This window comes from Emys orbicularis, chromosome 10, assembly GCF_028017835.1.
Source record: "Emys orbicularis isolate rEmyOrb1 chromosome 10, rEmyOrb1.hap1, whole genome shotgun sequence".
Taxonomy (NCBI): Eukaryota; Metazoa; Chordata; order Testudines; family Emydidae; genus Emys; species Emys orbicularis.
The window spans coordinates 48,217,895-48,289,398 of record NC_088692.1 but is presented as its reverse complement, the minus strand read 5'-3'; the positions used below and the strand labels follow the sequence as shown (position 1 = coordinate 48,289,398).

At 50.1% G+C, this 71,504-nt stretch overlaps 1 pseudogene; it reads left to right on the top strand.

Moving 5' to 3' along the window:
- The first annotated feature begins 20,640 nt into the window (after positions 1 to 20,640).
- Positions 20,641 to 62,603, top strand: LOC135885064 (paired amphipathic helix protein Sin3a-like; annotated as a pseudogene).
- Positions 62,604 to 71,504: the final 8,901 nt, after the last annotated feature.

The following is a 71,504-nucleotide window of genomic DNA, read 5'->3' as shown; positions in this document are numbered from 1 at the left end:
TGGAGGAGCCCCTGGACGAACAGGGTGAAGCATGGGACAATTCAGCTAAGAGTTGCAGGGCTGGGCACCAGAAGAATCGCCGGGTGGAACTTTGGGGTATGGCAGGGAGGGGTGGAATGAGCCCCGCTCTGGGTCAGTCCCAGTGCCATTGGCCCACTGCCTTTGAAGAGGCCACTGATGAAGGCTATTTGTCCTACTCCCCTGGGTCCCGCAACCCAGCTCTCCCCGGAGAGAAACTTTGCCTTGGAATCTTAAAGCAAGTGACTTTGTTGTTAGGGCTGAAGGGGGTGGTGGGATGGGAGACGCTGTCAGCTCAGAGAAAAATCTGACCCTTGTGCTCTTTGGGGGATCGTACCTGAAATGGGGGTCAGCGGGAGGTGGAAGGGCTGAGTGTAAAGGACCAGGAAGGAAACAGGGTCCTGGGAGAGAGTCAGTGCTGGGACACCCCATTGCTCATAAGACTCCATCTTCCAAGTAGTGCGGCCCCAGGTCTGTAACCCTTACGCTGGGGCGCACTGCCAAGCAAAGTCTCCTGCTGCAGGCGCACGGCCTGCCCAACATAAGGGCTGCAGAACAGGGCCCTCAGAAGGGGGGTTACTACTCTGTCCTGAGAAGCATGAGGGATGGGACCGCTCGGAACCACAGCCTTCCCCCAAGGCTTTGGGGGCTAAAGGAGTCGGCTTCTGAACTGGACACTGTGCCCTTCTCACCAGTGATTAGTGGGAACGGGGCTAGCACTCTGGCTCTACGGTGCTAACAGCTAATCAGGGGTCTGAAAGGGGTGAGCCGTGGGGTGCTAGACTTAGTCAGCCCTGCCCCTGCAGCGCACATGGTAGCAGATGGGGCAGAGTGAGTCCCAACTCCAGGAGGATACCACAGCCAGTGCTGCGAACGGAGCTGCACGGCCCGTACGGCTGGGAAAGGAGAAGGGTGGTCATGGGGGAGAAAAGAGCCTGGCAGAGACAAAGTAGCGCGAATTCCGCAGAAACAGGGCTGCAGCAACTGAGCTCAATTGTCTCCAGTGTCCGTTAGGACGGATTTCCCTGCGCCCAGCCACACAGGAGAGCTCTGCATGAGCAGGGGCTGCACAGACAGCAGGTAAAGGAACAGGGCCCCTGAGTGCCACGCTAGGGGTACATGCAGTGCCCACAGCCATTCCAGGGAGGCAGCTCAGACTTGTAACTTACATCATCATCTCCACACTGGTTAGTTTCACCATCGTTCTGCAGGAGGCGCCATTGCTGCAAAAGCCCTGAAGGCTACCTGCACTGAACTGTCCCTCCCAATGAAGGCCAGGGCCTGGAGCCGCTCCCTGAATTCAACCCCCTTCTTGTGCAGTGGGTAGGTGAAGGCAGCCAATGGCCTGTCAAGTCTTGGATGGTTTCAGGGCCAGAAAGGGGGATGGAGAGAGAGGAGGTCGGGGAGAGGTTACATCCACCTTGGGCTCCTCTCTGCATTTCTCCCCGAGTTACTAAGCTACAGCCTCCCCCCGGCACTGGTGCCAATGCTGAGGAGACTCTTGGGAGTGAATTGGTCTCCTGTGCCCTCGCTGTCCTGCCCTGTTACCTGCTTCCCACAATAGACAGACACAGTTAAACTCTCCCAGTGTCACAGTTACTGTCACTCACTGCCCCTGCATGGAGGCATTTGTTCCCTGTCTTCCCAACTTATATGGTAACCTCACCCAAAAGAACCTCTTGATTTGTTCTGTCCTTTCGCCTGTGTTGCCCCCTGAAAGCACAATCACATGCAATCACTAGGAGGCAGATTTTGAAGACAAGAAACCAATATGACTCCACATTTCTTCTAAGAGGCTAACGCCCCCAGCTACAAACAATAGCAGGGGTACGCCAGAGGGTGTGCTACGAGTTACTGCCCCGCAGAAGGGGTGCAGCATATATAGTTTAGGGGAATGTGCTTCCCCTTTGATTGTACATTACAAGGCTGCCCCTTATTCCCATGATTAAGCAGCATTGTGCTTTCAGCTGGGGCTGTTCCAGGATTTGCACTTTCGCATAAGGCATGTCGGCGGGGGGTGTGGTCTGGACCGGGTACCTGGAATTCCAGTCTCCAGGGCTGGCGAGCTGCCCAGCACTACGGGTACAGGCCACGAGTCCTGGGGGGCTCGTGGCATTTCTCAGACACTGGGTGGCCTATGCAGATGTGCTCAGCACTGGCCTCCTTCTGCTCCCACTCAGGTCAACAGAACGGTGCCTTCCCTCCCGCCCGCCATGGGAGCAGAGTTAGGCTGCCGCTGAGTGCTCTGGACTACCCCATCCAGAGCGTCCCCTCCTTGCCAGGCCTTTGGTGGGCAGCAGGCCCCTGTAGCTGGCACATACAGGAGAGCGGAAGTACAAAAGGCGGGCTGGAGAACTCAGCTGGGAGGCAGGCGCCGGAGGAGCCAGACGCCTCCTGTGAGCTCCGAGCTTGGAGGCTGCTGCAGACCCCGAGGGAGCCGAGGACTGGCCAGAGCCATTTACAGACCCAAGCAGGGAGGAGCTGCAAGCGCTGACAGAGGCCTTCTTCCCCAACGACAAGGACGACCCTCTCCAGAGCCAGGTACACCCTGAGGGGGACCTGGGAAGTGGCCCAGGGGTAGCCAACCCTTGTCTGGCTGCAACGCTGCCAGCGAGTGAGTCAGCACGTTGCGGTCAGGATCCCTGCTGACCCAGAGGCAGACTGCTCTGCCACTGCTAGGGCCCTGGGCCGGGACACAGTGGAGTGGGTGTGCCTGCGTCCCCCCGCCACCCCAAGCCATGGGTGGCAGCCTCCCCCTCCCTTAGGCAAGACGCCTGAGCTTGTCGGCCCCCCACCAGAGCTAGGAGGCCCGACTGTTTGCTGCCTAGCCTGAGTGTAGGCCTGAGCCAGAGACTCTTTGCTGCCCCACCCCGACCAGGGGCTGGGGCTCCGTAACTGTTTGTTGTTCAGCCCTGATCACAGGCCCAAGCTCACGTCTCCCGTCACCCCGCTTATTCCCCATGTCAGGCGGCCCACGGAGACGTAGTGGGGCGGATTGGTCACCCACAGACCCAGAGGGGGAGGAGCCACTCCCCCCAATGGACTGCAGCAAGATAACTCATGTAAGGTTGTCACGGAGTCCCCGGGCGATGCTCTGGAACTGCTCCCCACAAAGCCAGTCAGGACTTTGGGGAGCCTCCTCTCCCTTGGAGCAGACTGTCTTCAGGGCAAGAAGCTCACACGGCTTCACCATCCTGTGTCTGACCTTGGAGCATTTAGCATATGCCCCTCCGTGTGCTTCCCACAGCGAGTCCCCCCAGGTGGGGTCCTGGGGAAGCCAGAGGGTCCTGCACCCCCACTTTGCAGTCAGACGTGACTCTTAGCCAGCCAGTAAAACAGAGGTTTATTCGATGACAGGAACACGGTCTAAAACAGAGCTTGTAGGTACAGAGAACGGGACTCCTCAGCCAGGTCCATTCTGGGGCCCAGCGAGCCAGACAAACCCATCTGCATTCACTACTCGTCCCCAGCCAGCCCCAAACTGAAACCCCCTCCAGCCCCTCCTTTCTGGCCTTTGTCTCTTTCCCGGGCCAGGAGGTCACCTGATCTCTTTGTTCACCTTTAGCTATTCCCTTGCAGGGGGGAAGGGCCCTGGCCATTTGTTGCCAGGATACAGAGTGTCGGCCATTTATGCACACTGGAGACTTAAGAAATGCATTGGGGAAACTGAGGCACCCACACAGTATTCAGAGGAACCATTAAGAACAGTCCCACTTTGTCACAAAGGTTTCATTGGAAAGATTATGTTTTACTGAATATGGTTATCCTATTTGTATGCATATAACAGCCTCGCACCTGAAGTTAAGAATATTAATTATTTATCTGTATTTCAAACTTTGCTACCTTGGGTGACACTCCCTGCTAACACTTCAGGTATAACAATGGAGAAGCCAGCCAGTGCTGATGGCCCATCAACAAGGACAATAGCTGGTGAAAAGGTCTAGCCTTCCTGTGGACTTGCCTGGGCTCAGGGACTCTGTGATGCTATAGGGTCAGGTGGTCTGGTCACCTGATACTGGACTCCATCTTGGAATACCAAACTTTTCCACTGGGAGGTGGGGGGAACCAAACAAAGAGTTCCCACTTTATGTCAACTCTATTTAAGGCGGGGAAGAAAAGCAATCAGGGTCTTCAGTTCTTCCTCCCCTCACTCCAGCACAAAGAGACACTGGAAAACACCTGAGAACAAAAGACTGGACTGAGGGAGGAAACAGCTGCTGATCCAGGCTGGAAAGATCTTTCTGGCCTGTGAAAGAATCTGCCTGGAACAATATTTAGGGTGAGAAATATTAGTTGTAGCCAATTTCTGTAGTGTACTAAGGATAGCAAGCCTGTTTTGTTTATTTACTGAAGTGATTCTGCTTGTTACCACTTATAACCACTTAAAATGTACCTTCTTTTAGTTAATACACTTTTCTTGTTTATGCTATAAGCCAGTTTGTGCAATTAATATCTGGGCAGGGGCAGGGAGCCGTGCACATCTCTCTTCACACTGAGGGAGGGGGCAACTTTCATAAAACCTTTGGGTCTGCACCCCTTAAAGGGGGAGTCCCTGGGTGCTGTAATAAGCCCTAAAGCTGGTCTCTGTCTGTGCAGCTGGGCGTGGCCCTGCCTATGTGCTTGGCTGGGAGAGGCTAGTGAGCCTGACCCAGGAAGATCAGGTAATAGGGAGCCTAGGCTGGCAGAAAGTGGGGGAACTCAGTGATTTCCAGGCACATCAGGTGACTCCCCAAAGGGTGCAGCTCGTCACAGTGATGACCTTGGGCCCTGAACACAGAGCACCCTGGGGATACCATGTCCCTGGGCACCATGGGCCGCGATCCTGGCCTCAGCTTAGGGGCAGACATCTGGGCTTAGGAGCAGTGTCAGCGGGGCTCAGTGCACCAGCCAGTCACCCCAAGGGCTGCAGCGCTGGGTCCTGCTTTCACCCATCCTTGGGCCTGATCATCTACCCCGGGGACCTGCCCCAGCAGCTGCTGTAGTGCAAAGCCCTAGCGCAGACGGACTAAGCTGCTGGGGGTTTGTGCCAGGGCAGCTGCCCCCGGTGCCAGTCCTGCCTGTGGCCCTTCACCCTGTCTATGCTGGGGGCCACCCTCCTGCTCCCCCTCCACCGGGATTCTGGCTCTGGGGTCCCTCCTAAGAGCCTTGGCGCTGAGGCCAATAGTCCCAGGCCAAATCCATCCCTGCCTCAATAACACAGCTTCCAGCCAGGAGGGAGCAGGCCCCAGCCCAGCACAGAACGGCTGCTCCCTCTGCCTACGCAGCACCCGTCTCCCTCCCCACAAGAGCTGCCCTCACTTGGGGGCCCGAGCTAGCCCCGTCTGGGCCCTGGCGGTGCCGCCACGACCTGTTGAGCTCCCAGATGTAGACGGGGTGAGGGATGGCTCATGGAGGGCATGAGATTGTGCTCCAGTGGCCGGGCCCAGGGAAGATGTCCTGGGCTGGATGGGGTCTGGATCTCAGCTCTCTGGACTGGCGGCATGGCAGGGAAGAGCATTCCAATGCCCTGCTCCAGAGCTGTGCAGGGGCTGGGCCGTGCCAGTTGCACCAGCCGTAGGCTCTTAGAGGCTCACATCGGCGTCAACGAACCTGCTGCACTAGGACTTTGGAGACACGCTCCTTCCTGGTGCTTTCAATTAACTCCTTGCGGTGGAGCCTCTCCTGACTTGACTGGGAGCTGGGTGGAGGGGAAAGGATGCAGGAGCTAAAAGCGTTTCCTGGGGAGAGGTAGGGCGCCGGAGCTCAGCCCGCATGCAGGGAAGAAGGGACTACAAGGAGCTCCTTCAGCCTTACACTCTTCCTCCATTCCTAACTAGGACGGGTGTCTTGGGGAGCAGCTTGGAGAGTGCCCCTGGACTGAGCCTTGGGAGGGTTTGTCTCTGTCCCTTTCTGCAGCTTCCCCTTGTCTCCTCTCTGCTGCTTCTGGCTTGTGTGGGGTTATTGTCATGCCTGTCTGCTGCCTAGCTGCAGGGAAGTTGTGCAGCCATGAGGTCTAGTGGTTGAAGCTCAGGAGCAGGGAGCTGAGGTTCTGTTCCTAGCTCTGGTGTTGTGTGACCTGGGGGAGTCCCTGGCCTCCTTTGTTTCCCTGCTAGTTAGTTGGTGATAATGATCCAGACCTGCTTTTGAACACTGTGGATGAAAGACCTTTTATAGGGATCAATATCACCGGAGCTTCAGCCTCCAGGTGCCTGGGATTTCTTCTCCCTCCTCTTCCTCACACTGTGGTTCCTCAACCCCTGCCAGCTCCATGGCCAGAAAGAGCCCCTGCCCCTCCCCCCCCATGCATAGCACCTGCTGCCTCTGCCAAGCTCTCTCACACCATCACTGCCAGCCAGGACTCTGGGGGAGGACAAGGCTGTGGTGCTGGCCAGGGGGATTGGCCATATGGGGTGGGCCAGGGCACCCCCTGTGACGTTGCCCTCCATATATTTATGGAAATATGCTTATGAGTGTAAATATAATGTAACTGGAATATGCTTTATGTAAAAGGTCTCTTGTAAGGTATCATTACAAAGCTTATAATCTACTGAATGTGTTCATCCTGTCATTCTTGTATCTGAAGCTAGAAATATGAAGTATTATTCTGAAGTCCTATTGTAACTATGCAAAATGTGGGCTATTAATGGTGGCTTGGAATCTTGATGGCTTCCATTAACTAGGACAATTGGTTGTAAATGGCTCTGTTTACTTGTAAGCCTACCTGTGTGCCAGCCAGTGGGTAATGAAGTCTCACAGGACATGTGAACATATCACATGATACTGGAATCCATCTTAAACCTGGTGCTTTTCCATTTAGAAGGAAAGGTGGGAACCCAGAGAGAGACAAAGGATTCCTGCCTTGTGCCAAAGCTATAAAAGGGGGTGGAACAGAATAAAGGGGGCTGCAGTCATGAGAAAACCCCTAGTTACTACCAAAGCTGGAACTAACAAGAACTATACCAAGGGAAAGGATTGGGCCCAGACTAGGAAGGAGTCTAGTCTGTGAAAGATGCTTATTGGAACATCTCTGAGGGTGAGATTTACCTGTATTCAGTTTCTTAAATGTCTCAGGCTTAGACATGCGTGTTTTCTTTTCTTTTGCTTGGTAACTTACTTTGTTCTGGCTGTTATTACTTGAAACCACTTAAATCCTGATTTTTATACTTAATTAATAAACTAAAGGAATTTTATTAACCCAGACTAAGTGATTAATACTTGGGGGAGCAAACAGCTGTGCATATCTCTCTATCAGTGTTATAGAGGGCGGACAATTTATGAGTTTACCCTGTATAAGCTTTATACAGAGTAAAATGGATTTATTTGGGATTTGGATCCCATTGGGAGCTAAGTGTCTGGGTGCTGGAGAAAGGAGCACTTGCTGAGCAGCTTTGGGGACATGGACCAGACCTGGGTCTGTGTTGCAGCAGACTACCATGTCTGGCTCAATAAGGCAGGGTTCTGGAGTCCCAAGCTGGCAGGGAAAACGGGCTCAGAGGTAATTCCAGCACATCAGGTGACAGCCTCAAGGTGGTCTCTGTGACTGAACCCGTCACACCCCCTATTCTCCCGTCCCTTAACGGACAAAGAAGACTTAACACCTATCCTGGTACCCCCCATCCCCCCCACTCCTTTATCTAGGCTCCAACAAGCACCTCTGTAGGTGCTGCCCATAGACAGAATATCTAATTCCCCACCTGGGTACAATTGTCTGTGTGCGCTCCCCTTCCATCTGTGCAAAAATGCACCTTCATGGGGGGGGGAATAAGAATACAGATAAGAATCTGTTTCATAAGCCTGGAATTCCAGAAGTTAGCTGTTTTGAAAGGTACAGTCCAGTTGTGTACACTGCTTTTCACTGCATTTGTATGCAAGAAAAACTACCTTTGTGTTTAAATATAAATCAAAGGGATACAGTGTACTATTTATTGTTTGAAAACAGTATTTTCTATGCTCAGTTTTAAAAGGTTTTGGGGGGGAAAAAACAGAGGAATACTGCATTGACGCTGATTTAACAAATATTAGAAGGGATAGGCTAATATGCATGTGTTATCACTGCCCTCTCCTGGAATAAACCAGAACTGCTGAGTTGTAAACCGTAGGTCCTGCAAACCCACTAGCTAACTTTTGCTCAAGTGGTGGGGCCTGTGCTTTTGGAGCAAGAGGATCAGGATTTATTCTTGCTGTCCTTGTCAATGCTAAGTGACCACACCTAGTACAGCATAAACACAACCATCCGGAGCTCAGATACTGCAGCAAAGGTGCTCAGCGGGCGTTACCTGCTAGTACCTAGACAGACAGAACCCTAAAGTCTTAAGGGACCAGCATTTTGTTATAACAGATTAAAAACTCGAATGCAGTTTTTAAACATTATGGTCAGAAAAATAAAGATATTTAAGAGATCTGGGTGAGGGAAGGAACTAAGAATTAAAATTCCAATAAGCTCCCCTCACAAAACCCTCTTACTGAATTCCCCTGCTCTGTTATCACACACTCATTTGCTTGGGCAGGTTGATCTGCTGCACATCTCTCCAAACCTGCACAGGAAGCAATAGTGGCTGGTCAGGGTTTCCCAGCTGCTTATGCGGCCAGTGCATGTAATGACTGCAGCGTGCATGCCAAGTAATTGGGACATCTCCCAGGAGACTGACTGCATCTAGCGACTGTGAAGGGGAACAACGGCTGCTCAGGTGAAATAGATTGCGGGGGGGATAAAACCCATTAATCAGAATGCCTTTGGCTAGCTCCAGGGGGTTAACCAGGTGTGAAATCCAAAGCTCTGCCCTTTTAATACTGAAGCTGCCACAGAAAAATTAAAAGAAGAAATGACAGTGGAAGGGAGTGAAGACCATGTTCTTATCATTTATTATCTGTATTGTAGTGACACCCAGGAGCGCCAGAGATGGACCGGGCCTCATCGCGCAGACGCCGAGAGTTTCCAATCTAAGTACAGGAGTTTAAATCGCTTCAGACTCTTCTAGCCAATAGTCTAATAGATGAACATTGGCTCTTACTGACGTGGTATCCAGTGAAGAATAGTCTCCTGTAAAAATAGCCTTTAGCGGTTGCCACACCACTGATGGTAGTTCATGTTTATAGGACGCGTTTTGTCCTGAACATTACACACTTACACGTGCAAGACTAATTCCCTGCACTCCTGAAATGCAGCCCGCTATGGGTGGAACTCAGCAGCTGTTCAACAATGGACAGTAACACCAACACAGAAGCTAAAAGGCAGCGAAGAACATCCTGGCTAGTTGAACTAGCAGGGGACTCTAGGTAGGAAGAATGCAATTATCCACAATGGACTCTTACCCAGAGACCATTTCAGCTGGGCACAGGCAGGTCTGGATCAAAGCCATACGGGGAAACATCCCCCACCGCAACCACCCCAGCAGAAGGAGACCCACCCCCTCCCAAAGCAGAGTGGGGGCCTAGGCTTTTCTGAGGCTGGGCCTCCGGCCACCTGGCTTCCTCCTTGGCGCGAGCGGTTGCTGCTCCCCCTCCACTGCAGGCTGGCTGCAGACTCAGGCAGATATCACGGTTACCCTCAGCAGCACGGCTAGCAGGAAGACTAGAAACGACAATGAAAGCTGAGATACTGGCATCGCCACATGGACAGGGGTGGGGAGAGGCAGCACCTCGTCCTGGGCCTCTCTGCCTTAACCCGGCCAGGAGACAAGCACTTGTCTGTCCGTCTATTGCTGTTTGTGGGGCACCCTTCGCTGTAGCCTCTCAGCCCCAGCTGGGCACAGAAAGCCACCTGCTGCCGACCGTTCTCCCAGGGGGCGGCTCTGCAGACCCCACCCCAGGGCAAGCAAAGGAATCCAGGCCACGATCTCCTCCCCCAGTTCCACGGGCAGCCCAAGGACGACGTGTGCTGTCAGACAGGAGACAATCCCAGAGGGGACTTTGTTGGTGGGGGGGATCCAGAGCCCACAGCTTGTTTCTCACAGGATGTAAAGCCTCCTGCTTCATGGTTTAAGCCATTCTAACTCGTAGGGAGAGGGCTGTGTAGGCTCTGTAGACTCTGGGCCTGGCCCAATCTGGCAGCGTCTACGTTCCTAACAGTGGCTCATGCACTGTCCCAGTGGCAGGCATGTCTACAGGCTTCTCATGAATGGGAGCTGCTCCCCACCTCCTGTCCAGCCCCAGCCATGCCTGTGTCATTTCAAAGCTCCTTCCACATGCACAGCTCCGTCGCCGCCTGGGCGATCCCGTTCACACGGCAGCACGATGGTCCCGGCCAGCTGGTGAAACGTGACCATGAGAGACCGCCAGGCTCGGAACAAAAAATAAACCAATAAATCAGATGTTACGGAGAATCTGGAGGTGAAAACAGGAGAAAGAGCGACAGCTGGAAAGATCAAAGCACCCTGCCCGACTCCACCGCAGAGCCACTGCCCTGCTCCTGACCCGTTCTCTCGCTCCAGTGCACGAGAGAGAGAAGCCGAGTGAATGAGGATAAGGGGTGTCTGCAGGGGAGTAGCCCCCTGTGGTGTGTGCGTGGTGCTCACACACACCCCAGAGGTGGCTGCATTTCACAGGTGCCGGCTGTACACAGGGTAGTTGGAAAGCATTGTGTGAGCCTGCTTTTATAGAGCACCCAAAGAGCTGCCGTGTGTAGAGCCAGCACCCCTGAGGGCAGCCCAGAGGACAGCAGAGGAGGGGGATTTTTGGTTAGGACAGTGGGGCAAGCCCCTGGCTTATGCAGCTCCCAGGGGGCTTCCCTGCCATCACTGCTGAATTGGTCTCGTCACTAAGGCGCGGCAAGGAACTCGGCAACGCACAGGGCGGGGTGCTGGTGGGGAAGGGGAGAACTGAAGCAGCCCCACTGGAATTGGAACCTGCTGTCCCAGAGCGTTTATTAAAGCCGGACTCAGAGACTGTGGCACCCGGCACCCCCTGTCACGAGACAGCTGGAGCGGGCCCGATCCCGGGCTGCTTGCACGCTCCCAACTCCCATTGGCTTCAAGGCGAGCTGGCTTTGAACATCAGCCTTCCTTGTGCTCTGTCTTAAGTGCCCAGGGCCGTTGCTGGCCATTCCCCTAGCCTGGCAAGGGAAGCCATTTGCAGGGCACAAGAACCAGGGGATTGTGTCAGCCCAGCTACAGTGCTGCTCCTTCTCCAGCCCCGTCCTCTATTAACCCTTTACGCACACAGACGTAGCTTGCACAGAGGCTTAGATCGTACGGCGGGAAGGCCCATTGTGATCGCTAGCCTGAGCTCCTGCATAGCACGGGCCAGGGGACCGAGCTGAATTAATTCCTGCCTCAGTAGAGCAGATCTTTCGGGAAACCAGCCAGTCTCGACTGAAAAATTGCCACTGCTGGCTGGGTAACCCGGATGCAGACAAGCCAGCCCCAGCTGTGCCGAGGACTTGAAAACCGGCCCCGGAGCCTCTTCCTATTCTTACATATCTCAGGATTCCAGTCCTGTCCAGAGTCTGACGCCCTCACTGGCAGCCCCTCCACACTGCTGTGCTAATGTAGGAAGGGCACCTGCGGTAGCAGCCAGAGCTCCTGGGTCCTCAGCACACGTGCTGCCTTGCAAGGTAAAGGTGGGGAGCAGACCTAGGGCCAGACTCAGACTCGAGGGCTGCACGCCTGCATCGTCCAGACGTCAGTGGGAATTCTGGGTGCTCAGCCCCTCTGAGAACCAAGCACCTGGTGTTTCAAGTCACCGAACCCCAGGTCTGTGCGGTGACATACGCTCCCAGACAGCCCTTTGTAATGAGAGGTGCTGGGTGAAGCCCAGACACCAGACAAAGCAAGCATGCCTCATTGTTCAATATTACAGCAGCTGGAGGACCCAACCAAGAGTGGGGCCTCCCTGTGCCAAGCACTGCACAGCCACACAGCGCGAGACAGTCCCTGCCCCAAAGAGCTCACAGGCTAAACAGACAAGACAGACAAAAGGTGGGAGAGGAAACTGAGGCACAGAGCAGGGAAGTGACATGCTCAAGGTCACCCAGCAGGCCAGTGGCAGAGTCCCCTGTGACTCTCCTGTGTCCCCGTCCAATGCTGTGACCACCAGACATCCCTGCCTCCCATCACCCCATGTATTTGCTCTGGTTAAGTAGCTCCCCCTTCCTCTCCTCAGCGTTAGCTTTGCAGATGGGCATATTCCGGGGTATCTCTCGTCATACCAGGGTTAATTACAGCCCAGACTCACCCCCTCAAATTCCTGAAACACTTGCCATCCTCCAAGGAGCCCAATGGGGAATAATTTCTCCCACCTATGAAATGCAGCCAGCTCTGGGGTGCAACGTGACAGGCAGGTGAAACAGCATGCTGCCCCTATAGGAGGGGAAATGTTGCCTGATGACACAGAGCCAACTCCCTTACACTTGAGAGAGGTGCATTAGTCTCGTCTGTGTTACTGGAGTGCCTCCATTGTGCGGGGGGCTGTACAAACCCACACCAAAGAGCTGGTCTGTGGGCCCAAGCGCCCACAGGCGGGTACAGCGAGAGCCAGGAAGCAATGGGACAATCCTGATCAGCGCCATGGCAGCTGGTGGGCTGCACCTAGGGACCAAAGAGCAAGTGTGAAAAATGGGGATGGGTGGGGGGGGAGGTTGATAGGCGCCTCTATAAGACAAAGTCCCAACGATCAGGACTCACTGTAAAATCAGGACATTTGGTCACCCTGGCTGAGCTCAGAGCCGGAATCATTGTCAAGTGTGTTATCAGCATCACAGCAAAGGAGGGATTTGCAGGACAAGGAGCGGGTTTGTGGGGGTTTCCAGGGAGCTGTTGTGTTAATTTCAAAGGATGAATGGCCCCAGACAGTCAGAGGTGTGAACATGAGCCTGTTACCACCCCAGGTCTGGGGTCCAGAGACCTCGGCCTGCTTAGTCCCATGGCAAAAGCGCTCGAAAGTTCACGCCAAAGGCTGGGAATTATTGATCAGGGGACACAAGAGAAACAGGTTCAAACCCAAACCCGAAAGCCTTCTGCGATTGACGCGGAGTGGTTCTGCAGGAGAAACGATCCAATGTATCACAGGGCATTGGCTAGAGTCGCTTATTCTGTCCCTCTTAGCAGACAGGAAAGGGTTCGTTCTGTAGCCGGATTGCTGTGAATGGGGGTCACTTTCTTGGCTTTTGACCCAAGAGACCGATGCAGAAGGAGGAGAAGAGACAGGGTAGTAAAGGTGGGGCAGTATGGCTTTCCACCACCTTCTTAGGATACAAGTCACTGGCTGATACCTGGGCTGGCAGGTCGGCCTCCCCCCAGCTCACTTCCCCAGGCTGGGGTGTCATCTGGCTGGTCTGGTCCCTCTCCTTCGCTGGCAGGGCAGAGCCGGGGGGACTGTCTCCTCCTGTCATGCTGGTGTTGGGCCGTGCCAAGAGCAACACCACCACATGCCCAGTTCCACCCTCCCTTTTCTCTCTGTGCAGATGCTTGTGCTCTTGCTGCTTTGGTTTCAGATTTGCTGGTGGTGGTTTGTGTTTGTATTGTAATAGCACCTAGCCCCGTCCTGGACCAGGACCTCACCGCTAAGCATGCTGCAAAACATCCTTTTGCAAATGTTTTGGTGTGTGGGAAGAGCATGGAAACGAGCTCTTTCTAGAGTAGCACGAGGTGCCCCCAAACATCAGCAAAATAGTGAAGTAGCTTGCTAATAAATCCACAAAGTAAACACTTGAAAGCTGTTTCGTCTACTTTTTCTGCTGCAGTGATTTTTGTCAAGTAACGAAATGGCCAGAGGAGAAGTGCAATAGTTCAAGTGGATGGCGATCCCTCTTTAGTGTGACAAATCATACGCTTGTAAGCTCCATTTTAAAAAGCAAAACGTGTCACTGGTACATTGTAACGCCCATAAGACTCTACACTTGCACCTTTTCCACTACCTGGAACTGCACCCTAAGCATCAGAGAATCGGGTTGAGGTAAAGGAGCAGTGAAGAGGTCTCCAGTCGTTGTTTGACTTCACCTACTGCAGAACTGCAATCTTCTCTCATTGTGCATGTGGCAGTTTAATAATGAAAAGCAACCCTACAGTGTGGCAGGCAGCGAAGAATACCTTAAGCAGTCCAAACTGCTGGGGAAATTTAGCTGCACAGAATGCATTACTCAAATTGGAACTGATTTAGAACCGTGGGACCAAACTCCCCACCCCATGTTATTTTTCAAAAATGCCACAATCTATAATAGAGACAAGGGAGGTGAGGTAATATCTTCTTTGGGACCAACTTCAATCTAGAATAATCTCTAATCAGAAGTGGTTAAAACCTCAATTTTATTTAGGTCTCATCTGAAATATAGGAACTCCACAAAATCACGCCGTGCCATTGGGTCCCTATTGACCCAGAAGGAAGAGTGCCATCTACTGAATTATTAATACAAATCTTTGCACTCCACTGCGCTATCGCTGGAGATTCTCTCTGTATACTGACTATACCTGAGTCTGCTTAACTTACAAGATCGCACAGCCTGAGACTACCTAGCTTCGTGTCCCACTGTAAAGAAACAAATCACCTTTTCCAGAAAAGAAGTTGCTTGCTGATCCAAATCCCAAGTGCCATCTTCCTCTAAAATAGAAAGCTGGCTCAGATACTCTCTGTAGAGGTATCAGTGTTACCAGTAGTTTTCCTTCCCTCACACTAATGCAGTGTTTGGGTGTGTGGCTAATCCTCTGCCTTCTCTAACCAGTGATGTTAAAGCTTCTTATCAACAGACTTCACCAAAGCTGAGAGTTAACAGAACTTAAAGCTCACGCTGATGGTTTAGAGATGATTTCAAAGCAATCTTTCAGGGGGGAAAGGGAACCCTGTCTGAATAATGTAAATCGGGTGACAAAACAGCCTTAAGTGGGGGTTAGACATGTTACAGCAGAGAGATCTATTTCACTGACTTGTGCCAAGTACTGTATGTGGCTGGATAAAAATAACCATTGCACCACTTGTAGTAGTACTTCATGTCTGGCAAAGTTGGTTACCTTTATCCTGTGCTATTACATTAATTAATGGTTTCAGTCTTTGTGCCATTTGATGCTGCTGCAACCAGCAAGAGGATGGCAAAAAGCTTTATGGAGATGGTCATTTAGATCCTGAAGGGAAAGAGAGCAAACACGAAAGGCAAGGCTTGAAGGGGAATTGGCTTCGAGACAAGAGCACGAGTGTCAATGTGCCTGCATGCCCCATGTGTAACTGTATCCCTCTAATGCTAGGCATGGGAAGAAGGGAGGGGTATGGCAGCCTCCTCTGGGGGGGCCCTGCTTTCCTAGAGTTCAGGCATTACATTTAATGTCAGGTTCCCTGTCTCGGATTGTAGCTATACCCGGGGAGCTGATAGAAGAAAAACCCCGCTGTGCCTGCTTGCCTAATAGCCCAACCACTAACAGCATGATGGCACATCAGTAACCAGGCTGTAATTTAACATTGCACTTACATATTGCCTTTTAGCAGAGGATCTCCGCAAGCACTTGTCACAGTTTCAGGATAAGTGCACCTGTATCTGCCCTCAGGTCTTAAGCCATTATATGTCTCTGGGCAGGGACCTTTATCCTAGTCCCTTCTGCCTGAGGGCTTTAAAGCTGCCAAGCTCCCTGCCTTGTGCTGTGATATCCCCAGCAAACCAGGCTGCCTAAAGCCCAGCACGGGTGGTTGCTTTCTCTCCAGGGGCTATGCACAGTAGAGTTACCACCTGGTTCCTTCTAAGCAAGCACATTTATTCTTAAGGTAAAATAATTACAGAGAAAACATCAAATCCCAGGTGGTGTTTGGGATTTGGCTGGAGCCAGTGGAGGTGGCCGTGTCATCTGAATCCCTCTCTCTCAGGCCTGGTCTGGACAGGACATTTCTCAGCATCAGGATCAGGATCGTGAAGGCCCAACAGCGTTACGGTGGATCCTGAGGTCCCGAGGAGATGGTGGATGTGGCAGCCATGCGGTGAAGTTCACTTCTTCCTGTCCACCCATCTCCCAGTCAGAGCACTTCATTCTCCCCGAAGGTCTTTTTTCTAACGGACCCCAAAGGGAGCGATGGGTGGAATAATCCTTCCCCTTATTATTTTGTCTACCAATTAGACCTCATTTCCGACACACCAGTTTTGGACCCTTGATTTCCAGCCCCACAGTTCTCTTGTTGACCAGGCATGATCTTAACGCTGTCCTTGAGTTACTAGTTGGCCTTTCTGTTTGGGCTCATTCAGTCTGTCTCCCTTTCCTCAACATTCCCTGTTATGAGTTATTGGAACATTTGATCAACTTTTTATCCACTTACCCAAAGTTAAGCTTACAATCGGGTTAGGCGTACGAGGCCCAAATTATTACAACAGGCTCCACTAACCCGGCTGGATCATAACGTGGTGGCTTGTCTTGCTCTCTCCTCCCCTTGAGCCATTTCTTTATCCCTTCTTCTCCCTATGATTTTTATTCCCCCTTCATCTTCTCCCTCTCTCTCTCGCTCATTCTTTTCTATTCTCTTCCTCTGCACGTCCTCCAACCCCTTTCCCTAGGGCCTGTGGGCTCTTCCCCCCCCACCCCCCGCCTCTTTCTTTCCTTCTGTCCCTTTTTGGCTCTTCCTCCCTGTAATCGAGTGAGTCGGGGCTCTACCCTGCCGGAGGCGGAGGGGAGCCACGCCGACTCACTGTGGCCGAAATCAATAGCCGGTCAGCTCAGGGCTCAGGCCCTCTAGTGTGGGGGCTGAGGAAAAACAACAGTTACGCGGTCCAGGCCCTCTGTGGCAGGGGCTAGGCAAACAGCAGTTCACGGAGCCTAGGCCCTCTGTGGCAGGGGCTAGGCAAACAGCAGTTCACGGAGCCTAGGCCCTCTGTGGCAGGGGCTAGGCAAACAGCAGTTCACGGAGCCTAGGCCCTCTGTGGCAGGGGCTAGGCAAACAGCAGTTCACGGAGCCTAGGCCCTCTGTGGCAGGGGCTAGGCACACAGCAGTTCACGGAGCCTAGGCCCTCTGTGGCAGGGGCTAGGCAAACAGCAGTAGCTCAAGCCCCTTTGGAGCTGGGGCTGAGCAGGCAAGTAGGCAAAGGGGCCCAGGTTCCTACCTGAGCCTTGGGTGAGGGGGAAGCCTGCCACCCGTGTGTAGGGGTGGCAGGGGGGGGACGCAGGCCCACCCACTCCACTGCGTCCCAGCCCGGGGCCCTAGCAGCGAGGACTCTCGCTGCCGGTCAGTGGGGTGTCCTGACCGAAACACACTGACATGGGCTCACAGGCCTCTGTAGCCTGACTGGGGTCGGCTACCCCCGGGCTACTTCCCAAATCCCCCTCAGGGCCTACCTCGTCCGTGGGGCTGGGTTCAGGCCAGTCCACCAGCATCGGCTCCTCGGTGGCGGGGCTGGGGGGCTGGTTCGGTAGCTCCTCCCCGGGATAGCTGGCACGGGGTAGACTTGACTCCTCCTCAGGGCCACTGGTCCGGGGCAGGCTGGGCCAGTCCTCCTCGGGTGACCGGGTCCGGGGCAGGCTGGGCCAGTCTTCCTCGGTGTAACGGGTCCGGGGCAGGCTGGGCCAGTCCTCCTCAGGGTACCGGGCGAGAGGGAGGCTGGACCGGCGCGGGGCGTTAGCAGGCGGTTCGCGGTCTGCCGGTGTCTCCCAGGCGGGAGCTTGGACCGGGACGTCTGCTCTCTTCGGCCGGCTGGCCCCTACTGAGCTCTGGTGGCGGGTTTTTATACTTCCGGGTCGGGGCCGTGACCTCGGAGGGGCGGGCCCTGGACCCGGAAGCTCCGCCCACGCTGGGGATGGAGGCAGCTCTACCCTGCCGGAGGCGGAGGGGAGCCACGCCTCACTACACTCCCCCAACCCACTTGCTCCCCATTCCCCATGGGTGTCTTTCCCTAGTGCCTGTCTCTGCTCCCTGCCTCCTCTCCCTGCTTTTTCCTACCCATATAGGTACACACCCATGTACTTTCTCTCTCTGTATCCACACACTCACACAGAGTGACTGAGGAAGAGTCTAATTTAGAATGAATCAAAGCTCTTGACTCTCTTAAGGAAAAGCTGCCAAACTATAGGATGGTCCCTGGCTCCGGCTTTCTGATCATCTCAATGTTCCTTTGTAACAAGAATATCTTGTCCCCCCAACCCCAGGCAGTATTGTCAGGGGCATCTGCTCTTCCAATGTACCACTGAGGAGCAGTTTAGTGGCCATGAGAGATGCAAAGGCAGTCTAGAATTGTTCAGTGGACGCATATTTTCACTGGGCATTCCAGGGACTCAGTCAAAGGGGTGGGAAGCAATATGGCTGCTGCTAGGTCTCTGATCCGTGTGTGAGGAAAGTTCCTCTCTCTCTACAGTCTCTCCAACAAGCATTACCAAGTGTTCGTCATTCAAAGTGCTTTAGCAAGGTGGGTGAGGAGTATTATCTCCATTTTACAGATGGGGAAACTGAGGCACGGAGAGGGGGAGGTCAATGTTCTCAAAAACAGCTACTGATTTTTGGGTGCCTTCATTTCTTGTGCCCAACTGGGGACACCTGGGGGCTGATTTTCAGTGGGGCTGTGGAGCCAGTGTTCCCATTGCCTTCAACTGAATTTGGGGATAGAGCTGGTCTGGAGGTAAAAGACCTCTGCATGGAGAGCCCTGGCCTTCTGCGGTGCTCTGGGGATGTGCAGGGCTTGAGGGTGGGCCTTGTGGCTTTGTTCCCTCTTCGCCCCCTACCAGGATGATGTGGAGGTATCTCAGCTAGGGTCTCCTCATGGAGATTTCCTCCCCCAGAGCCTTCTACCATGGCTTTGACCATGGGGGTGGGATGACTTAGCCGCAGAATCCCAAGAAACTGCATCCTGAAAACAATTCGGGTCAGATCAAAACCCTCATTGGACAAAGGATCACGGTGCAGTATGAGTGAATGGAGAGAACAAGCAATGGCGGTGTGGAACTTTCTGTACTCTGCTACTTTCTGGAAGCCAAATTCTGCAACATGGGAAATTCACAGGGCCCAAATTCTTCTCTTACAGAGATGTATCTTTAAATGACTGCCTTTGTCTGATTTCTAGCCCCATAATAGCCCATGCTTATTAAACTCTTAGGGAACAACGTGAATGCCTATTGAGCACATTTGCAGAAGTGGAGATAGAGAGTGTATATTTTAATGCATTCTTGAGTTCAAGCTTCTCTGGCTGCTCACACTTCTGGGAATGATTTCAGCAACTGTTCTGATCATCAAACAAGTTGTCACAACGAAGGCCCCGATGTTACAAGCTGATCATTGTGGGTGGCTCACTACACCTAGGATGAAGCTCACCGAAGACTCTGCGGGCGTCCACCTACACGGAGCTGCTAGCAGGGTTTGAGCCTGAGAGTGTGTGAAATGGGGTCCCCTTTCTACCTAGGATTCATTTACAATGCAGCTGATGTAACAGTGACAACATAGTGGTGTGAGTAAAAATATTGGAAGGTGTAAAATTGCCATGCAATGGGGTCAAACTCAGTAGAAGTCCCAGTGCTATCACTAATTAAAATGGATTAATCATCTCTCTTGCGTGCAGTGATGACTATAAAGTAGCACATTAAAGGGAGATGTTTGTAAATGCTGAGATGAAAAAGCCGTATTCTTTCAAAGGTCCCAGTTTTACAATGAGATGAGTGTGGGTGGACCCCTGCGGCTGTACGGAGCTCAAACAAGTTTGGGGGCCAAAGCCACTGATCCACATGGAAGGACTTTTGTGCATGTGCAGAGCCCCAGTGAAGTCAATTAGACTATTCACATGAGCAAACTCATGCGGAAGTGACACAATCCCGCAAACGGGTTCACTTTGGTGGATCCCTGCATGCGTGTGGCAGACTCTCCTTGGCTTCCATGGAGCTCCTTGCAGGTGTAAGGACTCGAGTGCGCAGGGCAGCTTGTGAAATCCTGGCCAGTGTTTGCAGGGACAGGGCCTGCTTTAAAACAAGATGCAACAAGTGAGTGTGACAAACACTAGGAGGAAAGGGCCTGTGAAATGAGAGTGACAGGAACAAGTTCAGCCTGGTCCATGGGCTAGTTGTGTGTGGTTGGTTTGTGGGTGTTTTTATAACATACATTACCCTGCATGGTTCTGTTTGGGACTGGTGTGTGTGTGTTTCTCATCTGTATGTGTGTGTGTGTTTTTTCTCATATCTCTGCCTGTTTGTAGTCTGTCTCAGGTATTCCTGTGGCCCCATTACAGTAGGAGCTGAGCACCTCCCAATCTTTAAGGTCTTTATCCTCACACCACCACTGGGAGGCAGGGCAGGGCTGTAACCCCCACTGCAGGGGTGGGGAACTGAGGCACAGAGAAGGTAGGACTTCGGTGGGATTTAGGTGCCTAAACCCGTGAGGATCTGGGCCCAAGTAACTGGCCCACCCTGGCACTGCGAGCCTGCGGCACAGCAGGGTCTGGTTCCCCCGGCAATCCTGGAGCTGATCCAATGGCTGTTCACAGCCGGGCCCGGGGCCCTTCCCCAGAGCGGTGCGAGGGACCCCGCCGGGGTGCACGCCCCGCTCTCTCCCCGCAGCGGCCGCATGGGGGCAGCAGGGGGGAGTCCGGACCAGGAATCTGGGATTGCCCGTTGCTAGGCGACAGGGCGAGGCGGGACCCAGGCCCCGCCCCCGGGGCGCTCACTCCCCACCGTACCCCGCACATGCGCAGTAGCCCACAGGTACAGGCTTCCCCTGTTGCCGGACTCCGGAGCTGTGGCTCGGCCCGTGTCCGCGCTGCTCCGCGGGGCCATGGCCGGGTCCCAGGTGCTAAAGCGGCGGCGCACCGCGCTGGAGCGGGCCGAGAAGTTCCTCTCCGAGCCCCGCTTCCCCGACTGCAACCTCCGGGGCAGGTGGGAGCCGGACCGGTCCGCCGCGAGTTCCGCCCCCTCCGGCCGTCCCCCGGGCCGGGCCTGCGCTCCCGCTCGGGGCGTTGTCCGGCCGCCCCCAGCCCCTGCGGCGGGGCTTGCCCCCCTCCCCCACTCAGCGCCCTCACTTCCAGCGCCCCTCCCCCCGGTGCCTGGAGCGGCCCGGCCCGGCGTGCCAGGACCGAGGTGGGCGCGGGGCTGGCTCGGGACGCTGGGCGGGGGGGCGCGCTAGCTGCGGAGCGAGCCCCGCTGGCCGGCGGGGGACCCGAGCCGCCACCGGCCCCTGGTTCCTGCTGGCCCGGCTATGAGCACGGGCCGGGATCGGACGGGTCTGGATGTGGAAAGCGACGTGGCTTCTCCCCCGTGAAACCCGCTGCTCGGGCTGTGGGTCTGCCTGAGAGTCGCAGTGACTCCAGCCGTGCCCCGGGGAGGGGGGCGATCGGGTGGGGTGTTCCCACCTGCTACAGCCCGGGTGTCGCTGCTCTGAAAGCTTGGAGCAGGCGGGGGAGAAAGGACACTTGCAAAATCCTTTTTGTGCGTTTAAAGGCTTTAAAAATCAAAGGCTCTGCTGCTTTTTCTTTCCCCTTTGCTGTTTCACTCTCCAGTTAGGCTGGTCAGTTTCAGTTTTGCTGCTTCCTTCTCTCCGGTTCTGACCAGCCTTTTGGGTTTCTCACAGTGTAGGACGGAGGTTCTTCTTTTCACCCTGTGGAGCAGCCCATAACAGAGATCCTCTCACAGACCCATCTGCCTTACCAGCACCACAATCTTCCTGTTATTTAGCTCTCAAATATTTAAACAAAAAGACTTTTTTCATAGACCCTACCATGACTGCATCTGTTCCTGGCAGCTGTCACGTAAATCCTTGCTCCTAAGGCTTCGTCTTCACTACCCGCCTGAATCGGCGGGTAGAAATCGATCTCTTGGGGATCGAATGATCGCGTCTCGTCGGGACGCGACAATCGATCCCCGAATCGACGCTTGTACTCCACCAGCGCAGGTAGAAGTAAGCGCCGTCGACGGGGGAGCCGCGGCGGTCAATTTGCCACCGTCCTCACAGTGGGGTAAGTCGGCTCGGATACGTCGAATTCAGCTACGGTGTTCGCGTAGCTGAATTTGCGTCTCTTAAATCGATTCCTCCCCCCTTCCCCAGTGAAGACGTAGACTATAACTGGCTCTGCTCAGGAGGACCCCAGCGTCGAGGCTGAACCTGAAATTAATGGGGCTTCTGCGTAGACGCACAGCCCGTCCACTTAAAATAAATTGCAGGATTGGGGCCTGAATCTATGCATGCACAGGAAGCTAGATGTGAGATCAACAGGATTGCCACATGTGTGTGTCCCCCTCCAATCCTGCCATGGGGCTCAAAGGAGTCAGTCTGCGTTGGGTGGGAGAAAGTGGGAACCAACCAGCCTCAGAGCGATACAGTAACCCCTCGCTTAATGTTGTAGTTATGTTCCTGAAAAATGCGACTTTAAGCGAAATGATGTTAAGCGAATCCAATTTCCCCATAAGAATTAATGTAAATAGAGGGGGTGAGGTTCCAGGGAAATGTTTTTCACCAGACAAAAAACTATAGGCTGTATTATATAGCTATACACACAGTATACGTTTTAAACAAACAATTTAATACTGTTCACAGCTATGATGATTGTGAAGCTTGGTTGAGGTGGTGAAGTTAGAGGGTGGAAGAGGGAGGGATATTTCCCAGGGAATGCCTTACTGCTAAATGATGAACTAGCACTCGGCTGAGCCTTCAAGGGTTAACACGTTGTTAATGTAACCTCTCACACGAGGGAGGGGAGACAGCATAGCAGACAGAGACAGACACACACCTTGTGTGTGGGAGAGAGAGAGAGAGAGAGATGCACACTGCCCCTTTAAGTAAGCTGACCCACTCTTAAGTGCATTGTCTTTTTAAGTGGATCAGGAAGTTGAGACAGCAGCTGCTGTCCCAAGCTCTCTCTCTCTCCCTGCTCTATATGGAGAAGGGGTAAGCGGGGTGCAGGAGCAGGGGGGAGGGGGACACCCTGATATTAGCCCCCCTTCCTCCCCTGCACAGCAAGCAGGAGTCTCTGGGAGCAGCTCCAAGGCAGAGGTCAGGAGCAGCACATGGCAGTGGGGGGAAGGACAGCTGAACTGCCAGGAATTGATACTCTGCTGGGTGGCTGCAGCACAGGGAACTTAGGGGAGCGGGGAGCTGATAGCGGGGCTGCCGGTCCACCCTGGTTCCAAGCCCCCACAAGCTACCTGCAATGGGCTGCTCTTCCTGCAAGCAGTGGACAAAGCAGGCGGCTGCCAAAGGACGTTAGAAGGGAGCATTGCACAACTTTAAATGACATGTTCCGTAATTGATCAGCAAGGTAACAACGAAGACTGTTTACTGGGCTGACTTTAAGTGAGGAGTTACTGTATCTATATTTGAATAGAAAGTCCCTACATAAAGCCATAGGCACCGTAACAATTAATTATGCTTACAATAACCCAGTGAGACCACCCAGCATCATTAAACAATCATATTCACAGAACAGATTTAAGTCAGCCAGCCAATAAATCCAAAGCAGCAGAAAAACTACTTTCACCCTTCTCTTTGACTTCTCTAGGAGAAAAGCCACTAGCTTTCCCCCAGACAGTGTCAAATCAATGGCTTTTGCAGCATGCCCAGAAGGTCGAGTTTTGGCTATAAGGGATCCTGTGGTATGTACAGGAGAGAATGTTCACCAAGGAAAAGAGACAATGGATGTAGGGAATCGGAGATTCCTTGTCAGAGAAACATGTGATAATATAAATTTGGGTGTCTGCTCTGATGGCTCAGAGAAAAGATCCATCAGTCTTCTGCTTCTTTCCTTCACCTAAGGTTTTGAATGATACTTGGGTCTCCTTCCCTTCCCGGTCTGAGGATTCTACCTTCGTTAGCTCCAAGAAGACACAATACGAAGAACACATCTACAGATGTGAGGACGAGCGTTTTGAGGTAGAATTCTTCCAAAATCATTTCTTGGAAAGCCTGGGATTCTATGAACTGGTTAGCTATATGGTATAATACTGCTTAAATACTGATGCCCGGACTTTTTTTCTTGGTTATAGGATCATATAGAGTCATAAAAATGTAGGGCTGGAAATGACCTCAAGAAGTCATCAAGTCTAGCCCCCTGCACTGAGTTGGACCAAGTAAACCTAGACCATCCCTGACAAAAGTTTGTCCAACCTGTTCTTAAAAACCTCCAATGATGGGGAGTTCACAGTCTTCCTTGGAAGCCTATTCCAGTGCTTAACTACCCTTATAGTTAGAAAGTTTTCCTAATATCTAACCTAAATCTCCTTTGCTGCAGATTAAGCCCATTACTACTTGTCCTGCCTTTGGTGGACATGGTTATGCTTCTACCTAAGGACTGTTCAACCTCTGTGAATACAAGAATCAAAATCCAAGTAACTGCTTCTGATCACCAACTCCTTCCCCTCCAACCCATTGACTTTATCGTGGTCGGTAGCTTTGGCACAGCTTTCTTTCTCTTCTCTTTAGGTCATTCCAAATGAAACTGTTCAATGGCAGATGCATAATTGATGCTTCCTTTTATTAGTACATAGAGGCTGAAATATATTTCTGTGTTAAAAATCTGAAAAATGACATTCACAGAGTGTTAAATGATTGACACTCCAAATGGAACTCAGCACAGCAATTATTTGCCTATGCTAAGATTTATCGCTTCCTTTTGTAGTAATGCTGTCAATTGTGTACCTCCCACCCATGGAAAATCTTATTTCCTGAAGGAAGCATTTTAGTAGCCTGTAACTTCTTGTGAAAAGAGACAATACTGTATAGGAAGCAGATGAAATATAGGTAGATTAGAACAACCAAATGTGGAAATATTAAACCATTTCTCAAGTGCCTCCTGTTTTACGTGCACAGCATTACAGAAGTATTAAGTTCTTGTTTTGGTTCACTTAAATGTTAGGGTAAGTCGACACTTAAAACACTGCAGCTGTGCTGATGCAGTGCTTAAGTGAAGAAACTCCTATGCCAACGGGAGAGCTTCTCCCATCAGCTTAGTTAATCCACCTCCCCAAGACGTGATAGCTGTGTCGATGGGAGAAGCTCTCCCGTTGACATGACGCTGTCTACGCGGGGGATTAGGTGGATGTAACTGCGTTGCTCAGTGTGGATTTTTCACACCCCTGAGCAACATAGTTACACCAATATAGGTCGGTAGTGTAGACCCGACCTTTATTTCCAGAAAGTAATATTGTACTATGGCTAACACATCTTCCCTTTCAGCTGGATGTTGTCTTGGAGACCAACCTGGCAACAATCAGAGTCTTAGAGGCAATCCAAAGAAACTCTCCCGCTTGTCTGCTGAGGAGCAAGCCAAATTCCGGCTGGACAACACTCTGGGTGGCACGTCGGAGGTAATCCACCGCAAGGCGCTGCAGAGGATATATGCTGACAAAGCGGCCGACATCATAGACGGGCTGAGGAAAAACCCATCTGTTGCAGTTCCTATTGTGCTGAAAAGGTACTTCCCAGGTTTCGGCATTATTACTTGTGTTTGGGTAAAACTCATTGTACGCTAGGCACTATTCAAACATATAATACACACAGAGGCTCCAGTTGAGGAAAGCATACAGTCTGAGAAATGCGGATGCTTTTTATGTTCTAATAAGTTGTTGCGTTTCATAGTACCCAGCTACTCTTGTGTCTAGTAAAGCCAAAACATCACTGGCCCTGCTGGCAGGGTATGGATTTTTTATTTTTCCTACCCAAGATAGGGCAGTCTTGAGTTCAAAAATCAAGCTGGGGTGGGGTTCTGTATTGTCAGGTTTGGACACAACTGAGTTTGATCCCATTATAAATCCCATCTGTGAAAGTGAACAAGGCTTTGACGTGTAGAGTCTGTATTGGATTCAGGTTCCAACTCAAAAATTACAATGTTCTACTGCCAGCCTCCTGATCAGAAAAAGGAAGTGAGTGCACAATATTGAGGGGGGGCCAGAGACCGCTCTCTTGAATAATAGTTATAACGGGCAATTTCCACTCCCCACATATAAAATATCAACCTCTGGAGAAGGTGAGGAGAAGGAGTTTTTCAATATTTTAAATGATTGCTTCTTGTAATAGCTAGTCTGTAGCTACACAAGAGGAGAGGTTATTGATTTAGCCCTGAATAACACTTAGATGCTGAATCAAGAAATAACTATGGTCAAACCATTGAGTGGTAGCGATCACAATATATAACAGTCCAGCATCCTTGGTGGAAGGGATTATACCCAAAATTAGTACTGTGATATGAGATGTAGGAAAGTGGAAGCTAAGTCAAAAGTTGGACAATTTTACAATCTTTAAAGCATAGGTTCCTGATCTATAGACTACAGGTCGTCAGTGTGGTCTTGAATAGAAAGAGAGGTGGTTGACAGAATCTTCTTATACAGCCTCAATCTCTGCTATGAATTGAAGCAAATATGCCATTACTGTATATTGAAAAAACTAACAAATCCCCCACCCAGCTGGAATTCTGTGTTGTGGTCACCCTATCTCAAGGAGGACATCTCAGTAATAAAGGACTCAGAAATGAGCATGGGGGGGAAGATGAGGCATGGGAAGACTGTGAGAAGTGATTGATGGTAATGAGACTGTTTAGGTTTGAGAGATAGTGGTATCAGAGGCGTTTTTACAGAGGTATACAAAATCTGATTGCTGCTGCTATTTACCTTTTCATATACGGACAAGGGGATATGAAAATGTGAAAATGAAAGGCAGGAAATGTAAAATTGATGAAAGGAAGTACTCTTCTCTAGTACCATCTGTGTAGGACTCTTTCTCTTGTGTCTTAGAACCTTAGCACAAGACTTTCCGAACTTCCCTAGCTCTTCCTTTTTTTACCCTTGAGGGCAGCCATGGTAGAGTGGAGTAAGAGCCAAGCCCCCTAGTGGTCACCACGTGTCACTCTTGAGTTTAAGTGCTGTCTTCCACCCAGTTCCTTGTTGAGCATGGTCAGTGAGCTGTAAAGAGAAGGTGGAAATTGAACTACAGTATTCAAAGAATGTGCGGAATGTGCCCCTACTAAACTGGCTGAAGGGGATAGTCCATAAATGAATGGAAACTAACCTTTGTGTTCTTTATAGCTTCTCTGTCCTCCTGGCTGGTTCTGGATTTACACAGCAAGAGGCTACAACAGCATTTTGATGGAACCGTGTCATCATACTTTTCCACTTTCCCGATACATCTCTAACAATGTAGAACAAAGGATAATTAGAAATGAAAGTAATTCCCTTTAGCATTGTAGTTGCGGATTGTCAGATCTTTTTTATGGTGGCTCCCTAATGTCCCCGTCAGAATTGGGGCCCCGTTATACAAATGCAGAAAGAGAACTCATGTCCGGAAGGACTTGCTTTTATGTTGCATCATGTTGAGGACGTCTGCAGTCTCCAGCAGGTTCTCTATTGAGGCAGGGCATAATGTGAGAACTAGACGTAAAGAAACGAGAGATGAAAGGAGAGGGGTAAGACTGTGAGGAGGTGCTCTTAGACACCAGGGTATGGACATGGTATGAAAACTAGATTAGAGGAGGGATATAGGTTTGCGAAGGGACTGCCAAGTAAGAGGTACTTCTGGGATCTGTGTGCTTCTAGACTCCTGGAACGTTCAGCAATTATATCTCTGCAAAGTTCCTATGTCTCATCAAAAGTATGTAGGCTGCCTAGATGTAAATTGTGATTCCTTAATCCTCAGTGAAGAGAGAGAGCTGGTTTTTCCATTATGTCAAGATGTGAGAGGTCAAGGGTTGTCTGATTCCCAACTTGTGGTGTTTTTCCTTTAAACATGATCAAGTTGGTTACAGTGCACTCTTTGTGAAGTGACAGAATGGACTTCTTTCTTCTAGGCTAGGTATAAGCTGGCTGAGAGGTTCAGAGTTTTGTGTATGCCTGTGTTGCATGGGGTGAAAAGAATATCTAGTTACAGGACCATAACAAGTATCAGAGACGTTTGAGAGCTCTGAAATGTCTGGCAAGTGGTTAAATCCATGTATTAAATAAATGATGGGATGTCACAGATACCAGGGACTCTTTGGGGCAGCTGGTTACAACAGTTGAGATTTCTGTTATTTGTAACTTCTCACAAAGCAGAATTCTGGGATATTGACAATGAACCCAGACCCAGTCCTGGGACTCTTTAGGAGGTATACAGGAAAAAAAAAAGTTTGGTTTATGTTCTGTTGAATGCCCTCATCATCACCCTGGTTAGTGGGGTATAGCCATGCATTTGTGGCCTATTTAACCTTCTGTAAAATAACATAGCCACAAAACCAATCTAAAGATTCATGGCCATTCCTGGAGAATTTTGCTATGCACGTTGTACCTCATTTGAAGTCCTTCTGAAACTTTCTGCTGTTTCAGTGGGCGATGGGCACTGAGCAGAAGCCTTACTGCCTCCAGCTTGTCTGGTCTAGGTGTAAGCAGAGTCAGGATGAGCTCTACCCTGACATCTGGTGGTGAATTATGGCGAGTGTGGAAAAGAACTCCAGGGGCTGATCTTGTTTGCATAGGCACACCCACTTGCCTGGCATGGAACAACAGCAACTGAAAGTGGTTACTTTGGCTGGTGTGGGATCCCCAGTTTCTCTATTATTGGGGCAGGAAGAATAAAGTTTTGTTACCCTGATTCTGTGAATCAAGGCCAGTGGAACTGTTGTATGACAGAAGGACTGAGTGAGTCCTTCACCATTACCTAAGTAGCACTAGCTTGACAAGGGGCATGGGTTACAAAACCCAGTGAATTGAGAGAGGATGGGGATAGGTATTTATACCTGATGGTATGGGCCCCCTCTGAGGGTTTGAAACACCAATTGCACCACCGCCTCTCTCCACTGTTGAATGTCAGAGCTAACTTTGATTCCATTAGGAGCCTAGTTACAGGCTGCTGAGCTGAATTCACTTTGGGCCAATGGTGCACCAGCACTGGGGCTCCCCTACTATTGAGCTGAAATCGCTAAGAGCTGAAATCACAAAAGAGCTGATGTTATTAAGAGCTGAGATCACTGAGTGCTGTGTTAACTAGTGGGGGAGCCTGAAGCTATATTGCTCAGCAGCTGGTGGAGCAATTTGTGGGGACGACTGGAGGAGCAGCGTGGAGCCTTGTGGGGCCGGTTGGAGTGGCCCAAGGAACGGCGAGTGGAGCTGTTTGCGGGGACGGCTGGAACGGCTCACAGGTCGGTGAGCGGAGCAGCTTGTAGAGCGGAGCAGTTCGTGGGATGGCAGGAAAGTGGACTGGCTCGTGGTGAAGGCTGCGGCGGAACCCCCACGGAGAAACAGACGGCTGGCCAGCCTCGGATCACGTAAGGTGCCCCTTAACACCCTGTGTGCCCCCCCTTTTTGCTCTGGGGCTGCACTGACCAGGGACAGAGACTTTGGGGGTTGTTGGACTTTTGGGACTTTGGGTGGTTGCTGGACCCAAGAGACTTTGGGGGTGTTGGACTTTGGGGACGCTGGGTGATTTTTGGGTTGTTGGATTCAAGAGCCAAAGGGAAAGGACACAGCCCAATTTGCTGGGGTGGGTTTTGCTCATGGTTTGTGTTATGAATCCTGTTTGTGGTGTTTTTCCAATTTTCTGCTGATGTCGTTTACCTCATGTTATTAAACATTTTCTGCTACACTCAGACTCCGTGCTTGCGAGAGGGGAAGTATTGCCTCTTAGAGGTACCCAGGGGGGTGGTATGTAATTGTCCCAGGTCACTGGGTGGGGGCTCGAGCCGGTTTTGCATTGTGTTATTGAAACGGAACCCCTAGATACAGAACCCGGCCCTTGTTGCTGCCAACTTAGATGGGCAGAAGGGTTACATAGGTTTTTATCCTACACCCATCAATGTGGTATCTTAGCATCTCTTAGCTTCTGTTTTGTTTTTTGTTGCTGCTAAGGTTAAAGATGAAAGAGGAAGAGTGGCGAGAAGCCCAGAGAGGATTCAACAAGGTCTGGAGGGAGCAGAATGAGAAACAGTACCTGAAATCCCTGGATCACCAGGACATCAGCTTCAAACAGAATGACACCAAGGCCCTGTATGCAATATGTGTAGGCCCTTGACACCAGAACTTGGGTTGTTGTGATGGATAATGTGAACTCTGTCCCTTCCCCCATAGGGTTTGGGGTTGTAATGAAAGAGGAAATCCAGTTCACTGCCAGTGCTTTGTACAAGGGTCTTAAAGACATGGTAAGTTGCATATGTGAGACTCACCCATGCTCTGTGTATTTGCTCTTCCTCCCTCAGAGGCAAGAGCAGGCATCAGAAGATAATGCTGGAGTACCCATAGGCCCACACCTGTCACTAGCCTATGAGGACAGGCAAATCCTGGAGGATGCTGCTTCTCTTTATCATCCACCACGTGAAACAGCAGACAGGAATTCAGAAAGAGGACAAGTACAAAATCAAACAGATCATGTACCACTTCATTCCGGACTTGCTGTTTGCTGGGCGGTGCGAGCTCTCAGACGTGGAGGAGGAAATGGATGTGGATGAAGCCACTGGGGCTGCGAAAAAGCACAACGGAGTTGGGGGCAGCCTCCCTAAAGCCAAGCTGCTGTTCAGCAACACAGCGGCCCAGAAGCTACCGGGGGGAGGGGCGGAGGGGGGACGAAGTGTACACCCTCTTCTATGTCAACAACAACTGGTACATCTTCATGCGGCTTCACCAAATCCTATGCTTGCTGCTGCTGAGGATTTGCACCCAGGCTGAGCGGCAAATCGAAGAGGAGAACCGGGAAAGGGAATGGGAGCGGGAAGTGCTAGACATAAAATGAGACAAGAATGACAGCCCAGTGTGTGGATCTGGTACTTGATCTGTTTCCTGGTGTCTTGAGGAATCTGTGTTCCTCCCTCTCACCTGCCTTTAGGTCTTGTCTCTGTAAAATCCGGTACCTGCATTTTGGTAGTTTCCAAAATGTGAAATATAAGGATGTTGGTGGGCACTGAATGTAGCATAGCATGTTATCAAGGAGGAGATCTCTAGACCTGACCCTGGGACTTGGAACATCCTACTTCATGGGGCTGTGGGCGAGAGGCGTGGTATTTTGTATTGCTTTAACACTCCTTGCCAGCTGAATTTCTTAATTTTGGATTGCGCTATTTTTCTACCTCATGAATTTACAAGTTGGATAAAAATCTTCTCTTGCCCCAAGCTTGTTATAAACTATCTCAATGGAGGAGTCAGCCCCTGGCAATTGACAAAGCAGTCAGTTTGGGCTCTGGTATTAAAAAGTGTGTGTCCTTTTAAACTGGTGTTCAAATGATTTACCGACTAAAGAAAGCAGGGCAGGCCAAACCCAAGTAAGTCCAGGCAGTCCTATGTAGACCAGTAAAGAGCCTCCTTGATCTTCCATTTTCTGTTACAATATTCGTGTAATCTGAGTGGTCTCAGGAAATATATGTATTTAGAATTCTCCAAGGGCTGGTTTCCTTAGTGGTGATAATGCTACAGTACTAAACTGCCTATGGCTGCCTGTTTCCTGCCAGCTAAAACCAGAGTAAAGTAGCTAATTTGGATTAAAGCAAAGGAGGAAGTGTGGACAGTCTTTGTTGGCCTTGAGGGATGCAGAGGTGTTTGAACCTATAACAATTAAAAACAAACAGAAAACACAGAGAACTTTTCAAATTCCCTTTAAAATGGCATTGTTCCTTAACCAGTATTTTTAAAAACTTTATTTTCATCTTCCCTTGATGCCTATACCGCAGTGATGAGTGTTAGTTCAAAACTGGGTGTATCCTGAATGGCTTTTTTCATTTTCTTCCCCTTTTTACTGTGTTTCTGCTACAACCCACAAAACCTTTTAGAAGCTACATTGGCACATTCAGCTTGGAAAGGCGGTAACTGTCCGTGTAGCTTGCTCTGGATAAGGTGCTGGAGAAACAGGAGACCTGGGTTCTAGTCCGAGCTCTGCTACTTAGTTACTATGTGACCTCGGGCAAGTTGCTTCCCCCTTGGTCTCTGTTTTACATTCTTCAAGGCGGGGACTAGTTGGTTGTGTGTCTGAATGGTGGCAAGCACAGAGGGGTCGCAGATATAGTTTGGGACCTCTGGGTGCTAGTGAAATACAAGTTAATAATAATGTGCAATGGGTATATTTCATAAGAGCCTTAGGACATATCTGCGTTCATATCTTTTTGGTGAGGTCTCTGCTTTAATGGTGTGCATAATGTTGTTTTGGTAGCAAGAACCTCTTTAGTTCTCTTTAGTTCTGAGAATTTTACCACCTCTGCCCTCCTCCGTGAGGCCTCTGACGGGTTACAGACCTGGCATTAATTTGAAAAGCTCTCATTTAAAGTCTTACAATGTTGTTCCTCATTTTATTGACCATTCTGGTAATTCATCAATTTGTCTGAGACCTTCAACATGTAGCCCTTTTGCTCCCAGAACTCATAGTGGGCCTGTAGGAACTGCCTTTGAGGGGTGTTACAATGTAGTTCATGTTGCACCTTCTCTTCCTCTAGTGAATATTGATGTGGAGGATTACTACCCAGCTTTCAGAGGGGTAGCCGTGTTAGTCTGTATCAGTAAAAACAACGAGGAGTCCTTGTGGCACCTTAGAGACTAACAAATTTATTTGGGCATAAGCTTTTGTGGGCTATAACCCACTTCATCAGATGCACAGAGTGGAAAATACAGTAAGCAGGTATAAATATACAGCACATGAAAAGATGGGAGTTGCCTTACCAAGTGCAGACTGTCCTCCACTATCCAAGAGATGCCTAGTATCAGATGGGACCACGTTTGAAGTGTTCTCTTGCTCTTAGAAAACCTGAAGCATTTGTAAACACAAGAACCAAAACTGTAAGGACTCTTGGAAAAGGTTCTGTATTTCTTTTGAATAACAACTTCCTTCTGGATTTCACGCACGCTGGCTGGCTCTTGAAGCTGGTATATTTGTGGCTTTCAGCTGCTTGTTGTCACTTGAACTCTGTAAGCCCAAGTGTCAACTCTCACATGCTGGCTACCTCGATGATCCAATTTCTATGGAGAATTGTTAAGCACAAATTAGAGTATAAAGACAGGGCTAAAAACAAGTTCTTAATTTCAGTTTTGACAGGAAATCGGCAGTCAACCGGCTCTTTATTTGAGAATATAATTAATAATTAGAATTTGATTTAATTATTTTTAATTTCCCCTCCAACTAATCAACCTTTGGATTTGGTGTAGCGATTCCATGGCAAGAGAACTGCCTAACAAGCCCTTCCCGCGTACCTCGATGGTCTAAATCTTTGCCAGCTGTCAGGCATTTCCTTCATAATGCTCACTTAAAGGTTATTAATCCGTAGTTACTTTGTATGTGTAACTGTACTTTGCCAGCATCATTATTTATTTTAAAGGACACAATGTTTTCCAATGGGTGTAGTAGTAATTCACAATAGAAGAGGCTACTATGTTCATAACCTAAATAATTGTTTTTTAGTTTTAATACTTAGATGGCTAGAATTTTTTGTTGTTGTGGTTTGACGAGACAGAGGTTTGAAGCAGGAATTTTTAAGGGTATGTTCATTTCTAATCTGCATTGATGGACATATTCTTTAGCTGGTTCTGAGACTTGCATGGTGCATAGTGGAGAAGAACTGGAAATCTGACCAATTCTGCCACAGCGTATATGTATGCAGGGGAGATAAAATAGTTTCTCTCTCATCAATTATAGCGTTTGACATAAGTGTTTGCATGCAAACATGTAAGTCTAGAAGTGCAGGCAAATGATGAAGGCTCAGCCTGGCTTGTTTTGATTACTGTCAAACTCTGCTTGTTGCCACATGGAGAAGTTTATTTTGGAGATTTTCTTAGTGTTCTATTTTGTCTACGGCCTGACTGCAGAAGGCAGGTTGTCCATAGTGCACACTAGTGCAAAGCCCTCTGACTGACTTGGGTTGGGGAAAGGGGGCTACTGCAGTATACAGTGCACCAAGTCCAGAGGCATTTAAAACCACTTCACTAACTCCTCTTCTCTGCGTCCTTCCTGCTCCCAGCTTCAGCACACAGTGAGCGATGAGATCTGCATGCAGGTGACAGAGCTTTACCTGTCGGAGAATAGCAACGGAGCTACCGGAATCCTGCTGTCGTCACAGTCATCTCGGGCCCTTGTGGAGGCCACGTACCAGCGCAAAGCCGAGCAGCCCATGTCAGACGAGAACTGTTTCAAGGTAAAAACCATATCTGCCTGCAGTGACGCTTGGAGGAGGACTCCTGGAGGAGCTTGCTGAGAGAGGAGGGGAAGTACGAAGGCTCGCTGAGAAAGGAGAATGGGCTCAGCTTTTCATTTTACGTAACTATCCAAATATCCCAAGGACCTCTGGACACCTGTGTGCTCCGCAGCTGTCCTAGAGCTTGACAGGGCGACCTGATTGTGCATTCTAGCCTGGTGGAGCTGCCGAGTACCTGCTCTGTGACTGTCGGTCTTAATATAGCCCTTGGCGGGGCTTGCCTCAATCCAGACAGGAACCGTAGAACGAACAGAAAAAACAGATAAATATTTCTATAAAGAGTTCCTCGGAAATGGGACATTTGCAAGGAAGATGGAAAAATACGTATCCTGAAGTAAAGCTGGGATTTGTCCCTGTATTTCCCAGTGTCCCAAAGCCAGAGTAATACTGTATTGAGTGATTGCTGTCACTAGGCTTTTAATCTCTGTCTCTCCCTCCCTCCCGTGGGGTGGGTCACTGACGCTTTCCACCTTTTTCTCCAGCTCATCCATTGTAGACTGTAACGGTCTCTTACTAATATTTGTCACCTATGCGTTAAATAAACCTGACTCTCAGTTCAAATCAAATTCATACTTCTTGTCACTGTGAAATCAGAAGTGGCCGGGCCCATCTTGAACTAGTGAAATTCATTGATAATGGCTTTGATATTTATAGGGCGTCTCTGTGTTCCCGCTGAGAGTCTCAAAATAAGCAGGGAAGCAAAGAATTGAAACTGCACAAATTGATCAGAAAACAGCATGCTGCTAAAAGGGGTCCAGCTCCTTGCTTTGCCTTTATAAACATCCCAATTTCGAGCAAACTCTGTGGGTAACAGAGAGATTTTGTCTGATCGTTAATAAAATACCAACCGTTCACTGCAGCAATTCATGCTTTTTTCTTCCACCTCTCTTTAAGTATGTCATGGTTCTCTATCCAGGAATTCTCTTCTGCCCATATATGTAGAATAATTTCTTTATCCTTTTACCCTCTGTTAGATTAGCTCCTTAATGATCTAGAACTTTCCACTCATTGTCAAAACTCCTTCTGTGTTCAGATTGTGTAACTGGGGCTAGTATCCCCCCGTTGTTCCCAGCAAAATGGAAGGCACAGTATTATGCTGGAGAGTTGCATAAAGTTTATTGGATTTATTTTTCTGAATAATTGGTTACTAAGTCCCCTTCCGCATTCTGCTTTGTAGCTGATGTTCATTCAGAGCAGAGGCCAGGTCCAATTAATTATCGAGCTGCTGGACACCGAAGAGGAGAACTCGGATGACTCCGTAGAGGCAGAGGTAAGAGCCGATTGTCCTCGGAGTTCAGCTGCAGCTATTAAGCATGTAAAGTTTAAATGGGGGTATAACTGGATGAAGATGGCAGCGCTGTCAGTGTTTCAGATGCTATAGTTTATGACCTGCTTCTAGTCCTACAGGACACATTGATTATGTGACACAGTGCACTCAGTGAATTGGCATCTTGCCAAAAGCCTTGTTGGCATCTCTTATTAACAATTTCAAAAACCAGACAGTGCAGGTGCATATAGGGGGAGGGATAACTCAGTGGTTTGAGCATTGGCCTGCTAAACGCAGGGTTGTGAGTTCAATCCTTGAGGGGGCCACTTAAGGATCTGGGGCAACAATCAGTACTTGGTCCTGCTAGTGAAGGCAGGGGGCTGGACTCTATGTCGAACTAAATAGCTCGATGACCTTTCAGGGTCCCTTCCAGTTCTATGATATAGGTATAGGTATATCCATCCATGGGGGGAGAGTGAGTGGGACCTGTGTGAAATATATGGAGTCTCCAAAGATTGCTTTTCTTTCATCCACTTCCAACCAAACCCCTTCAGAGTTGGGTTTGAATTGTTTGATTTGGCAGATGTTGGTTAACCCCTTGTGTTCTGTGCCCAATTTCAGCGTTGGTCAGACTACGTAGATCGGTACGTCAGCTCTGATTCTACCTCTCCCGAACTTCGGGAACACCTGTCCCAGAAGCCGGTTTTCCTGCCAAGGTGAGTGAACAAGCTGTGGCTGTGAAAAGTGACCCACAGACCACAAGTACCCATGTCAGCAGAGGGAGAAAATCTTAGGGTATGTCTACACTACGAGGGTAGTTCGATTTCTCTTAAATCGAATTTGTGGAATCGATATTGCAAAGTCGAACGTGTGTGTCCACACTAAGGACAGTAATTCGACTTTGTGAGTCCACACTAACGGGGAAAGCGTCGACATTGGAAGCGGTGCACTGTGGGCAGCTATCCCACAGTTCCCGCAGTCCCCGCTGCCCATTGGAATTCTGGGTCGAGCCGCCAATGCCTTCTGGGTAAAAAAAAAAGGGTAGAGGGTGCTTTTGGGTAATTGTCGTCATCCGTCCGTCACTACCGCCCTCCCTCCCTCCCTGAAAGCGCCGGCGGGAAATCAGTTTGCGCACTTTTCCGTGACAGCGCGGACGCCACAGCACTGCGAGCATGGATCCCGCTGCGACCATCGCTGCAGTTGTGGCCGTTGTCAACGCCTCGCAGCTTATCATCCACCTTTCCCAGAGGCAGATGCAGATAAACTAGGCGAGGAGGCTACGGCACCGCGGTGAGGTCCTGAAGTCTGAGAGTGGCACAGACCTGTCACAAAGCACGGGACCCAGCGCCGAGGACATCACGGTGACAATGGGTCATGTGGATGTTGTGGAATGGCGATTCTGGGCACGGGAAACAAGCACGGACTGGTGGGACCGCATAGTGCTGCAGGTCTGGGATGAATCCCAGTGGCTGCGAAATTTTCGCATGCGGAAGGGGACTTTCATGGAACTTTGTGAGTTGCTGTCCCCTGCCCTGAAGCGCAATGACACCCGGATGCGAGCAGCCCTGACTGTCCAGAAGCGAGTGGCCATAGCCCTCTGGAAGCTTGCAACGCCGGACAGCTACCGGTCTGTCGCGAACCAGTTTGGCGTGGGCAAATCTACCATGGGGGTTGTTGTGATGCAAGTAGCCAACGCAATCGTTAAGGTACTGCTCTCAAAGGTAGTGACCCTGGGAAACGTGGAGGTCATCATAGATGGCTTCGCCGTGATGGGATTCCCAAACTGCGGTGGGGCTATAGATGGAACTCACATCCCTATCCTGGGACCGGACCACCAGGCCAGCCAGTACATTAACAGAAAGGGATACTTTTCAATGGTGCTGCAAGCACTGGTGGACCATCGGGGACGTTTTACAAACATCAACGTCGGATGGCCGGGCAAGGTTCATGACGCTCGCGTCTTCAGGAACTCTGGTCTGTTTAGACGGCTGCAGGAAGGTATTTACTTCCCGGACCACAAAATAACTCTTGGGGATGTGGAGATGCCTACAGTGATCCTTGGGGACCCAGCCTACCCGCTAATGCCCTGGCTCATGAAGCCCTACACTGGAGCCCTAGACACTGAAAAAGAACTGTTCAACTACCGGCTGAGCAAGTGCAGAATGGTGGTGGAGTGTGCTTTTGGCCGTCTCAAGGGGAGATGGAGAAGCTTACTGACTCGCTGTGATCTCAGCGAAACCAATATCCCCATTGTTATAGCAGCTTGCTGTGTGCTCCACAATCTGTGTGAGAGCAAGGGGGAGACCTTTATGGCGGGGTGGGAGGTTGAGGCAAATAGCCTGGCATCTGATTACGCCCAGCCAGACAGCCGGGCGATTAGAAGAGCCCAGCGGGACGCGCTGTGCATCCGGGAGGCTTTGAAAGCTAGGTTCCACAGTGAGCAGGGTAACCAGTGACTTTTAAGTTTCTGTACAGAGAAGCTTAACCTGCGACCGTTTCTTTACCCAGTTAATGTTGACTATCCTCTCCAGTTACAGACCCCCTCCACCCCCTTCCAAAAAAATAAAATCAGTTTTATTTTGTTAATGAACACCGTTGTCTTTAGTACTGTTTTCGCGGGAATGTTTGAAACCTGGGACGCAGACTGTGGTGGGGAGCGGGTGTAGTGTACTGATGCAAATGATCCTTCTAAACTCCAGGAATGACAGGATTCGCAGTGGCGGACTGGTTGTTTCAACGGAGCCTGCCAGCCCTCCTGAGCGGAACTGCGTGTATGTGGGGGCTATGTGAGTTTATGGCAGGGGGAGGAGAGTTACAGATCCCCTGCTGCGTGGCTCTGTGATCCAGGACAAGGACCGCTGCATAAGATTTGTAACTGCCCTCCCCCGCAACAAAGTCACAGTGCAACCCCCCCCCCCCCCCCCCCCCACGCACAGAACATGAAAACCACCTCCCAGACTGACCAGGGTAACTAGTCACTGCACTGTGTATGTGCCCTGCTGCTGGACCTGCCCCCGCCTCTGTACCCTGCTAAAGGTGACTGTCCTGTCCAATTACCAAGCCCCTTCCCCCCCTTCAGACAGACTCTCCCTCAAAAGAACATGACTGAAACAGTAATGAACAGAAACGTATTTTTTATTAACAACCACAAATGAAACTGGGGGATGAAACTTGGACGGGGGCTTGGGTGAGGCAGGCAGGAAAGGACTTTTCAAATTTTGGGGAATGACAGCCTTCTGGTGCTTGAGCAGTCTGCAGGGGTGGAGTGAGAGTTTTCACGGACTCTGCCGCCCCTCCTTCTTTGGACTTTGGGCAAGGGGGGTATGGGACTTGGTGGCGGGGGAGTGCGGTTACTGATAGACTGCAGCGGGGCTCTGTCCTCCTGCCTCCGTTCCTGCAGAACATCCACAAGGCGCCGGAGCGTGTCCGTTTGCTCCCTCAGAAGTCCAAGCAGCGTTTGAGTCGCCTGCTGGTCTTCCTGCCGCCACCTCTCCTCACGTTCCATGTGTGTCCGGTGCATTTGGGACAAATTCTCCCTCCAATGGTTCTGCTGTGCTGCCTGGGCTCGGGAGCAGCCCATTAGTTCTGAGAACATGTCCTCTCGCGTCTTCTTCTTCCTCCGCCTAATGTGCGCTAGCCTCTGGGAGTGTGATGCCAGGCTGGGTTGGGAGACAGTCGCAGATGTGGCTGTGGGAATGAGAAAAAGGTAGTGAATTCCTCCGAAAGATAAATGTAGTTGTGAACAAAGAACATAGTCTTTCTCTGTGAACAAGACCATGCACCGCACCTATCACATGCGCACTCAAGACAAGGTCGAATTTTCGGACCTCGCCTTCAGTGCCTGGGGTTTTGCACTGCAGATCTGGGAAGCGTGGCAGGACACCGTAATCTCTGTAGCAGGCAAAGATGGTAAGCCGTAGACTTGTGGCTGCTTAAAACTTTAGTAGTACCACTGGCCTCCTTTCACATTGAAAGCAATGCCAGTCTCTGCTGCCAGCAATCGGCCAAGCATGAACTCTGGCCCTGTCCCACCCCCTTGCGGATGTCCCAGGGAAAGATCCCTGTATGCTGCCCCTCTCCCGCATCCACCGCGTGGCTGCAAACCAGCGGTTACAGTTCTGTTAAGGAACTTGCAAGCAGTCCCAATACTAACAGTCCCCTACCTAATTCAAAGCAGGTCATCATGAGCGACATAACTATCATGAGGATCTCGGACACCGAGAAGGAAAGGATGCTTCGAGAAATCCTGCAAAGACCAGGGCCCTATGCCGCCATGCTGTGCAAGGCAATGATACCGGAGTACTTGCTTGTCTCCTGGCGCGGGAACGTCTCCTACTTCGGAGGACCCAATAAGGCCGCTCTCCCCAGGAACCTGATGAACAGGCTTTCCCATTACCTGCAGGAGAGCTTCGTTGAGATATCAGTGGAGGATTATTGCTCTATCGCTGGACATATAGACCGGATTTTCATATAGCTGCAGTGGCAGGGACTAAAGAGTGGAGCAGCTTGGGCAGCAGAATCATGCACAACCGGACACTGTTTGATTTTTTTTAAATAGTTGGAACTGATTACTTAAGCGCCCAGGGTAAAGAAATCATGAAGCACACATTGTTCTTATTCTTAATATTCCAGTTTTGTAAAAAATAAATGTTTAGATGTTTAAAGCACTTACCGCTTGATCCTTCCCCTGAATCTGTGTCCGGGTTACATGCTGGGGAGGGTTGGTAGGGGATCTCTGTAAGGGTGATGAAGAGCTCCTGGCTGTCGGGGAAATCAGCTTGGTAAGCGCTGTCGACTGCCTCGTCCTCCTCATCTCCTTCCTCATCTTCCCCGTCCGCTAACATGTCCGAGGAACCGGCCGTGGACAATATCCCATCCTCAGAGTCCACAGTCAGTGGTGGGGTAGCGGTGGCGGCCGCACCAAGGATGGAATGCAGTGCCTCGTAGAAACGGGATGTGTGGGGCTGGGATCCGGAGCGTCCGTTTGCCTCTTTGGTCTTCTGGTAGCCTTGTCTCAGCTCCTTGATTTTCACGCGGCACTGCGTTGCATCCCGGCTGTATCCTCTCTCTGCCATGGCTTTAGAGATCTTCTCATAGATCTTTGCATTCCGTCTTTTGGAGCGCAGCTCGGAAAGCACGGACTCATCGCCCCACACAGCGATGAGATCCAAGACTTCCCGATCAGTCCATGCTGGGGCCCTCTTTCTATTCTGGGATTGCACGGCCATCTCTGCTGGAGAGCTCTGCATCGTTGCCAGTGCTGCTGAGCTCGCCACGCTCTCCAAACAGGAAATGAGATTCAAACTGCCCAGACAGGAAAAGGAATTCAAATTTTCCCGGGGCTTTTCCTGTGTGGCTGGTCAGAGCATCCGAGCTCGTACTGCTGTCCAGAGCGTCAACAGAGTGGTGCACTGTGGGATAGCTCCCGGAGCTATTAGCGTCGATTTCCATCCACACCAAGCCTAATTCGATATGGCCATGTCGAATTTAGCGCTACTCCCCTCATTGGGGAGGAGTACAGAAGTCGAATTTAAGAGACCTCTATGTCGAACTAAATAGCCTCGTGGTGTGGACGGGTGCAGGGTTAATTCGATGTAACGGTGCTAAATTTGACATAAACGCCTAGTGTAGACCAGGCCTTACTCTGTCACAGTGTTGGCTATTGCAGTCTCTTGTTTGTTTTTAGTACTCTGCCACTTTAGAAGACATTAACCTGGGAGTAGCATATAGAGACACAGTGCTGCTGTTTATTCCAAGAGCCCACCCTGGGCTCCTGCTCTCCAGTGACTAAGGCCTGGTCTACACTAGGAGGTTATGTCGAATTTAGCAGCGTTACATCGAATTAACCCTGCACCCATCCACACAACAAAGCTATTTAGTTCGACATAGAGGTCTCTTAAATTCGATTTCTGTACTCCTCCCCAATGAGGGGAGTAGCGCGAAATTCGACATGGCCATGTCGAATTAGGGTAGGTGTGGATGGAAATCGACGCTAATAGCTCCGGGAGCTATCCCACAGTGCACCACTCTGTTGACGCTCTGGACAGCAGTCCGAGCTTGGATGCTCTGACCAGCCACAGAGGAAAAGCCCCGGGAAAATTTGAATTCCTTTTCCTGTCTGGGCAGTTTGAATCTCATTTCCTGTTTGGACAGCGTGGCGAGCTCAGCAGCACTGGCAACGATGCAGAGCTCTCCAGCAGAGGTGACCATGCAATCCCAGAATAGAAAGAGGGCCCCAGCATGGACTGATCGGGAAGTCTTGGATCTCATCGCTGTGTGGGGCGATGAGTCCGTGCTTTCTGAGCTGCGCTCGAAAAGACGGAACGCAAAGATCTACGAGAAGATCTCAAAAGCCATGACAGAGAGAGGATACAGCCGGGATGCAATGCAGTGCCGCGTGAAAATCAAGGAGCTGAGACAAGGCTACCAGAAGACCAAAGAGGCAAACGGACGCTCCGGATCCCAGCCCCAGACATGCCGTTTCTACGAGGCACTGCATTCCATTTTAGGTGCGGCCGCCACCACTACCCCACCACTGACCGTGGACTCTGAGGATGGGATATTGTCGAGGGCCGCTTCCTCGGAGATGTTAGCAGACGGGGAAGATGAGGAAGGAGATGAGGAGGACGAGGCAGTCGACAGCGCTTACAACGCTGATTTCCCCGACAGCCAGGATCTGTTCATCACCCTCACATAGATCCCCTACCAACCGTCCCCAGGCGTTAACCCGGAGCCAGAATCAGGGGAAGGATCAGTCGGTAAGTGTTTAAAACATGTAAACATTTATTTTGAACAGAACAGGAATATTAACAATATTAACAATGGGTTTTTCATGATTAGTTTGCCCTAGGCGCTTTACGTTTTAGTCGTTGGCAGTGCAACTACTGCAAAAGAATCAAACAATGTCCGGTTTATGATGATTAGTTTGCCCTAGGCGCTCTACTTTTTAGTCCTTGCCAGTGCAGCTACTGGAAAAGAAGGTCTATATGTCCGGGGATAGAGCTAAAATCCTCATGGGACATCTCCACGAAGCTCTCCTGGAGGTAATTGGAAAGCCTTTGCATGAGGTTCCTGGGGAGAGCGGCCTTATTGGGTCCTCCGTGGTAGGAAACTTTTCCACGCCAGGCTATCATCAAGTACTCCGGGATCATTGCTTTGCAGAGCATGGCGGCATACGGCCCTGGTTTTTGCTGGCTTTCACGCAGCATGCGGTCTTTCTCTGTCCCAGAAATCCTCAGCAGAGTGATGTCGCTCATGGTGACCTGCTTTGAATTAGGGGAATGTTACTGTTGGGACTGCTTGCCTGTTCCTTTACAGAACTGTAACCGGCGGTTTACAGCCACGCGGTGGAGGCGGGAGAGGGGCAGCGTACAGGGATCTTTCCCGGGGACAGCCGCGAGGGGGTGGGACAGGGGCAGTGTTCATGCTTGCCGGATTGCCGGCAGCAGGAACTGGCCAACGCTAGGAGCATTGCTTTGAACGTGAAAGGAGGGCACTGCTATAAGCAGCCAAAAATCTACGGCTTACCATGTCAGCCTGCTACCCGAATTCTGCTGTCCTGCCCCGCTTCTCTGATCTCCAGTGCAAGACCCCAGGCACTGAATGCGAAGGCCGAAAATTCGACCTTGTCCTGAGTGCGCATGTGATAGGTGCTGTGCATGGTCTTCTTCACAGAGAAAGACTATGTTCATTGTTCACAAAAAATTATCTTTGTGAGGAATTCACTCCCTTTTTCACATCCCACAGCTGCGACTGTCTCCCGACCTACCTTGGCATCCCCCTCCCAGAGGCTGGCGCAGATTAGGCGGAGAAAGAAAAGGACACGGGACGACATGTTCTCAGAACTTATGGGCTGCTCCCGAGCCAAGGCGGCCCAGCAGACCCAGTGGAGGGAGAACATGTCCCAAATCCATCAATCACACATTGAACGGGAGGAGAGGTGGCGTCAGGAAGACCAGCAGGCGACTCAAACGCTGCTTGGACTAATGAGGGAGCAAACGGACACGCTCCGGCGCCTTGTGGATGTTCTGCAGGACCGGAGGCAGGAGGACAGAGCCCCGCTGCAGTCTATCTCTAACCGCCCTCCCCCGCCACAAAGTCCCATACCCCCCTCACCCAAAGTCCCAAGAAGGAGGGGCGGCAGGGGCCGTGAACACTGTCACTCCACCCCTGCTCAAGTAACAGAAGGCTCTCATTCCCCAAAATTTGATAAGTCCTTTCCTTCCCACCTCACCCAAGCCCCCGGCCCAGTTTCATCCCCTAACTGTTTAGTTGCTAATAAAAAATATGTTTCTTTTAATTACTGTTTCCATCATGTTCTTTTAGAGGACAGTGTGTTTGAAGGGGGGGAAGGGGATTGGTAATTGGACAGGACAGTCACCTTTACCAGGGTACAGACAGGGGGGCATGTTCAGCAGCAGGTCACACACACATTGCAGTCACTAGGCACCCTGGTCAGTCTGGGAGGTGGTTTTTATGTTCTGTGTGGGGGGGGGCTATGTGAGTTTGTGGCGGGGGAGGGCGGTTAGAGATCTTATGCAGCGGTCCTTATCCTGGATCACAGAGCCACGCAGCAGCGTCCTCCCCCGCCACAAAGTGACATAGCTCCCACACTCAGAGTCCCGAAAAGGAGGGGTGGCAGGCTCCATTGAAACAACCAGTCCAGCACTGCGGACCGCTCTAGGAGCAGGAGCCTGTCATTCCTCGAGTTTATAAGCGTTCTTTCCATCACTACGCCCACTCCCCACCACAGTCTGCGTCCCAGTTTCAACCCTTTACCGCGAAACCCGTAATAAAGACAACGGTGTTCATTAACAAAGTTCCATGTATTTTATTTTTAAACGTGTGTTGGAAGGGGGGTGAACGGGGTATGTAGCTGCAGAGGATAGTCAACATAAACTGGTAAAGAAACGGGGGCAGGTTCAGCTTCTCTTTAAACAAAGTTAATAGTCACAGGTTACCCTGCTCACTGAGGAACTTAGCTTTCAAAGCCTCCCGGATGCACAGCGCATCCCGCTGGGCTCTTCTAATCGCATGGCTGTCTGGCTGGGCGTAATCAGCAGCCAGGCTATTTGCCTCAACCTCCCACCCCGCCATAAAGGTCTCCCCCTTGCTCTCACACAGATTGTGGAGCACACAGCAAGCTGCAATAACAATGGGGATATTGGTTTCGCTGAGATCAGAGCGAGTCAGTAAGCTTCTCCCCTTGAGACGTCCAAAAGCACACTCCACCACCATTCTGTACTTGCTGAGACGGTAGTTGAAGAGTTCTTTTTCAGTGTCCAGGGCGCCTGTATAGGGCTTCATGAGCCAGGGCAGTAGCGGGTAGGCTGGGTCCCCGAGGATCACTCTAGGCATCTCCACATCCCCAACAGTTATTTTGTGGTCCAGGAAGTAAATACCTTCCTGCAGCCGTCTAAACAGACCAGAGTTCCTGAAAACACGAGCGTCATGAACCTTGCCCGGCCATCCGACGTTGATGTTTGTAAAACGTCCCCTATGGTCCACCAGTGCTTGCAGCACCATTGAAAAGTAGCCCTTTTGGTTAATGTACTGGCTGGCCTGGTGGTCCGGTCCCAGGATAGGGATGTGAGTTCCATCTATAGCCCCACCGCAGTTTGGGAATCCCATCGCGGCAAAGCCATCTATGATGACCTGCACGTTTCCAAGGGTCACTACCTTTGACAGCAGTAGCTCAACGATTGCGTTGGCTACTTGCATCACAGCAACCCCCACGGTAGATTTGCCCACGCCAAAGTGGTTCGCGACTGACCGGTAGCTGTCTGGCGTTGCAAGCTTCCAGAGGGCTATGGCCACTCGCTTCTGGACAGTCAGGGCTGCTCGCATCCGGGTGTCCTTGCGCTTCAGGGCAGGGGACCAGCAGCTCACAAAGTTCCAGGAAAGTTCCCTTTCGCATCCGAAAGTTTCGCAGCCGCTGTGATTCATCCCAGACCTGCAGCACTATGCGGTCCCACCAGTCCGTGCTTGTTTCCCGGGCCCAGAATCGCCGTTCCACAGCATCAACATGACCCATTGCCACCATGATGTTCACGGCGCGGGGTCCCGTGCTTTGCGAGAGGTCTGTGCCACTCTCAGACTTCATGTCCTCACCGCGATGCTGTAACCTCCTCGCCCGATTTCTCAGCATCTGCCTCTGGAAAAGGTGGACGATAAGGTGCGAGGTGTTGACAACGGCCATAACTGCAGCGATGGTCAGAGCGGGCTCCATGCTCGCAGTGCTGTGGCGTCCGCGCTGTCACTCACCAGAAAAGCGCGCGAAATGAAATGATTGTCTGCCGGCGCTTTCAGGGAGGGAGGGCAGGAGTGACGGTTGGATGACGACAGTTACCCAAAGCCACCCTCGACACATTTTTTTCCCCAGCAGGCATTGGGGGCTCGACCCAGAATTCCAATGGGCAGCGGGGACTGCGGGAACTGTGGGATAGCTGCCCACAGTGCACCGCTTCCAATGTCGATGCTTGCCCCGTTAGTGTGGACTCACAAAGTTGAATTACTGCCCTTAGTGTGGATACACACGTTCGACTTTGTAATATCGATTCCACATATTCCATTTAAGTAAAATCGAACTACTCTCGTACTGTAGACATACCCTAAGAGAGGGCATAGTCCACAGGCAGCAGAGAGGTCAGGGTTTGGGGAGTCACCAGCCCTGTTTTTTTTTGGCAATCCTGCCTTTGCTTACAATAGCCCTCTAGCTGAGTGCGGAAGGTGCTGAGTCAGTGCTTTTCGCTAGCAGGAAGTTGGTTGCAAAATAGCTTTGAAAGGCCCTCACTCTCTGTAAACAGCTGAGATCAGTGGGTTGGCTTATGCTAGGCACATGAGCCTAACCGACTTTAATTTGTGACCATTCCACTCTGAGCAATACTTTGGGTTCCGAAGGGCTGGCCTGGAGCCACCAGATATGCCCAGCCTAGTGGACAGAGAATGAGCACTAATCCCAGCAGGGATTCTCTGGTTTACAGGAACCTGAGGCGGATCCGTAAGTGTCAGCGTGGTCGGGAGCAGCAGGAGAAGGAAGGGAAGGAGGGAAACAGTAAGAAGTCCATGGAGAATGAGGAGAGCTTGGACAAGCTGGAGTGTAAATTCAAACTGAACTCCTATAAGATGGTGCACGTCAGGGGTCGGCAACCTCTGGCACGCGGCTCGCCATGGTAAGCACCCTGGCGGCCGGACCAGTTTGTTTACCTGCTGCGTCGGCAGGTTTGGCCGATCGCGGCTCCCACTGGCCGCGGTTCGCCACTCCAGGCCAATGGGGGCGGCGGGAAGCCGCGGCCAGCATGTGCCTCGGCCCATGCTGCTTCCCACAGCCCCCATTGGCCTGGGACGGCGAACCACGGCCAGTGGGAGCCGCGATCGGCCAAACCGGCCGACGCAGCAGGTAAACAAACTGGCCCGGCCGCCAGGGTGCTTACCCTGGCGAGCCGCGTGCCAGAGATTGCTGACCTCTGGTGTACATGATCAAATCAGAGGATTACATGTACAGGAGGACTGCTCTGCTGTGTGCTCAGCAGGTAGGAGTTGAGTGAAAGGAATGGGATGAGCAGCTGGTGTTTCCCTGAACCTCTTGCTCCCAAAGGGCATCTGGGGAGAGTCAGATAAAGTGTCCGGGGTGGCGGGGGAGGGGTTGTTCTCCTGTAACATTTAGTAGTCTTCATATTGCTTTGAGGACTGGACACGACATAGTTTAGTCCACTGGACGCTGTAAACTTTCTCTGAATGTTCCTGAGATGTAACCCTTCCTTTCCTCCCCCTCCATTTTCCAAACTCTCCTGTTAGAGTAGGCAGCTGTTAGCATCCTTTTACTCGTAGGTTTCTTGCCTAGGGGCACCTCACATTGGTTGCTAATCCCCCTTGTTAGGGTGAGCCTAAAAAGGGGGATAGCAAAGAACTGAAATGCTGAAAAACTGACCCATGTTCTGACATAGCCCTCCAAGCTCATCTCATCAAGGAGCTGTGCCTCGTCCCTGCAGTCACTGAGAGTGGGAGTCTAGGGTTGCTCCCGGGCAGCGGAGCACTGCAAACGAATATACCAGCTGCTTGAAAGTGCTGGGTCTGGGACTAGGATAGCCGTAGTGATGTCATAATTACAGAAAGGTCCAAGGTGGATAAAAATTGGAAGACCTTTTTTAAAAATTAAATAAAATTCCTTTTTAAATTTTTTTGTTACTTATAAGTTTTTCTTTTTTAAAAATGAGCCAGTTTAAAATGAAATCAGAATTTAATACAAAATATGTTGAGGCCTAAACTTAGAAGATTATAATAAGACATTTAAATAACAAATAAATATGCTGAATCCATGACCCTCTCTTAAAAAACAACAACAACAAAAAACCCGTTGAATTAAAGGCTTCATTTCTATATAAAGAAAGAGTCAGGGAAAGCATCTAACTTTTGAGGTCAAGTTTCAAAAATATGGTACAGTTGATTAGCGTAGGTAATTTAGGAGATTGTCTTCTTTTCAAGAGACATAAGCGAGACTAGAAATTTAAGCCCCAGTTACTTTCACTTAGGCATATTTGAAAATTTTCCCAGACCAACCTGAAATAATCAGTTTAATTCACTGACTACAGTTAATCCCTCTATTTAATAAATTATTTAATTGTCAATGTGAAGCATCTTTTGATAAGAGAAGTTTGTGTCTAAAACATTTAAGGTTGTCTTGTCTAATACAAATACATTTTATATACTGTTTTGGTTGTTTAAATTCCAGTTACCATTCTAATGCAGGTTGACACAAAACATGAGCAAAAAGTTAATTATCTAGTAAATAAGCAATATATCGTTCACCATTTTCTAACATACTAAAAGTGCTTGGTTAATAAGAATCTGAAAATATAGTTATGGTGTACACTTCTAGGTAGCAAACAGATGTACCAAATCTACTGTAAAGTGTCTATTTAGTTGTAAGTCAAGGTGTTTTAATTGGTATATCAACTAATGAGTGCATCTTTCTTTAGAAAACAGCTGAAATACAAATGCTGATTTAAATCAGTCCACCCTGGAAATGTCACAATGCATATTTTCCCAGGACTCAGAAGTTCAGGTTCTAACAGAATAGCACAGCTATGGGAATATGTGTAGTAGTTACTGGGACTGACTACTGTAATTAAGTCAGTGTTAAACTTAACTAACCCTTTATTAAATTACTCATAACTTTACTCAGATTCCTTTTTGGTTTGAAATTTCTTAGGCTCTGTTTCGGTCCAAAAATAACTTTATTTTAGTGGGGGTGCCGTGTGCATGCGCGCATGTGCTGTGAGAGGTTGGGAACAAATATATCCGTCTCAGCACTCCCCTCTTCTATTCCAGCTGGAATTCTTGCACGCACGTGAGACTGTTTCTGTATTGTTTTTTATAAACCCCTGCATTGAAGGCTGAACACAGTCTTGCATCACCTGACACTGCCATTAATCAGGGAAAAGATATGAGAAGCTTAGCATTATTGCAGCGTTAGGGTTCTAATCAAGCAGTCAAGTCAGGAACTTCTGGAAATTACTTCTGTTGAGTGTTTAATTCTGCTCTGGTGCACATGTATGTTTTGTGTGTCCCTGTTTTGATCATTAGCAGAGTGTTGAATCCATTTCATACAATATACAGGATATACACTGTGGCAGAGTTAACATTCTAGTTCAGAGTTCAACAAACATTTGATGATTTTTGAATTTGATGACTTCTGAGCACTTGATTTCACGGACTTAATTTTCATTAACACTAGGCTTTGGGGGATTTCCAGTTGGGGAATAAGGATGGCTGTGCCTGCTTGTTCATACACTGCCTCCAATTTACTGACGCTTTCCCTTGATCAGTCGGCAAGGGTCAGTGTTTGTATTGCCAGTTCCCCAGCAGAGCTAAACATCTCAAATCTGTTGGCCTAGGGAAGTGGATTTGTTTTTGCTTTTTAAGTGTTTCGTGATCTTTTGTCTCTCCCATTTCTGTAGTCCCATGAAAGAGTGAGCAAGCGGCTGCACCAGCGATTCCAAGCCTGGGTGGACAAATGGACCAAGGAGCATGTGACCCGTGAAATGGCAGCTGAGACAAACAAGTGGCTAATGGGAGAAGGGTTGGAGGGTTTGGTGCCCTGTACCACTACCTGTGATACAGAGACCCTGCACTTTGTGAGCATTAACAAGTGCCGTGTCAAATACGGCACAATATTCAAGACACGGTAAAGTCCCTGAGTGAGGGAAGATCACGTGGTGTGTGTATGTGTGTGCGTATCAAGGAAACGAGGAAGATGCCTTTCTCCCCTCACTGTGTATCTCCGTAACATGGCCAGTTGACTAGTGCGAAGCTGGTACAGCCTGTCACCAGCGGGATTCGGTTTAGGAAAACGGATCTCTACAACCCTAAGCGGGAACTGTTGCCAACAGGCCTCTGACTTCAGCGTGCACTGTGGAGGGAAGGACCCTTTTCAGAACTGAGTGATCCTAGAGAAATGCAGCTAGCTCATATGCACCAGCACTTTTGAGACTAACTCCTCAATGGCCTGAACTTCAAGGGAAGAGAACTGGATGTTGCATACATCCTGACCGGAGTGGTGCATTTAAAGTTACATGCTCAGATATGTCGTGAAACCCAGAGGTGCCTATCACAACTGGATTCTCCTCTGTTAGACTGCTGCAGGTTTGCCAGGATCTCACCCGGGGTCACCCAGCTCTGCAGTCCGGCTGTCGAGAACAGCATCTCCTGGATCTGACCCTCGACTCCTCCCTCCTTCACCCTGCTGGACTCCTGATTCAACCAGCTCAGATTGGTCTGTCCTTTCTAGTGCCAGCGGGATTGTTTTGTACCTGCTTCTTTACTAGTCTCTCCTAGTGCCATGCACCAGCTTTTCACACACATACGCACACACAGCAGAAACAACACAATTTTAACATGTTCCCCTTCCTTTTTTGTAAATAAATGTACATATTGTCAATTTTTTTCCTTTTTTTATTAAAGGAAGTATGCTTGATGTGCTAGCATAACTGTACCAGCTTCTTGTGTACCATAGTACCAGGTGGCTTGAGAGTTAGTACCAACAAACAGACCTATGGAGACATTTATTACACTTTTTACCAAAGGGAGTTATCGTTGTAGTGCTTTTGTGTGGAAACTGTTCTCTCCTTTCTTTTGTAAATAAAAATACATCTTGGTTCTTATTGAGGAAGACACTCGCTCACCCACGGCCCTGCTCCTGTTCTGAAAGGCACCATGCAGCATGCAGTTTGCAGTGCGGAGAGGGGACATTTGACCATTTTATTATTGGCTTCATAATCTGAAGTGTTGCTGAGCTACCTAGCTGGGGTTGATTGTGCTTATGTATTTTCCCTCTCAGTATTGGAGAAAACATCCTAAGTACCAAACCAGTATTTCATTAGAGCTGCTTTGTGTATGTATCTATGTCTAGGTCTGTGTCTGTGTGAGAGAGAGAACGGCAAGGCGGGTAGGCTGTGTGATGCATTTCACTAGTGAAATCCACAAATGGGATATATATATTTTTTAAGCATAGAAGTTTAGTGCTGGCAGATATTTAAGCATTGGAAGATTTTGGTTTTCAGACAAGTTGGCATGGACTTCGTAAGCCACGACAGACCCAACTGCAATGTCTCTCCTCCTCAAAGGAGGCATCCTTTCCTTGCACAAAACAATGCTGCCAGTTGTGCCCGAACAGCTTCCGTTGTCCCAGCTGGAGAGCTGTGAATGCAGCTTTGCTGCTTTTCAAAGTCCACTTCTGAAATCTGTCCCAGAGATTTCAAGACAACTGGTTGTCCCCTCAGAACTGAGTTCTCTTACCTTCCCCGGCAGAGAGATGGAGAAATTGGGGAGAGAGGGTCGGGGGAGGGCAATCGCTCCAGACTTTGTGCAGCCTGGGAGAGCAGAGTGGTGAAAATGCATGGCCTATAAGGGTCACTAGTCATTGGCAGCCAATGTACAGAGAGTAATTCCAGCCATTGTGATGAATGGGAGCCTCCTATGGAGAGAGGAAAAGAGAGTAAAGAGCCCACAGGGGAGTTTTCAGAGTTTGCCAGCAATAAGTTACCTGTCCCGTTTCTCCTCCTTTTGCTGTGTTCAGACAGGAAGGGGGTTTTATTGTGTCCTCTTCCATTTCAAAGGTTTTACACACGCTCCCCTGTGCCTCACCCCACCCTCAGGTGTTTCTTTTTAATGTATGTTAAAGCTGATCTGGAAGTGGAAGTCAGGATGATTTAGACTTTACCAGCTTAGAAGTAACAGCTGCTGCTGCTTTGTGGGTGTTTTGTCCAAGAGTCTGTGCCTGCATGTTATTTGAGCAGAATGGGGTTAACATGGCGGGATTCCTGCTGTTCAAAGTACCCGGGAAAAAACCCCAATAAAACACAAGGAGATCTCCTCCTGCAGCAGGGTTTTCACCTACAGCTTTCATCCCTCCCGATGTCTGACTTCTGAGCTCCAAGCTCTGATCCCAGCCTGTACAATAGGAAGATTTCTTTTTACTTTAAATTGCTTTTTGTATTCTGTAATGTGATCCTTGGCCACCTATCCATGTGATGATTTCTATACAAATGTTGTAAACTTGACTGTAGTGCAGTATTTCCATTAAAATATCAGGGCTAATCATTGTGTACAGATTTTTCTTCCTTCTTGATCATACACAATGAGATTTTGACACACACTCTCCTGAGGGAAGGGAGGAAGATGCATCTGATGGAATCACTCCTTTAATAAAAACAGAAGTAGAGGTGGTGGGAGAAGATAGTAGTAGACCTGAAAGTTTGATCTCTGTTTAGGACACTCACAAATGACCAATGTTTGACTTACCCTAGCAGATAAATGTAAGGGTATCGCCTCTGGATTCCAGATACTAATTTGTAAGCAATTCCCAGTTCCTGTTCAGAGGTTATAAACTCTTTTTATTTTGTAGCAGTTGCAACATTTTGTGGTGGTCGAGAGCTAATAATTAGCCACCTCTTCCGCTGGAGTTGGGAGGTCATCCCAGCTGCTATAGATCAGAACAAATAAGGAAGTTATCAGCCCTGTAAATTTCAGTTCCGCTAAAGCTGCTGGGGGAAGGGGTTGCCCCCCTCCCCCCAAATCCCTTGAGTCATTCTGGGAAATGGGGTAATACAATTTACCAGCCAGTAGAAATGTCAAAAAAAAATCTATCCCTCCGTCTTGTTAGCAGCAGGGCTGTTAAATAATAAATCAATCCTTTTTGGTTCCTTAACAAATTAACAGTTCTCTTTAGCCTGATTCTTTTTTGATTTAGAGCTGTCTTCAGCACTCCCTTTGCCTACATCCAGTGCTTCGAGATTGAGGTCTATCACATACACAGTCATGGTGTTTAGGGCCACTAAACACCTAGCCCCCTTGACGTGAACGTTGCATTTTTTTAGCCTAAATGGTAACATTGCACTTTATATGGCTCAGTATTTTGTGGAAGAGTTTAATAGTTTTTCCTCCCTGCTTTCTGTCTCTTCCCGTTGGGTGAGGAAGCCCCATGGGGTAATTGTGTTGTATAAATACTGTACACAGGTAAAACTACCAGAAAAGCTCAACCAGCTGTCATTGGGTATCCAAAGCCATAAGCTAAGGAGCACTGAATACAGACTGTAAGTCTATTAATAACGAATAGGGGGACCCGAGAGATGCAAATAATGGCAATGTCTGAAGGTGCTCTAAGTTACTGGATAGCCTGTCTGGTTTTCAACAGTGCTTTGAGCCTCCCTTTGAAGTCATCCCTTTTGGACTCTGAATTTAGGGATGCCAGCAAGGGTCATAGAGCACAATGATCCCTTCTGGCCTTAGAATCTCGTCTGACTGCCTGTATAACCCAGAACTTCCCCCAAAACATTCCTTTGGCACTGCAGCTTTAAAAAAAAAAAATCCCCCAAAGAAGCGTGTGGAAGTGCAGCCCACTGCCCCACATGCATGTCTGTAAAGCTGGGCCGTTGGAGTACTTTCAAGGGAGCCAGAAGATCTGGTGAGTGCTGTCTTGACTCAGTGATGCTGCCAAGCGTGTTTGTGTGGCCAGACCAGGAGCACTGCAGCGTGTGCAGCTTCCTTCGCCAGCGGTTGGTGACAGGTCAGCAAAGGTTTGTGACTTCAGGGTAGCCATTCTGTGTCTCCAGGCAGTTTCTTGCTTGTCTCTGTAAGGGCTGCCACATCTTACTGAAGGCTGAAAATCTGAGGAAGCATTTGCCTCTCTGGTGCTTAAAGCTGCAGCGCTGTCAAAGGTTCTAAAGAATCTGTTGTTCCTTCCCCTCCCAGGCAAAACCAGATTTCTGTATCTAGGTCAAGCAAAACAGCTGCTCGTAAACCACCGTGTTTGCCTTTGCACTCTGTGATGTCCCTGGCATGCTGGATTAGTGACATGGTACTTGAGGCAATTAATCCTGGCATTGTCTGGTAATCAGAGGAGTTTCACCAAGGGGTGCTTTAAAACTTCTCACTCTCAGCTTCCAGGAATTTGATGTTTCGGCCCGTAAGCGGTCCCGTCTTTGGCACACATGGAGACTTTTCCCAGTTGGGTGGTAGAGAATCTGTTGGAAGTACATGTTTCCAAGGCAGCTGTAGCACCTCTCTCCTAAGCTGCTTTCTGGAAGGTGTCCCAAATGAAACCTAGTCTCTTTGGATTCCCCTAGGAAGTGGCTGTGTAGTAGAAGCAGTCTATTGGTCTTCCAGGAGCATGTTTATAAAACATCACCTCCACAACTGCAACCCCACCCTCGTATCTTCACATCCAACCAGCAGAACTTGCATGGAGGGGGGAGTTGGCTTTGTATTGTCCAAGCATTATTAAAAGTCTGCCTTGTGTGCATTTACCCTATTTTGGACCCGGATGGTGCAGATACTGTATTCTCATTCTAGATCAGTGGTTCCCAAACTTTAACAACCTGTGAACCTGTCAAGGCTCCTTCCCCACTCTGAACTTTAGGGTACAGATGTGGGGGTCTGCATGAAAACTTCTAAGCTTAACTACCAGCTTAGATCTGGTCCGCTGCCACCACTCCCAATGGGCTAACTCCCTTCCCTGGGTAGCCTTGAGAGACTCTTCCACCAACTCCCTGGTGAACACAGATCCAACCCCTTGGACCTTAAAACAAGGAGAAATTAACCATCCCCCCTCCTTTCTCCCACCAACTCCTGGTGGATCCAGATCCAATCCCCTTGGATCTAAAAACAAGGAAAAACCAATCAGGTTATTAAAAAAGGCTTTTAATTAAAGAAAAAGGTCTAAATCATCTCTGTAAAATCAGGATGGAAAATAACTTTACAGGGTAATCAAACTTAAAGAGCCCAGAGGAACCCCCTCTAGCCTTAGGTTCAAAGTTACAGCAAACAGAGGTAAACACCTTAGCAAAAGGTACATTTACTAGTTGAGAAAACAAAGATAAAACTAACACGCCTTGCCTGGCTGTACTTACAAGTTTGAAATATGAGAGACTTGTTCAGAAAGATTTGGAGAGCATGGATTGATGTCTGGTCCCTCTTAGTCCCAAGAGCGAACTCCCCCCAAAAACAAAGAGCACAAACAAAAGCCTTCCCCCCACCAAGATTTGAAAGTATCTTGTCCCCTTATTGATCCTTTGGGTCAGGTGTCAGCCAGGTTACATGAGCTTCTTAACCCTTTACAGGTAAAAGGATTTTGGAGCCTCTGGCCAGGAGGGATTTTATAGTATTGTACACAGGAGGGCTGTTACCCTTCCCTTTATAGTTATGACAGAACCCCTTTCACTAAAATGTCAAGTCTCGCGAACCCCCTCCTCAAAATGAATATTTCCAGGGATTTTCTCCTTTACCTGAGTATAAATTATAAAAACAGTAATCTTGGAAATATAAAATTTGTTTTGATGACAAGCTTATTACACACTTCATTATTAATTATTATTTATCATTACAGTATTTTTATTACATTATGAAAACGGCAACACTCTTCCAAGATCTTACTTTCGTAGCTTGTATCACTTTGAATAAGCCTGTTATAAGACAAGGCTCCTACGTTTCATGCTGTTTCACCTCTGATACTCCTTGATGAAGGTATTTAAGAAGTCAACTTAGAGTTCCTCCTACACAAGCATTCAGGTCTTGAGCAGGCCAGACAAACAACGCACGTTACAACAAAGCTTAAACTTGTTCTTCCTAATAATTTTTAAAACAATATTAGCTGCCTATTTAATTTTAAAAACAGGAAAAAATATCCACCTCCCTTTGCATTTCTTATAAGGAGTTTTGAAGTTTAAATCTTAGTGTGATAGATATGCTTGCTTTGATCTGCTTAGCTCTTGGAAGTCCAGGGGCTCCGGGCTGCTGGCCCTGTGCTGCCCGGGGTCCCTAGGGACAGCTCTGTCCGCCATTAGGGAATTTTTTCCCCGCGGACAACCTGTAACATTTCGCGAACCCCAGTTTGGAAACCACTGTACTAGATTAATTCATCAACACTGCTGCTGTACGTCTGATGTGCAGCGTGTAGTCTGCTGAAGAGCAGATTCGATACGAGCTGTGGCTTCACTCTTCTCTTCCCTGAGCTCTCCTACTGAGAGGTGAACAAGAGAAGTTTGTTCTTGCTTTGAGTCCAATAGCTTGGTGCATTGTTCAAGGATCTCCTATATAAAGATGCTACTTATCATCTGTCTACATCTTTATAAGGCCCCCATCAGTGCAGTATTTGAGTGCCTGTTTCCGCCCAAGTTGCATAACCTCTCTGCCTGTTTACACAACAAGGACATCTATCACTGTCTTTAATGTTGAGAAGGTAAGAGTTTGATTTCAGGTTTTGGATGAGGACAAAATGGAGACTTGATTACATGCCAGGCGTCTGCTCGTGGAGGTGAGGCTGAACATGATGATGATGTTTTTTGGATTTGCAGCGTTCGCCTCTGCAGCAGGTTGCCCAGCTCTACTGTCCAAGAGAGGAAGCTCATCCTGGGCTCATGTAATTTTGATCCCGCCCCCTCTTGATAGGGCTGCCTGCCAGAGGTGAATTCTCACTGAGCGATACCCTCCGGGCAGCCTGCATGTAACTCAGAGGTTCTGGGGAAGATTTGTTGAGGGGCCAGAGAAGGCCAAGCCTGACTGCTGCTGCTTGGCAGGCCACTAGCCTTTTCTCCTGAGCCTTGGTTCCCGGAGGCTATACATGGCAGTCCTCTGTGCCCTTGGCCACTAATCTCTTGTTTTTCTGTTAGGCTCCATCCAGAGATAACGGATTGCAGAGGGCAAACTCAAGAGAGGTTCTGGACTCCTGGGACCTGAATCTTAATGTTTCTCCACCATAGGCAGGTCGGGGAAATACCCTTGTCTCCAGGGTTCCCTATTTAGTTCCCCAATAAGTCACTGGTGATCAGTGTGTGTCCCTAATAGCCCAATTCAGGAGCTGGAGCTTCCATCCTCTTCCCCTCGGTGGAGGAGGAGAAGATGGAAAAGTCCTAGACATACAAAAAGGGCGCCCTAGAGGTGAGTGAGTCTGACCACCCGTTCATTCTGTATGGTGCAAACTGAGCTCGAAAGCTTTGCTTGATTGGCAGGTGTATGAGTGAGGCCTGTGGAGCCAAATAAAAGGCTCCTGCCCTAGAGATCAGAGCTCGGGTAGATCTTGGTGTGAAAGAGACCCCTCCCTTCTGGAACTCTGCAAGGCAGTAACCTGGGTATCCTCCTGCTTTCTCACAGGTCTCTGCAAGTGCTCTCTTGCCTATATGGGGACATCTACTGGCAGCCTGCCCATTACTCCTGCAGTGGCTCCCTCTGCTGGACTGTTTCAGCATTGCATCCTGACCCAAGTTTGGTCTGAGCATCTTCAGTGAGTATGTGCCCATCTAGGCTACGTCAGCTGCTGTTTTACACCCCACCTTCCATAGGCTTCCCTCATCCACACAGCAGCGTGGTCCAGCCCATATGATCAGCCTGCCTGTGTGAGCAGAGCATCTAAGTAGCTAGACCTGCAGGAAGAACTATGCCTGAATTTCTCTCCGCCTGAATCTTTGTTTGCAAAGAAGGAAATGGATAACAAAACATGAGTTTGCAACATGCACTTATCTTTAAAAAGCAGCCAACTGCATTGGTTGTAAATAGGGAGGGTGTCAGGAAATGTGGGGAGAGGAGTTTACTGTGGGTGTGCAAGTCTCTGTCTGGGGAGTGAACATGAGATCTTGGGTAACATCCCTATGCAGTCATGAGCATGCAGCTACCCCCAGACTTAGGAGTACCCTCACTTATGAAAGGCAGTTATGCCCTTGTGTGTTGCTTTATACAGTTGACCTGTAATGACGGTGCAACAGAATATATACGCCTGATTCTGTACGATGTTTCCTTCCCCTTCGCTAGGCTCGAGTATGGAGCAGCAATTGCTGTGAGGATAGACCCTGCAGCGAGGCCCTGAGAACCCAACACCCATCCCGCAGCTGCTGGTCCCAATAATCTTGGGGACTGACTGTCCACCCAGCTCCTTCCCCTCCTCTGCCCGGATGGATTGGGGGTGGGGGGCACCTTGAAAGACAGAAATACAAGCGGTGGCTGGTGCCCTGCATGCTGTTAAATAACCAGGCCCGCCTGCCTCCCATAGGATACATGATGGACAATTGAAGCCAGAGAAGAGCAGGAGGCTTGGACCACCTGCCCTGCTGTAAGTCACGGCTGAGGGGTATTGCTGTGCTGGGAGGAGGGGTGGAGGGAAATCTGGGCAGGGTTTTAGGGGCAGGGGGCAGCAGCCACATCGCACGGTGGCTGGGAGCCAGAACCCAGTTAGAGTGACCTACAGAGCGTAGGAGCAGGGAGAAACCCCAGAACCGAGGGCTATCTTCTCCCCGGCCATAGTTTGAAACTCCCTGCCCCATGGGGTGTTCCCATCCTGGCCCAGGCAGGAGCCATGGCTGGCCAGCAGGGTCTGGGAGTCAGAAGTGAGTCATTCCTGGCAGGCAGGGGGCAGTGGCAAGCAGACAGGGGGTGGACTCCACAAGAGGGAGGAAAACACCCTTCCATGGGAGACCCGGCTGCTGGAGGAGATTTCCCCCACCACTCCCTCACCAGCTGCAGTACCGCCGGCAGGGACTCTGAGTAGCCCCAGCCAAGGGCAAGGCTGGGGGTTGCTCCGAGCCTCATTTGGTGCTAACTCTGCAGAACCCAGCCAGGCGAGAACATTCTTTGAGGATGTAAGTACCAAGCAGGGCAGGCCCCATGGCACTATAGGGCTCCCCACAGGGGGAGATGCTCAGGACCTGCCCTCACGTGGAGGGGGCTCAGTGTCCGATGCAGGCACATTCCTGGATTTGTGGGGCAGCTCAGCTCCTCTGCTAGGGAAGGCAGGGATACAATCATTCTTGGGCCCTGGGCCCACAATTGTTCAGCAGCCCTGGGGCCCAGCAGGAAGGAGAGGAGTTTGCAGAGAATTGTCCTGTCATTTGAACTAGCTGAAACCTCTCCGGGCTCTGCAGTTGCCAGGCTGATTCCCAAAGCATGTGAGGGCCTGAGCCTGTCCCCCCTAACCACCCTGCGCCCCCTGTCTGCAGGAGAACAGCGGCCTGAGGCGGGCCTCCATGGAGCTCTCTGGCCACCTCAGCAAATTTGTTTCCAAGAAGAAGAGCATGGGGACGCTGCTCATCCACCTACAGGACGGGGACCCCCAGGTGGCCCAGGTGAGTGCAACTGAGGGATCATAGGGGCAGGGGTGGCTGGGGGCATTCTAACAACATGGCAAAGGTGGTACAAACTCCCCCCTCCAAGCCCTAGATCTCCTCAGTGCTGCCCTATTGCACCCAGGACCCCCCACTAATCCAGCCCTCCCCCACCCCACACAGAGCTCTGCCAGCCCTCAGAGTGTAGCTGTGGGGTAGATCTGTGGGGTTTCCTTCTCCTCCTCCATTCCCCACAGGCACCTCCAGCCTCCCTGCCCAGCCAGCCTCTCCGCAGCTATGGCTCCATTTTACAGCCTGCCCTGTTTAGTGGCGAGGCCCAGGTCTATCTCTGGCCCCTAGCAAGTGACCTAACCCAAGCAGGGCCTCAGGGAAGGGCAGGTCGCTTAGGCTGACTGGGTCTCCATTGCTGCTGCCCTGCCCTCACTTGTGTGCTAGCTCCTGTCTGGGAATGACCAGCCTCCTGCAGCAATCACCCCGCCCCAGTGGAGTAGCAGCCCCCAATAGTGCCTGGGATTGAGGGGAAGCCAAGTAAGTTGGTCACCGGTCAGTGCTTTTAACCGCCCAACAGGGACCCACAGGGAATAGCCCCTTCCCTGCTCCAGGAGTGTCCCTCCCCGGCCCCAGCACTCGGGCCTGGCTCCCCTCAACCCAGCCAAGCTGGAGATGGGGACTGTGGGGGCCTGGGGAGCAACCGTCAGGCCAGAGGGGGTTCTGCAAAGAGGTGGTTCCTTGCTGCTCTGGCACAGCGGAGTCTCCCCAAGCCACACAGAGCCTGCGAGTTGGCAGCCCGTTGCACTCAGGGACTCACCCAGCTCCCTTCTCGCCCTCTCTGGCAGGCGTGCAGGGTGGCATTGCTGCACTGCGCACCCTTCCTCAGCTACCAGCCCCTGCGCACACTTGTGCGGAGCCAGCTAGCCGAAGGGGCGGCCCCCGCCATCCCCGCCTTCCTGAGCGAAGCCTGCAGGACCCTGGTGAGTGAACTCTGGGGTGTGGGCCCTGCAGGACTGGGGGGTGGGAGGACCTAAGCACACAGGGAGCTTCCCTGCTCCAGGGAGCCCCCTCACTGACTCAGCCCCATCCCCTGCCCTTGAGGGTGGCTCCCCTACAAGTCATCTCTGTCCCATGGGAGGAGTCAAGGGGGAGAGGGCTCTGACAGCCAGGGGTTCCTCACCTCCCTAGCAGGCAGCTCCCCTCAGCCTGGGGAGGATGTGTGGCTTGGGACTAACTGGGTTCTTGGCTTCCCAGCTCCAGGACTGCCCAGGGAGGCTGAGCAAGAAGGCTGCCCTGAGAGCAGCAGCTGCCCAGCAGCTGATAGGTAAGAAAAGAGCTGGAGCTCTACTTCCTATTATCCCCCCCTGCCCCATGAGTCCGGGGCCCAGTGCCACATGCACACTGCCAACAGGGGGGAGGGGCTGGCCTCCTCTGCCCACACACAAACACACCCAACTCCCCTGCCACTGGTCTGGAGGTATATATTGTCATCAAATTTGAAATAGTTGTGTGTGAGGATAAAGTCACAGAGCTCAGCAACCAGTTGCGCTGTGGCATCATCAGGTATAATGTTCCTGACAGCTTGTATTCCATCTGTGTGTGGGATGTTTGTATAGAGAGCCTCTACATCCATGGTGGCTAGGATGGTGTTTTCTGGAAGGTCACCAATGCATTGTAGTTTTCTCAGGAAATCCGTGGTGTCACGGAGATAGCTGGGAGTGCTGGTGGCGTAGGGTCTGAGTAGGGAGTCCACATATCCAGACAGTCCTTCAGTGAGGGTGCCAATGCCCGAGATGATGGGGCATCCAGGATTTCCGGGTTTGTGGATCTTGGGTAGTAGATAGAATAACCCCGGTTGGGGCTCTAAGGGTATGTTGATTTGTTCCTGTGTAGGTGTAGGAAGTGTCCTGAGTAGATGGTGCAGTTTCTTCTTAGTGTATTCCTCAGTGGGATCTGAGGGAAGTGGCCTGTAGAATTTGGTATTGGAGAGTTGTCTGGCAGCCTCCTTTTGGTAGTCAGACCTGTTCATGATGACAACAGCACCTCCTTTATCAGCCTCTTTGATGATGATGTCAGGGTGGTTTCTTAGGCTGTGGATGGCATTGCGTTCTGCACGACTTAGGTTATGAGGCAAGCGATGTTGTTTTTCCACAATTTCTGCCTGTGCACGTCAGCGGAAGCATTCTATGTATAGGTCCAGACTGTCGTTTCGACCCTCAGGAGGAGTCCATGTGGAGTTCTTCTTCTTGTGCTGTTGGTGGGAGGGTATCTGTGTATCAGTGTGCTGTTCAGTGTTATCTTGAAAGTATTCTTTGAGTCGGAGACGGCGAAAGTAGGCTTCCAGATCGCCACAGAACTGTATCATGTTTGTGGGGGTGGCAGGGCAGAAAGAGAGTCCCCGAGATAGGACAGACTCTTCTGCCGGGCTGAGTGTGTAGTTGGAAGGGATATAGACAAACACTAAAAAACACTTTAAGGAGATCAGAAGCCTGTGAAAGAACGGGTGGCTTCAAGAGAGCAATTAAAGATGACAAGGACATTGCTGAGAAGCTAATATTTGTGTGTGTGTGTCTTCTTCCTTTATCACACAGGTTGTTGGAGAGAGATCTGTCCCAGACCGGTTCTCTTCTAGTAATAGAGGTACCATCGGGGCTTGAGATAGCAGCAGAGGCGGTCCCAGACCAAGCTGATAATTTACAAAGTAACTCCCCCAAACACTTCTTCGAGCTGGACTTCATCCTGCTCTTAGTAGTATAAGGGCCCTACCGTCAAACAAACCCCAACCCCACCCCATGACCCCTTAAACTCCACCCCTTGACCCCTTAAACCCTGCTCACCTGTCACCGGAAGTCCCGCCCCATGGGGGTATTACTTCTGGGGTCAAGGTGGTGGCCACCTTGACTGGAAGCAAGGTGTGTCATGTGACCCCTCTAGGAGCTCCTCCCACTGCCCTCTACCAATCAGGATGAGCTTTGCTCCCATAGGACCGCCCGGAGAGGAGATTTGACCAATCAGGGGGAGCACCAGGGCAGGGTGACCCATCCAGAAGTGGGTCATATGACCCTTCTAACAACTCCTTCCACCTCCCTCTACCAATCAGGATGGGTTTCAGCTGTTGGGGACCACCCCTGAGAGGAGATTTGACCAAAGGTGAGGAATTCTGGGGTGGGTGACCCGTCCGGAAGTGTTTCGTGTGACCCCTCTAAGAACTCCTCCCATCACCCTCTATCAGTCGCGACGGGGTTTCGGCTGCATAGGACCGCCCCGAGAGCAGATTTGACCAAAACAGGGCAGGTTCTGGGACGGGTGAGCCGCCCAGAAGAGGGTCGTGTGACCCCTCTAAGAACTCCTCCCAGCGCCCTCTGCCAATCAGAGCGCAGCACCATCACCCCATAAGTCCCAGCGCCGGGCAGAAGAGTCCATCTTTTACCAAGAACGCATGTTTTAGAAATCGTGGAAATATGGACTCCTTCACCACCCCGATGACAACTTTGGACTTTGTTTTAGCCCCAAGGGTCTTCGACCATCCACAGAGAAAGCGCTACATCAGAGACAGTTCCGAGGAGGAGGCGGGAGTGACCGAGGGGAGCCCTTTGGCCCAGCCATTGATGGACACGCCGGAACCCAAACGCTGATACAAATTGTTGAAGAGGACTCCGAGGATGACGGCTATGAGAAGTTTAGGAGGAGGCTTGGCATGGAACTAACTGAGCCAGTGCCACGTCATGAGCGTAAAAAAGTCATGCGGACTATTTATGTATAAGGGCCCTACCGTCATGCGTTACTGTTTATGCTGTCCTTAAACACTGCCTTAGGGAAAAGCTTTTAGAAGATTGTGAGGGCTGTGTCATAGATGCACCAGCCCAATGGCACCATGGCTGTGTGACTTGGACTTCAGTGGATATAAAGTGCAAGCTCCGGGGCCTGTGTGCTGAGCTGTGTTTGGAAAGTTTATTAAACATTGTTATTGCCGTAGGTTATGCTATGCAATGTCTGTGCCTGACCCAAGAACATTTAGCGCAAGGGGTGACCTTGTTAAATGCTGTTCAATTCAGTGGAGACCCTGACGGTGTTTTAAAGAAAACGACCAAACTGGAAGATGCCTGCTTACAGCGTTATATTGACCGTCTAGTCCGCACAAAAAGTTACAGAACCCTGCTTAAGAAAAAGACTATTTGTAAGAAATCTAAAGGGATTAAGTTAGAGAATGGTGAGGGGGCAAACATGCGATATAAAACTTGGTAGCTGTAAATTTAAAAAATAACAACAACATTGAAAAGGGCTTTGTGACTATCTGTGTTTCTGTTAGAAGGTCTCTGGCCCTTAAGTGAGCTAAAAGTTTTAATGAAGCATCTTAGTTTGTTTTCAAGAAGCTGTATGTCTTTTAAATAAAAAATAAATTGTTTGTGAGAACGTAGCTCTTGTGTTTTTGTGTAAAAGAGAACCATTTACCGCAAAAAGCTGAAATGTATGTTGTGGGAGGGAAAAAATCCTAAAAATGTGTTTACAATAAAACAAAAAACAAAACAAACAAACAAACAAAAAAACCACCAGGGATAGTTTAGACATGTGTTTGAGTACAATAGAGCTGACTTATCCTGTTGAACCAAATGGTTTTAACCACACCCCCACTGAATAGCCAGGGTGACTGTGATTACTCACCCTTGTTGTCATAGGGTTACATTTGATGGGTGTGCACCCACAGTAAGGGGGGTGGGTGGGTGAGGATGGTGAGTTCTGATTAATATGAAATGAAATAAAACCTCAGGAATTCGCAGATGCTATTGGACAGTTTAAATAGGACCCCAGGAGTTGGTAGAATGTTATGGGTCATTCGTTCTAGGAAACACCCCCACCCCAAACTTGAAGCATGAAAGAAACATGTTTTTAAAAAAAAAAAACAAGCCCCAAGACGTTCATTGATCTCTGCAAAGGGACCCCACTTGGAAATGTTTAATACTGTAAGAAGGCCCTACAGAAAAATGTATTTTAACTAAAAGGAAAAAAATAAAGCCCAGTTGTGCAGACAACTTGGTTCCCCCACCCCAGATGGCAAAAGGGAATGCTAGGGGAGGGGTGCCTAAAGTCCTTAAGTATCTATTATTTCAGAGCTGTGGTGATTAAATTAACCTGCTAACTACTATTTTGAAGTCTGTTTGAAACAAAGAGTTAGATCAGGGGTCTCAAACTCAAATGACCACGAGGGCCACATGAGGACTAGTACATTGGCCCAAGGGCCGCATTACTGACACCTCCCCCTCACTGCCCTCGGCCCCGCCCCCACTCCACCCCTTCCATGAGGCCCCGCCCCCATTCCAACCCCTTCCCCGAAATCCCCACCCCAACTCTGCCCCCTTCCTGTTCCCAGGGGGTGCAGGAGGGGTGTGGGGTGTGGCGGGGGCTCAGGGCAGGGGGTTCGGCTGCAGGAGAGGTTCGGGGGGGTGGGCTCCAGCCCGACGCGCACCGGGGGCAGGGCAGGCTCCCTGCCTGCCTGTCCCCACGCCGCTCCGGGAAGTGGCCGGAACTTGGGGGAGGAGGGGCACAGGGGTCTGTGTGTTGCTGTTGCTTCAGGCACCCCCCCCAGCAGCTCCCATTGGCCGGGAATGGGGAACCGCGGCCAATGGGAGCTGCTGGGGGCGCTGCCTGAAGCAAGAGCAACACACAGACCTCTGTGCCCCCCTTCCCCACGTTCCGGCCGCTTCCCAGAGCGGCGCAGGGGCAGGACAGGCAGGGAGCCTGCCCTGCCCCCGGTACACGTCGGGCTGGAGCCGCTCTAGGTAAATGCTGGGGGGCGCGGGGGAGCCACAAGGAGCTTGCGGGCCGCAGAAAACAACCCCGCAGGCCGCATGTGGCCCCCGGGCCGGGTGTTTGAGACCCCCTAAGTTAGATGGTATTAAAACCTCAGGTATCAACAGAAACTCTCTTGAATTGCTGCTGGACTGCAAGAGGAGGAGCTTTGCTCCCTGTTTTTAACTCTGAAAATATATATTCTGTAATGCCACTCTTTGGCCATGCTGTCTTAGTAAATAATGGTGCCTGTCTTTATTGCAGTGTGATCTGTTTAGCATGGAACCAGTAACTTTAAGCAGCATTTGACAACTAGGCCAAGGTAAAAAAACATTTTCCACTATAGTTGTGCTTAATAATGTTAAATTAAAAAAAAAACAAAAAACTTCAGGTATTACACAGGTTGTATAGGGATTAGGGGGTAATACTAACTAACATTTTTGCTTGTTCTTTAACCTGAAGGCCCAAACAAACATGGGGGGGAAACAGAACAACCATGTGCCTTTTAAATGCATGTGGGTTTATTAAAAAGTATTTGGTTGCAAACTTGGTTTGGTGTGTTTATAAAGCTGCTGGGTTTTTTTGTGTGTGTTTGTGTTTGTATGTGTATGTGTGTGAGATAGGGGTCTGTGCAAGACATAGGTGTGACGGGTTGGATCACAGAAACCCCCTGGGAGCTGCCACCTGATGTGCCCAGACTACTTCTAGCCCTGCTTTCCCTGCCAGCTCAGGACTCCAGCACCCTGTCTTGCTGAGCCAGATGCTCCCGTCTGCTCCAACAAAGATCCAGGGTCTGAATTACTTGCCCCAAAGCTGCAGGTTTACCTGAAAGCAGCTAAGAGAAGTGTTCCTGTCTTTAACACTCAGATGCCCAACTCCCAATGGGATCTAAACCCAAATAAATCCGTTTTACCCTGTATAAAGTGTGACAGACCCAGACCAGTGGGGTACAGGAGTCTGGTAGAGGGCAAATATACTGGTCACTGGATGAGTAGTTTTCTGTTCCCTGAGTGACCAGAGCAGGGGCTGCACTAGAGTAATCAGGAACCTGCTAGAACCAGTTAAGGCAGGCAGGCTAATTAGGACACCTGGAGCCAATTAAGAAGAAGCTTCTAGACTCAATTAAGGCAGGCTAATCAGGGCACCTGGGTTTTAAAAAGGAGCTCACTTCAGTTGTGGTGGGAGTGTGAGGAGCTGGGAGCAAGAGGCGCAAGGAGCTGAGAGGGAGAGGGTGTGGGAGTGCTGCTGGAGGACTGAGGAGCACAAGCGTTATCAGACACCAGGAGAAAGGTCCTGTGGTGAGAATAAGGAAGGTGTTTGGAGGAGGCCGTGGGGAAGTAGCCCAGGGAGTTGTAGCTGTCATGCAGCTGTTACAGGAGGCGCTATAGACAGCTGCAGTCCACAGGGCCCTGGGCTGGAACCCGGAGTAGAGGGCGGGCCCGGGTTCCCCCCAAACCTCCCAATTGACCTGGACTGTGGGTTCTCCCAGAGGGGAAAGTCTCTGGGTGTTCCCCAATCCACATGGTGAATCTCTGAGGCAAGAAAATCCGCCAATAAGCGCAGGACCCACCAAGATAGAGGAGGAACTTTGTCACAAAAGCTTATACAGGGTAAACTCATAAATTGTTTGCTCTCTAGAACACTGATAGAGAGAGATGCACAGTTGTTTGCTTCCCCAGGTATTAAGATATACTCTGAGTTAATTAATAAGTAAAAAGTGATTTTATTAAATACAGAAAGTAGGATTTAAGTGGTTCCAAGTAGCAACAGACAGAACAAAGTAAGTCCCCAAGGAAAATAAAATAAAATGCGCAAATCTATGTCTAAACGAACTGAATAGAGATAAGATCCTCACCAGGTCCAGAATGCTCCCTTTGACAAACTAATCTCCTTTTAGCCTGGGTCCAGCAATCACTCACACCCCTTGCACATTGTCCTTTGTTCCAGTTTCTTTCAAGTATCCTGGGGGGTGGAGAGGCTCTCTCTTTAGCCAGCTGAAGACAAAATGGAGGGGTCTCCCAGGGGTTTAAATAGACTTTCTCTTGTGGGTGGAGACCCCCTCCTCACTCCTATGCAAAGTCCAGCTCCAAGATGGAGTTTTGGAGTCACCTGGGCAAGTCACATGTCCATGCATGACTCAGGTTTTACAGGTAGCATCCATTGTTTACATGCTACCTTGAACGTCCTCAAGTAGACTTCTTATGTGGATTGGAGCATTCCAAGATCCATTGTCCTTTAAGTGTTTCTTGATTAGGTACTTAATTTCAACATTCCTTTCTCCAGGAACTGACCAAATGCTCTACTAAGGTTATTTAGAAATCAAGCCAGTACACAGCCAACATTCATAACTTTGAATACAAAAATGATACATGCATACAAATAGGATTAATACATTCAGTAGATCATAATCTTTACGGAGATATGTTACATGGCATATGTAGCATAAAACACATTCTAGGCATATTTCCATAAAGCCTTATGGGAGGTACCATCACAATAGGTGTGGGTATTTTAAAAGTATTTGGTTGCAAACTGTTTGTTTTAAACTAACAGGACTTTTTTTACTGTGCAAATGTGCTGTGTTTTTAAAACGGGTTGTTTGTTTATAGGGGTTTGAAGCATTTGGGGATAATACTAACTAACATTTTTGCTTGTTCTTTAACCTGAAGGCCCAAACACACATTTGGGGGGGTGGGGGGACGGGGGACAGAACATCCATGTGCCTTTTAAATGCATGTGCGTTTATTGAAAAGTATTTGGTTGCAAACTGTGGGTGCTTTAAACTGGTGGTATGTGTGTTTCAAACTAACAAGGGTTTCTGTGCAAAATGTGTTTTAAAATGGATTTTAAAAGCAGTTTGGTTTTTATTCTGCAAAATGAGATGTATTTTTAAAAAAATGTTTGTGGGTTGTTGTTTTTTTAAGTGGTAGAAATAAACTCAAAACCTGCGTTTGCTGTACAGCCTGAAATGGATTATTTTGTTTTAAAGCTATGACTTTCTAAATAGAAAAACACCCTAATGAATATTTTATTTTTTTAAGTTTATAAGACGGTTTCATGTGTTTTATAATAATGTTGTTTGCTCCAAAGTACGGTCAAAACATGAGAGATGCTTAGACCAGAGGGTAAACAAGCTCAAAAGAAAAAGGAAAGAGACAGCTGAAAAAGAAAATTCACCAGCATCAGTGACGGATGGATGGATGAAGCCCAGTAAAATATATTTTGCTTATTGGTTTGGTTGTTTTATGAGGTTTTGTATTTTAAGTAAATACATAGGTGTGGGTGAGAAAGATGGTAAAGTTCCGTTTTGTAAAATTGCCCCTCCCCCCATAGTGATACCAGTCAGTTCTGTGTTCTTGGGGAACCAGGGTGCAGTATCCAGCCTGACTCATGAAAGACACCCCTCCCCCCCACCAACCACCAGCCTTTACTTAAACCAAAACCCATCAGAGGAAAAAACTTGCAGAGAGCAGTGAAGGGCACATAGGAGACACACCTAGACCCCTCCTGACAAGGGTGCTGAGATTAAGACATCTCCATTAGCATACAGAATGGAGAACAGAGACAACTCTCCTAGCCTCATTTGCATGAAAGATGGGACAGGGAGACATCTCAATTTGCATACAGAATGGAGAACAGAGAACCGCACTGAACTCTGGGACCAGAAAAAGCAGGAAAGCATTGCATCATGGGAATCTCTGCTCCAGATGTTAAAGAACCTATGCCTGCTCACACCCAGCTCAGCAGTTATCAGACTAATTCTAGTAAGGAATCTTTGATTGATCTCCAAAATACTGAAGCAGCCTAGTTGCATTGTGAGCTCCCTGGAAGAGAACATCACCCATAGCCAAGAGTGATCAGCTCCTATTGTCTAGCCCAGGGGTCGTCAACCTTTCAGAAGTGGTGTGCCGAGTCTTCATTTATTCACTCTAATTTAAGGTTTCGCGTGCCAGTCATACATTTTAATTTTTTTAGAAGGTCTCTTTCTATAAGTCTATAATATAGAACTAAACTATTGTTGTATGTAAAGTAAATAAGGTTTTTAAAATGCTTAAGAAGCTTCATTTAAAATTAAATGAAAATGCAGAGCCCCCCGGACCGGTGGCCAGGACCCGGGCACTGTGAGTGCCACTGAAAATCAGCTCATGTGCCGCCTTTGGCATGCATGCCATAGGTTACCTACCCCTGGTCTAGCCTAAAAAAACCCCTTGAGTCATCAGTTTACCTAGAAACAAATCTAGTGTTCTTCCTTGAACCATTGTATTTTCTCTACAAAAAATCCCTACTCACCCTCCAGTAACGGTTCTGATGCATAGACCCAAGCTCTGCATCAGTTCCACTGGGACTCCATCTCCTGACTGATCGTGCTGGGGGCTCTGCCTGTCTCCTGCCCTCAGGACCCTGAACTACCACCATCCCCTGGGAACCCTGACCAGTTCAAGCTTCAGGGAGTGGTGAGATCCCCTTCTTTCTCTCTCTCTCTCTCTCTCTCTGTTTTCCTCTCTACCTTAGGTATTAACCTTTAATTATGTATGTTATGTTGGTTTAGCTCTCCTTGTGTAGTGATCACTATTATTCAATAAATAACTTGTCTTCTTTTACCTAAGCTAAAGATCCCGGCAGCGTCCAAAATACTGTGGGGTTTGCTCATCAAGTAGGTTACTGCCAGTACAATTGTGATGTGAGAGTGGGGATAGGGATGTGCTGAATCTGGGACACATAAGGGTAACAGTTTGAAAGTGCTGCTTGACCCAGTCCATGGAGCCCAGGGGCATATAAGGAGAGGCAGCTTGGAAGTGCTGCTTCATCCAGCCCTAGATTCTCTCCATCCAACTCCATTTCTTCGTGTTGTCCGGCTGTGTCTTTGTAAAACAGGTCGGCGGAAAATTGCGTGGCGAGGGTGTAATAAAAGGGTTTCACTTAAAAGAAAAATGGAGTATGCAGAAAAAATATACCTGGTGCCCAGCCGCCAATTGGAGCAAATAAGGGCTCCCCCTCCGGCAGAGGAAAATATCAGAATGATCTGTGTAAAAAATATAGGTTTTTTTTGTTTTGTTTTTTAAAAGAACAAAAACCCCACCAAATATCAGTTGTCTTTAAACCCCTCACCTGGAGTGCTTTATTGGGTAACATGGCTATGAAAATCATTGCAAGATACACATATCTGGGCTTGTTGAAACATGTTTTGAGCAAGGCTAGGCATGCCCAAGAATTTAAATTTATTTTTTACAAAATTCATCACCGTCGGTCGTTTTGCACTAAGTCGTTAGAATACAATTTTAAAATCCGGTCAAAAGATAAACCCTTGCTACGATGATGTAAGAAAAACACGCAGTGATCGCCGCAGGCGACGGAGTGGGGCCCTGTAATTGTCTATTGTGAAACACAATGTCTGTGGCAATTTTGTTTAAAAATTTCATAATGCTTTTAGGAAACAACACACTGTTCGGGGGATGCCCATATGAGTCAAAAAACGCTCCACGGTTACGCTCCGCCAGATACAAGGCGAGCCAGTGTTGACCCGGTTGGTTGTGTGGATGCGTGTTGACCACCAAACCTAGGGGTCTCTGAGACAGCTTGCCTCCAGGGAGCGAGTCGCAAGGGAACACATCTAAGAAATTCTTTTTCGTGTAAGGGTCCGTTGATAAGACACGTGAGAGCAGCACAGTGTCCATGTTCACATGTAGTCAAACAGAACGTTTCTCCTCTGATTTATCTCTATGACATTGTCAAAAACCCCAAACACGATCATATTGACGGTGACCCTTAAAGCCTTCCCAAAACGTATTTCTGCTCTCAGGTTCTCGGTTTTAATCAGGGAATAGTGATTGGCGCATTCCTGGTTGGGAGACAGGTCAAAGGCAAACAAGGTGTAACCCTGTGCAAACTCCTCACGGTCGATTAACAGAGAACGATCTTTCATGTGATTACCAGCCATGTGTACCAGATTCATGCAGGGCCGGCTCCAGGCACCAGCCCTCCAAGCATGTGCTTGGGGCGGCACCTGGAGGGGCGCGGCGCTCACCTGGGGAGAGCGGGGCTGCGGCGGGCTCGCCGCCCTCCCCCCGGCGCTCCAGCCGTCAGGGAAGACCGGGGCCGCCCTCCCCCCGGCGCTCCGGCCGGCAGGGAAGAGCGGGGCCGCCCTCCCCCGGCGCTCCGGCCAGTCGGGGAGAGCGGGGCCGCGGCCGGGCTCTCCGACATCCCCCCGGCGATCCGGCCGGCAGGGAAGAGTGGGGCCGCCCTCCCCCGGCGCTCCGGCCGGTCGGGGAGAGTGGGGCCGCGGCCGGGCTCTCTGCCCTCCTCCCGGCGCTCCGGCCGGCCGGGGAGAGTGGGGCCGCGGCCGGGGTCGCCGCCCTCCCCCGGCGCTCCGGCCGGTCGGGGAGAGCGGGGCCCCGGCCGGGCTCTCCGACCTCCCCCCGGCGCTCCGGCCGGTCGGGGAGAGCGGGGCCGCAGCGGGCTCGCCGCCCCGCTCTCCCCGGCGCTCCGTCTGGCTGGGGAGAGCGGGGCCGCGGCCGGGCTCGCCATCCTCCCCTCGGCGCTCCGGCCGGCAGGGAAGAGCGGGGCCTCCCTCCCCCGGCGCTCCGGCCGGTCGGGGAGAGCGGGGCCCCAGCCGGGCTCTCTGCCCTCCCCCCGGTGCTCCGGCTGCTGGGGAGAGCGGGGCCGCCCTCCCCCGGCGCTCTGGCCGGTCGGGGAGAGCGGGGCCCCGGCCGGGCTCTCCGCCCTCCTCCCGGCGCTCCGGCTGGCCGGGGAAAGTGGGGCAGCGGCCGGGGTCGCCGCCCTCCCCCCGGCGCTCCGGCCGGCAGGGAAGAGCGGGGCCGCCCTCCCCCGGCGCTCCGGACGGCCGGGGAGAGTGGGGCCGCGGCCGGGCTCGCCGCCC